Below are 72,089 nucleotides of genomic sequence, written 5' to 3' on the forward strand. Positions count from 1 at the left end.
TATTTTTTTTGAATTATTTATTTATTCATTCATTTTCCTTTTTTTCTTTCTTCTATTCTCCTTCTTTATTGTTTTACTTTTTTTTCGTTTTCTCTTCTTCTTCTTTTTTCTTTTTTTTCTTTTTCTCTTCTTCCCCCAACTAGCGAAGGTGGCCCACGCCACCCAAACAAGGGCAACCCTCGCTTTAGGTCAACGACCTTCACCTACCATCAATGAGGCTCGATAATGGCCAATGAAGGGAAGAAGGGAAAAGAAAACAAAAAGAAGAGAAAAAGGAAAAAAAAAAAGGAAAAGAAAAGAAAAGAATAAATATATATAAATTCAAAATAAATGATTAAAATATTATTAAAAATTTTCCATTTCAATACTGGGCATGCCATGTAGGATAGCTAATATTACGTCAGTGATTTCCGGCCAAAATTAGACGGATTGACTTAATTGGCAAAACATGAAATGGTTTAAAACTTAATTGACACAATTAATAGGTTTCGAATTGAATTGACAAAAGTATAACATATTTTGGTTTTTTTGGACAATTTTCCTATGCTTAAAAGGATTCGAACATTGTATTCTCTTGAAAGATGCTGAATGAAGACAAATGAAATCAATTGCTTTGTTAACTTGATTTTTGCAGTGATCCATACTAGATGCATATAGCGCCTCCACACCAACAGAAACTGTCTAGGCTTTGGTGGAGCACTACATCCAGACTTTTCTTAGCCTAACCTAAAACAATCACCAAATGTCAACTTTTGTTGAAAGTATATTGCTTGAAAGAAACTAAGCAAGTCGATAAGACTCGACAAAATCTGATTTGCATGGAATGATGTCCTAAGTTAATGATCCATGGCCCAAGCAGGCATATTGCAGGTACGCATTTTTCAACCCATTCAACTCTCATTACTTTTCCCCTATTTTTCTCTTTCTAATTGAGGAATATGGGATTTGGGCAAGTCCTCAAACTGCTCTCTCTAGGTATCTTGCGGACCTAGGCATCCCTAGACGTAAAAACCATAGAGGGTAAAACTGGGAATGGGGCTCAAAAAATATTGTACCAAATTGGGTGACCAGATCGTGCGGATACCGACACGTTAAAATAAGGAATGCAGTCCTGTCAACCTGTCAATGGTATATCCATTGAAAAGACACATGCTTCTTCCTAAGAAAACCTGAAACATGCAAGGATCTCAGGAATACCTAAGAAAACTCTCATCACCTTTATCATTTTCTCTTTCTAATTGAGAAATATAGCCTGTTGAATATGACGTCTTTCCAAAGCCACTGCAAGAAATAGGACATATTGTACGCCTGATTTAGCGGAAGCTGCGGAAAGGTGGGGTGACGGGAGTCTGGAATCTGAGAAAACCCAACGTCAGTCAATCGCAGTGGTCAAAAATCTACATCAGAAAACACGACTCGACTCGGTCCGCCCATCCCCATTGAAGATGGTGGACGGCGCTGCCAATTTTTCTTTTTTCAAACCGCGTGTTAGACCGTCGTTATAATCCATTTATAAACCATATATAGCAAAATCAAGTACAGGGTTATGATACTGTTGTCGGATTTTCGTATTTATGATCCGCTGTGAGAGATTTGTTAGAAGAAATCGTGAGTACTTTGGCTACTGAGATGGAGAGCGGGGACTCCGCAAATGGAACAATGGGCTCGACAGCCGATAGAGGTGATATCAGCTCGTCGCTGGGGTCTGAATTTGAGGTGTTCCTGAATTTTAGAGGGCCCGACACTCGCTCGAATTTCGCCGACTGCCTCTATCACTCTATGGATGGAGCTGGGATTCGTGTTTTCAGAGATAATGAAGAGATAAGAAAAGGCGAAGTGATCGGAGGTGAGCTGGAGCACGCAATCAAGAGCTGCGCAATCTGTGTGCCCATCTTCTCTAAAAATTATGCATCTAGTACATGGTGTCTTCGTGAACTGGCATCCATGGTGGAATGCTCGAAAGCAGAGGTAGCAAAGCCATGATCTTACCAATTTTCTTCGATGTGGATCCCCATGATGTCAAGCTCAAAACCGGTTTGTACCGCAAAGCTCTGCAGAAGCACGAGCAGAAGTTCGGCTGCGATGTAGTGCGCCGGTGGAAGGAGGCTCTAAGGGAGGTCGCTCGTATCGGAGGCTGGGATCTTAAAGATAAAGGGTAAGCTTTGACTTTTCATAAAATAAATACTCTGCTCCTCACGTCAAAAGTTTAAACTACTGCGCTCTCTTTCGTCAAGTTTTTACTTAATTCACACATACTCGATGACTACCTCTACAAATCCACTCAATTAAATAACAATTTAATTCTTTTCAAAACTAGATTAATACTCTACTAAGACATGACAAATATAATTTGAGTTCATTAGTTCAATTTGTATCTTTTAGATGGAATAAATGTACTTTTTTTTAGCTTATAAATTAGTTATAAGTAATTTTATATAGAAAACAAATGTTCCAGTTATTACTATTTTAATCCATACAAAACTAGAATATAGAGCACACACTATATGTGAGCAATATAAAAGAAATAAACAAATCCTTTGCATATATATATAAAAGGAAACGAATGAGTGTGCATCTTTTAAGAAGTTTAAAATTTCATTCTCATCTTAACAATTGACATCTTTGACCTTTGAATACAGTATATAATTTCAATCCATATTAGGTAAATTGACATGGATGTCCATTTTTTTTTTTAATGAAGAGCTTGTAACTACACATGAGATTACCTTTTGGCAATTTATGGATTCCGTGATTAATTTGTGTTTAATCTACAACATTTTTGAACTTGAAAGGTTAATATTCTGTCTACAATCCTTCTGACCAAACACTTTATATTAAATATGACAGTCAAGGTGAACTCATTAGATTAATCGTTGCTGAAGTTATGATGAAGCTGAATAAAAGAGAAAAAATCATGCCCAATCATTTAGTTGGAATTCAGGATCGTGTCGAAGACGTCGTGTGCCTATTAAATGAAGGTTCACCCAATGTATGTTATCTGGTAGTGCATGGCATGGGAGGCATTGGGAAGACGACTCTTGCCAAGGCTGTCTTTAAGCGAATGTCTAGTCAATTTCATTGGTGTAGCTTTCTTTCGGATGTTCGAGAAGCTTTAAAGGGTGGTAAAGTCATTCAACTGCAAAAACAATTATTATCGGAAATTCTCAACTTCAATCCAATTGAGATTTCTGACTCTGATGCGGGGATTAACCAAATTAAAAGGAGATTTCGCAACAAAAAGTCCTTATTATTCTTGACGACCTGGATAAGTGGGACCAACTCTCGAAACTTGCAAAAAGCGTGATTGGTTTGGTCGAGGGAGCAAAATCATTATTACAACGAGGGACACCAATTTTTTATCAATCAAAGAGGAGAACCAAGAAAATAATGTCCAAACTCATTTCAAAGAGTTCAAAATCTATCCAATGGAAGAATTGCACCATGGCCATGCTCTTCAGCTTTTTAGTAAGCATGCTTTCGGAATGGATTCCCCTCCACATGAATATGATGATATTTCTCAAGATATTATTGGCAAAACTGGTGGACTTCCTTTGGCTCTCGAGGTTATCGGTTCCTCTCTTTATTGCAAAAGTAAATGTCTTTGGAAAGACACATTAAAGAAATTAGATTTAGTTCCCAATCAAGATGTCCATGACAAATTGAAGATTAGTTTTGAAATGCTAGACTATGCACAAAAAGAAATTTTTCTTGATATTGCATGTCACTTTATTGGTGAAGAAAGAATCCATCCATATTATATGTGGAAAGCATTGGACTTTTTCCCAAAAAGTGACTTCATTGTCCTTACACGTATGTCCTTGATAAAGGTTGATGATGATGATAGAATCTTGATGCATGACCTACTCAGAGATCTTGGAAGAGAAATTGTTCGACAAGAAAATCTCAAAGATCCTGGGAAGCATAGTAGATTGTGGTGTCCCAAGATTGCAATGGAAGTGGTGCAAACTAGAAAGGTAAATTTTACTCACAGCTGCTGTCTTCATTATCAAGGAAACATCAGCTTGAAGTTTAGAGTATATTGCTGGATGTGTTCGTGTGTCTGTGTTGCGCATCAAGGGAAACTAAGTGTTTAATTTGAATGAAATGAAGGTAATATCATACTATACCTCACAAAAGATAGTAATAGCTTACATTTATAATCATAAAGTAGAAGAAAACAGAATGGTTTCCTTTTAGAACAAGTCTATGCAATTTTTTTTCTTCTTCTTTTTTTGCACCATAGAAAGTTTAGTTAAGCCTTTTCATGTCGTCAGGGAACGGAGAATGTCACAGCACTAAAACTAAGTGGACTTTGCAAGGAGCACGACTTCACAAGCGAAGAGTTTTCAAAGCTGCCTAATTTAAGGTTCTTGGAATTAGAGGGAGGGAACTTGATTGGAGACTTTAAGAACCTTCTCTCAAATTTAAGATGGCTCTCTTGGCGTTATTGCCCTTCAAACTTGCAGGCAATCAATTTATGTTTATGGAACTTAGTCGTGCTCAAGCTGTTAGACAGCGACATTCCGGAAAACTGGAATGGATGGAGCCCATGTTTGGTATGGTTTCGTATCCCATATATGTGTTTGGTGCCATTTCCCTTGTCTTACTTTTCTAATTCTAATTTTTTCCCAGGCAAATCATGGCTTGAAAGTTATACATCTCATGAGATGCCATCTATCCGCAACTCCAGACTTCTCTACGTGTGTGAATTTGAAGATACTAGTTTTTGATCAACATTGTCCAAAGTCGCTACAAATGGATAGCTCTATTAGTAAATTGGAGCACCTAAAGCGCTTGAAATAATCGCAGCCCAAGTGCAGTCATCAAAGTTGTCCACAAGCCCCCATTTTGATCTGGTGGCAGTGCCTTCTGGATTATGCAATCTGAAGTACCTATCAAGTCTAAAGCTGGAGGGGCAGTGTATGCGAGAGCTTCATCCATCTAAGAGAGATGGCAGGCCTGACATACTTGTCTTTAAGGCATTGTCATCAGCTTAGAGAACTTCCAAACTGCATTGGGAAATTGACATCGTTGGTTGCATTGAATTTGTCTGCCACAGGGATCAAAGAGTTACCGGATTCTATTGGAGATCTCAAAAGACTGCAAAAAATGAACCTGGGATGTACTCATATAAGGGAGCTACCAAACTCGATGGTAGGGCTAGAATCATTACTTGAGTTATTTTTGCATGGTACAAAGATAACCAAAGTGCCTGCTTCCATTAGAAATCTTAAAAGTCTGGAGCACTTGGTTGTAGCTGAGATTGATATCGGAGAGCTGCTGAATGCTATAGGGATGTTGAAGAATCTTAAAGAGTTGGAGGTATGGAATTTAAGTAAAAATATCAAAACAACATGAGTTGCGGATATTGCGCCTTTTTTACTGGGAACCACTAAGGTTCGTCTGATGTACCAAACACAAGCCATCCCTATGTTCATAGATGCCCAATGTCACAGAAGTTTGGCAACGACTGCAAAACTTGCTGAGAATATAGGAAAGGCAATGCAGATGTGAATGCGGGTGAGGCTTACTCAGTTGATCAAACGTAAAGATCGGAAGGAGTTCACACAATTAGAAGCATCGTCAATTTCGGCAACGCAGAACCATCGAAAAGGTCTACTGATCTACCAAATCCTTGGGATGTAAGTCAAAGCTTGCGGGAGAGTGTGCACCTTCTCTTTATAGATGGATTGCAGCACCACGTAACAAAATCCTCTCAGAAAGTTGGTTTTATTATCAATATTCTCTCTTTTTATGGTGACAATGTATATGGTGTAGCGCCCAATTCGGATTAATATCTTTAAGTCTGTTTCATGTTTCATCGAAGATCTTCATAGATACTATAAAGCACAAAAGTTGTTTTACAGTGGTTCATTTGCCTAGCCACTAGGACATCTAATAATCTAATATCTAATATAATTTTTCTAATCTAATCTAATCCAATCAATTTGATGGCTTCATCTATCTCATCTAACAATATAATAATCTAATAGGTATTTCCGTGCTTCAAGGGGGAAACAAATGTATGGTTGACACTTGAAACACTCCTCATTTCACACATACCTTACTTTGCCTTCTTCTTTTTTCCAATTTTCTTTTTTCTTCCCATTTCTTTATTTCATTATCTCCTTCCAAACAGTCAGTCAAAGTTACCCTAAACTTGGTCCGTCACAGAACCGTCATCGCCTCTTCCCAGCCATATGGCCCGTCACTGTCCCGCCGTTGCATAAACGTTGTGCCTCTGCCCCTCTACGACCGCATTGGACCATGACCACTGAGGCCAAATGAGATCGCAGACTTGGGGTCGTCTGAGGCTGACGGCCTTCGATCTGAGGTCACGAGCGTCATATTGGGGTCAAGTTGTGGTGATTGAGCCAGATGACCACTGGTAAAGCGAGAGAGAGAGAGAGAGAGAGAGAGCAGGAGCTCGTCCAGGACTCATCGACAGTAATTATTTATTTTGTAAGAACAGATTGACAACCATCACGTTGTACCAGTACAATCTATAGATATTGTCTGTAAATGGGCATAGAGCATAAAATAGTACGTATATGGTAATATTTGCACGTGCTAATGCTTTTTCATGGACTATGCTATGTGATCGGGTTGGTATAAGTATAGCAGAATTATAGCATGTCATTGTCACAATGCGTAATGTTGTGACTTGTATATTTGGTAATAGAGCTTTTAAAGCCGCATTACTTCAAAGCTGAAGCCTATGGTCCTGTTTCTCCATCACTCAGATATATGTGACCACAAGCATTGAAAGTACGAAGCATCTCACTCATCATCTGGTGAAATGCGATCTATAAAGCGACGGGCCTAAGATTATGATGGGAATCCTGCCTTTACATAGAAGCATCCCTTTTGGATCCGTTTTTTCTTCCTTGTCTTTCCTATGGGGTACGCCTCCTTTCCTTATGAGGGTTTTCAATCCATTAACTTTTCATTGCAATTGTAATTGCTATCTTGAGAATTAAGACCTTTAAATGAGTATGCATAAAAGCCAAAAATGAAAACAAACAGGGAATGACTAGGAAGCCTCATTTCGGAGGAATAAGGGCAAGCTCTTTAGTTATAATATAACCATCACAAAGATATAGGTAACATGCTGTAAGACCAATACCCCTCACAGTCCCTTTCGCTGCTAGAGGAATATCCGAATGTGTGAGAACCAACAAATCATCTAAGTTAAGGGGTTTATGTACAAACAATCATTCGTCAATCGGAAATGCTGCTTCAGATGTTGAGGAGGTTGTAAGAATACTAGCAAAGAGATGACAAATAAATTGTGTTCCTATGGAAATTTTGAGCTGTACCTGGACTGAATACTAAGCCCCTCCCTCCCTCCCTGCCTCCCTTTGTTATCAAGGCCATGCCCGCCGAGAACTCTCAAGAGACAGACACCAACCTCTGATTAGAAATGCAAGAGTGAGAAGGAAGTTGGTAATAATAGAAACACATTTGTTGGACTTTTCTCCACTCGGACAATAGTCAAGTGACCATCCCAGAAGCATATCTAGCTTGGGAATGGCAAACCATCCTTTTCCTACTCGTCACTTTACATGAATATGTACAGTAATGTTGCCTTTAGAAATTGCAGGCATCATGCCTACAGCACTCTGGTGTCACAGATGGGCACATCCACATTCCCGTCAAATCTGAAGGGCCACCAAGCAGCAGTTTCATTGTCTATGCACGACAATATGGATTTCTGGGAAAATCATTACGTACCGCACAGCCTACAGAAGTAGTTCCTTCTATTAAGACATACCAGAAAGATCTGTCTCCTGCCTTGGCATCATAACCACCAGTTGCAGCTTGCCTTGCTGGCACAGTTTTATGGGGTTCTTAAAGATTGAAACCCTCGCAGTGCTATTGTCTCCAAGAACCACATGCGCTATGCTGTAAGATTCACCCTGTTCAACCGCAAACTGCCACTCTCTGGTGGTTATGTTGAACCAGTCCTTCCTTTTAGATGTGGTTGCTTTAACTTCGATGTACTCTCTATCAGCTTCATTCTCCCCAATAAGGATGTCATATGGGAGCCCGGTTTCACTAAGTTCATTAACCCAGTTCACTGTTGCCTTACCAGCTTTCCCCGTAAAGTATCTGAAAGCAACATTTTCCCCAAGCCTCCCAGTTAACATTGCTTGGGCTCCATCAGGGTTGCCAGTATTAAGCCTCTCTCTAGAGCTAAAATTGGGCAAACTCTTTACAGGCACGTCAGATGAACACTTTGCAGGCACAATAGTCATGGCACTTGCATCGACAGAACTCAATTCTGTGTCCATAACAGTGCCATAAGATTGGGCAAAATGTTCTTCAGAATTTTGAATGTTGGCCAGAAGCCCAGACATTGCAGCTGCATTTCCTCCAATCTTCCAATTGGCATCCATCTCCGTCGGAACCACATTTTCCATCACTGTGACCGTAATTTCTGAATCAACCTCAATTTTTCATGTGAGATGCTATCTACCGCTCGTGTCCTAAAACCATTTTCACAAGCATAACGAAAATCTGGAGCAGTTTTCCAATCCACTGGTGGCCAATTTGGGATGGTACCTGACTTCCTCCTGGACTTGAAAACAGTTTGTTCACTAGTTCCACCTGAAGTAGTACTTATCACGAGGGACTTTTCAAGGTCCCTTGAAGACAGAGACGCGAGGGACCAAACGGTTTCTTCATCAGGTATCTTTGTCACCTTCTGACTATTCAATATGAAAGTCTCTGTCTGCTCCTCAGTGGACCCCGATTCCGCCATAGTTGTAATCATGTGAAGGAAATTTGCTATGTGTAATTCTGGATGTCCATCAAACCATAATCTAGAGAGCTCCAAAAATAAAGCATGAGAGTCTGATTGTTGGGCAACGTAAAGAACATTCCCCTGCAAAAATCAGATAGAATACATTATAGAAACAATCCATTCTGCGATTCATGGCCGCTTCATTATTCAGTAACTTTATCCGTGTTTGTTTGCATCTTCTTATGGTGATATCTTAGCCCAGGTGTAGAGGGTCCTCCACCTAGGTCAGCTTGTACTCACAGCTGCAGATCTATAAAGGATTACCCAGTATATCTCATGAAAACAAATCTCTACACAATAACTAGCTTGGTTTAACAAAACCATATGCCTTCTGTGCTCAAACAATAGTAGTTGAGTTTATGGAAAACAAATTTCACACTGAAAATAGGGCTGGAGGTATTTCTGTAATCTGGACCAAAAGTATCAAGATGAAAGCAAGCATCTAACCAATTCAAAAGGCCCCCTCATCAGATATTCCTAGTCAAGATTTAACTTAGCTAGAGGTACGGCATTTTAAATGATACAGCAACATTTTCTAGCTTCCACGCTATATCGAAAACAACGATGAGAATTTAACTTCCAACATGCAAGAAGCTCCATACCTCCAGTAAACAGTTGCAGTCATATCTCTTCTTGGATGAACTGCCACAACTTTTGATCACATTTCTGTAGAACAAATTTTCAACTACTACAACTTGCAACTGTTTGAGACTGTCAAAACCAGACTGCTTAAGCTGTAAATATTGTTGAGGATGCACACTGTAGATGTAGCGTTGGGCATAGGGAAGTGCCCAGTCAATCAACTGGGCTTTTAAAGTACTATCTGCTGAACCATAATATATTGCTTCACGAGTTACAACCTGCCAAGATATTATCAATAAGGAAAAGCTTTGTCAACAACTGAAAATTTACTGGACTATTCTTGACAGTTCATAAAATACTTAGCACAAATAAAGTTGTCTCCAATTTAACTTTCAATTTCAATGTTACAGCAACAGAATCAATATTCAGCATGCTCTAAGTGCACCCTAATTTTGAGCCTTCCCTATGTGTATGACATGCATTCTAGTGTCATAGTCAACAAAGCCATAAAAATGTACAAATGCATGAAATTCATACAAAAACTTGCAGTCCACTTATTTTCTTTACACTATCTCAATGCAAGATACTCACACAAGTTTTTTTCATTGTGTGTTTACCAGGTCATTTTTTTAGTAAAAAACGAGTCATAGTAGACACAGGTCTGTGAAGGTTGACATGCTAGGTTGTGTTAAGTATCTATGCTAGTGCCGATTGCTCCTGAGGCTTTGTGTCTATGGAGAGAAGGAAAGAGGGGGGGAGGAGGGGAGGCATGTGTACCTCAGAAAGTGCAGGAATCCCCAAGGTCCTCAGGAGCTTAGTCACATTTGCAGGAAGCATCTCTTGATTGTTGCTGGGTTCACCAAAGTACAGAAAATCAACACCTTCCACGTGCTTAAGTTCCTTTCTCAAATTCTCATCGTCAGACCAGCACACGATACCACAGGAAGGATGCAGAGATACCCACTTATCTAGCACTGTGGGAAGCACGGTGTATTCTGGTTTTGTCAAACATTCTTTGAAATAGCTGACATCCTCCACAGTTATCGATCCTGAGACCAAGTCATCGTTCCACTTCAAAAAAATTTGAAATACCTGAAACATGAAAGTAAAGAGTTCTTAGGTCTTAGGACCAACAAACCTCATCACAACCAGGTACACTTCAAGTTAGTTACTCACTATATTAGCCACTTGTGAAGGTAAGGCAGAAGCAGACAACTCGGCCAACATTTTCAGATAAACACGAAAGGATGGGCCCTCAAGAACATTGCATTCCCTAACAAAGAAATCATAAAGACCAGGGTAGATATTGTCCAATGTCTTGCAAGGGGGGCCATCAGTTGCACCCACCAATCTGCCCTGAGAATATACTTGATTTACTTGTTTCACTGAACCAGTGGAATCATGCCAATACACTTCTTTAGGAGAACAAAATATGCCAGAAACCAGCTCCTCCCGCCGAAATCCAGATGCACTCGGAACAAAGATAAACTGACTTGTTCTAATCTCTTCACTCATTCTTATCTGAGAAGAAGCCAATTCATTCCAAATAAATGAATATAACCTTGCCATTTGTGCTACGCTGAAAAGAAAAATGACACATGAGAACACAGATATGAGGAATAAAAATAAAATAATGAGAATAAATCAAGGAAGCCAACCTTATTGAAAGCTGAATGAAAAGGACACAATGGTAAGTAGTGTACCACAATCTTAACGACAGGCTTTTAAGTTTTAACTGATGAAATTCAGTATAAAAATTTCATGTGACAATGCATCAAAGAGTTCCACTCATACTGTTTCATAATTATGAACTCCTCCGACTGGATCCAGAATGCTATGTTTGGAAGAGATATAGGATAATGATTGACTGAACATAAATTTGATATAGTGGATCTTAACAAATTATCCATGTCTCTCCATTGAAACCTCTAGAGAGAACCCAGAAACACGTATTTTGAAGAGATTTTTCTTCAATTCTGCTTAATTGATGGAATATATCACATATCCAAAGACAGAGTCGAAGAGAAACAAAATGAAAAGTACAGAACAATAAAATAAAATTATACAATGTGAAGCTGGTCTAGGTGAAAGGAGAGCAGCACGACACTTATTATTGGAAGTACCAATTGGTTCCACAATGACCATACACCACCTTTTGGCCATTTCAGATGACATGAAAAGCTTAATCGGAATCAGGAAAAATTGGCAAAAATGAACATATAACCTCTATCAAGAAGAAATTCTACTCTAAAGGTGACTAATTTTTATGTGAAAAAATTATTTTTCACAAAGAAAGAACCTTGGTGCACCAGAAAGTGCGGACAGAATGTTTTTAGGGCCTTTGCCTATCAGGGCAGAGAGGGAAGAGATTGGAATAAGGGGAGTTAGAAAGAGTGGTCATGAAAGTTATCAAAACACTAACTCCCATATAAGTGTCCCAAGATCTCCTAAGTCACATTCTCCATTTGATTCTTTTGTCTCACAGAGAGAATAAGTTACATTTCCATCATCATATTCAAATAGAGGGCATCAATCTGCTTTACCAAAATCTCCATCATAAGAACTCCCTATTCATCATTTAAAAGAAATCACACTGATAAACGTAAAAAATGGCAATATCCTACAATGGTTCTTTTTCTCAGACAAGCAAAAGTTCCATAATCCATCAGTGTCTAGTATTATTACTGACCAGAAGCATTACAAAATAGGCATTTAGAAAATGGTTCGCTATTGGCACAAGGATGAGATGTGGATCACTTCCTAATATGAAGAATCCCAACCTTCACGACTTATCTCTCAAAATCATATTCTTTAATGCGCCGCTCAAACAGCCCAACAACTTCATAGTGGCAAAAGGCAATCTTTCACAAAAGCAGTAAAAAACGTTGATATACTGCGATTGACTTTCTAAGTTCATAACTCATTAGACCAGATTAGATCAAATATCTATGACAAGAGAACCGATCTGGTCCTCTTCCCCATTCTTCTGTCTCTTTCTCTCTCTTCTTTTACCTTCCCAACCAACATGGCTGTAAGGATGATTTCCTTAAGAAAAGAAAATCAAGAGTGATTCACATAAAGAAAGCCTATGACAATGTTTCCTGGGAGTTCTTGGTGCATATGCTAAGACAAATGGATCTTGGTAATGGTGTAGAAGATCATAAAATGCATTTCTTCAAAATGAAGTTGAACAAAGTAGATTATTTCAATAAGCTCAATTGCTTCCAGCGATTCCCAAAGCTTTAAATGAACTAGGAGTAAACTCTTTTATCAAATTCATGACTCAAAAATCCTAGGATAATACTTGATTCCATATGGACAAACTAAAAAGCTACATAGGCAACAAAAGCCCAGAGTCTCTGAATTTATGTACCATTCTCATAGAATGCGCAGATTTGATGTTTTGTAAAAGAATTCTCATAGAGGATATAACCCTGGGTACCACATCAATTTAATTATCCGTTTTATCAATTAAAAGATATAATTCCACTGTGTGATGTTGAAAATGCATACTTCAAATTCGTCACTTAACAGGAAGTGTTTAAATCAGAGTATTATATGGACCAAAAAAGCCGTGAAATCTCATAACATTGGTACAATCCTCCATTGCATAATCCAAATCATAAAATGGGTTCACTTATAAAGACTTGGGATTCTTTAACTCCTGCAAATTGTAGACAACGTGCTGTGCACAAACAACAGCAAAATCTCTTCTTTCCTTCTAAATTTAAATAAAAGAAAGAGACAAAATATTTATCAGCATTCCTCTTTCAAAATAAGACACTGCAAAGAAAAGAGTCCAATAGGGATCCTCAAGTATACCTGGCCTTGAAAAGGTTGCTAGATCTTCTCCAAACTTGTAGCATTGCCAGAACATCATCTAGTTTAACTTCAGTCTTGAACCCAATATCACTTAGCAACTTTTCACTTCTCACCTATTGAAAGGGAAAACAGCACACAAAAAAATATATTAAGTTTTTCCAGCATAAGCCTTACAAACGGACATATAAAACCTCAATTTCAGTCATTAAAAATCAAAGGATGCCAAATCGTCACTTGTGCTTGTTCAATTATGCTTCTGAGCAACATGGTCAGTGAGTCAATGTCCCCTCAATATCATCGAGATGATTGGCAAAGTGGAAACTTGTGATCGTTCTTGAAAAAATCAACATATCTGAAATTGTTTACTAAAATCACAGCAATCAACATAGAACAAGTTGAAGTAAATAGGAGCATATAGGACTTTGACCTAAGAGCTAACCAAGTTACAACTTTAAAAACAGGCAAAGAAGAAAAGGAAAAAAATAAAATATAAAACCTTGTTCCTAAAGACTTTATGAGAGGAACTTTTAGATAAAATTTGCAAACAGGAAAGTAAGCTAAAACGTGAGACTATGACCCAAGAAGTAAAGACCACCTAACCTTTGGGACAGCATAGGGAACAGAAGCACCCAAAATTAAGCGCACTGCCTCACAGTCATAGAATAAATCCTTAGGGCAGTGGAGATGATCATCCATGCTTGATACTACCCACTGGAGATCACAGATACTGTTCATGAACGATGACTTGAAGGGTCTGGAATCCCCATCAGATGTAGGGTAGCAATAACCTTTTACTTTATCACAGAAAAGATGTTCCCAATAAGTATCAAGAACCTCCAACAGATATTTGCAACTCTCCTTATTGCCTGTTCTAGAAAACTGGGATAACATTTGAACTAACTCTTTTGATTCCCAATCTTTCACAACCAACCCAGGGGTGATAAGGTCCATATCCAAAAGCATTCTCTTAGAGGTTTCAGAAGATATATCAGCAATACTCTTTTGAACTTGAACTACTTGCAGAAAATCAGTGATACCCATTTCCTGAAAAAATTGCCTCCACTTCATCTTCCCGCAAGAGAATGACTCAGTGACTGGATGTTTCAAATAGGATGAGTCAACCACATGCCACCTCATGTCTGTGACATTAATCAGCTGATGCATGTTTATCGGATTTCCATAATCTTCACTGAAATGAATTGGCACATCAACGATGCGTTTGAAGCCATAATTTGTCAGAATTAAAGCTTTATTTCGTAATTCTGATATGACTGAATCCTTGTCAACCCGACAAGTTGGGCAGCCAGATTGCAGGTGGATCATCACAAAGCAAACATATTCTATCATTAAGTTCTTATCCATGCTATTCCTGTCAGCAGATAGAGAAGGCAAGATGTGTACTTTAACAATTTCATGCGCTGACAGCCGCTGGACACCAATTTTGTGAAGCATCTTTGTGACATCATCCACATAATCCATATCCAAACATGAGAAATCATCTGTCACCGAGAAGAGGGCAGGGCTCACAATACGGAGTTTCATATACATTCTGGGAAATGCTTTAAGCCCATGCTCACCATCAGATCCACTGCCCAGGCCATCGGTATGTAACCAAATAGGACCTCTGTCTAGCGAGCTGTAAGTTCCATCAGAAAGTGGAATAAATGGAATTTTCTGAAGGTTCTTTATGAGATCTTTCTCCATCCTAAAGACATCAGAAACATGACCAGAAGACTGAAATGACATTGTGTAAAGAACATTTAGAAAGCGACCTAACCAGGACAGACCAAGTGACTGGAGACCGTTTTCTTTGTTACACAAAGAAGACAAGAACTGCTGTAAAGTTTTGGGACCATATGCCTCAATACCTAATGCCCTCGCAAGCTGATCAGACAGAACAATGTCCTTGTTCAAGAACCCAAGGCCAAGGTGCTCTTGCAGTAAACCATCAGTTAGAAGAGTTCGAGCCTGTTCATCCCAACCTCTCAAAACCTTGCATGGAGGAACCCACTTACAGCAATCTCCTTCCAGGAGTAAGCAGTTTGACATGCGGAGCCTAGAAATTATCATCCTAGGAAGAATAGCAAAAAAACCATGTACTTCACCAAGTAGTGGAACAAAGCTCATATACGCTGATATGGCCTTACCTGGATTCTCCCTAAAACAAGGAAGGGCACAAAAGGATTCCATCGCACTTGCAAACAGCTCTGGACACTCTGACAGTAACCATTGGTTCCAGGGACTATCTCCATCTACTTCCTCTCTTGATGAGGGAAGTACAAAGTCACCTTGGAGAATAAATTTCAAACCATAAGTTCTCAGAGGGAGAAATGCAAATACCGGCTGTTGCGCCAGAGATGGGATGTAATAACCGCAATCTCCCTCCTGCAGTGTAAATGCCATTGCAATCTCTGTAATTTTCACATCGCGCCGAATGGAATCTGACTGCAACTTTCGAGAAACTACCAACCATGTCATTTTATCTTTCCCATGAGAAACCTTGACAATATTATCCCCTAGAACCTCTTTTCTCATGATGATCATTGAATCATTCAGCATGTCTCTAAACTTGATACACTGGAGACGATGAAGAAAGAGTAACAATGAGGGATGAAGATCTGAAAACATAGTTAAAATGCTTTTCATGGCACTTCCTTCTGACAGTTTTGATCTGAAAGGAAGTACAATACAAGTGTTCCAGCAGCTACCATTCATTTCATCAGAATCACTAGAAGCCAGCCTCAAGAATAAATCAACATTGCAAGCAGGGATAAGAGTTGGCAGGACGAAACCAATTTGACCTTCAGTTATGTCAAACTTCACATGAAATCCATTAGAATGTATCTCTGGAGCATCTGTTACCTATAAAATAATAAGCAGAGTCAATTACATTGATCATAACTCACACTAATCAGATCATAAAACAACCAGACTTCAAATGGTTTGTAATGGCTCTACTGGCAGATGTAAAAGGACAGAAAATATGAACACAGCTCGTACAGAACAGGTCCAGTTTAATTGCATGAACCTAGTATGAGATGATGATGTTGGTATAACCTTCTCTATATGAATCTTTGCAACAATAGCACTATGAGAATACAGTTTCTCTCCAGCCAAAGAAGACAAGACCCTTATAATTTCATGTAATTAACCAACGATGTGTGCTTCGATTCAATTAACAGATGAAGACTGATTTTCTCAGAATGCTAAAAGTAATTTTTTTTTCCCAATTAACCATATAAGCAATGTGATCAGGTCTCAACCACCTTCACCAGTATCTGCAAACAAGTTTCCTACTTGCCAACAAACACCAGATGTGAAATATTCTATAAAAAATGATGAGTCAACTTCATCATTAAGCTCTCCAAGGATTTAAACCTTCAGGTGTAATAAGATATAAGGGAGGGTTTTTTTTAATTAAAAAAAGGAAAAAGAAAAAAAGAAAAAGGAAGATGCCTTGCATAAAAAAATGAAGGACATTCATGCGCCTGATCCATAATTTGCATAGAGCAGTTCTAAGCATCGTTCACAGCTACATACTCAAAAGTCTCACAGACCTTTCATACTTAAAAATAAGGCATCTACAACACCATAAACAGACAATGCACAGTGAGAGTCGAACAATGATTCTTAACAAGGAAAAAAAAGAGTTAATCAGATGCTCTATCCTTCAACTTGTTTGATCCAACACTTTGGATATGATAGCAAGTTGGGAGGAGTGAATCAAGTTAGATTGCACTTCAAAAGTTCAATGAAGACACATATAAAAGACCACAAGTTCTAAATTGCAAAATCTACAATGAGCATTTAAAATCAGCAGTCAGACCTCAATTAGATCTGGATTCAGAGTATGCCGGCTGCCTCAAAGGGAGGAAAGTGCACTAGATTCCAGGTCTATTTCTAGGTAATAATCTTAATCACCAGAAACTCTGGCAAAAGCAATCCGATACAATAATAATGTTGCGGAATAACTGCTTGTTCGCTTCTCACATGTATGTGCCCACGCTTCTTGCATGTTCAAGCACAATGAGTGCCCCATGCAAATACACAATGTGTGTCTATGTGAGCGCAGGCAGGGGCGCGCGCGAGAGAGGGAGAGAGAAAGGGAGAGAGTCATTTTTCACTTTTGTTCTCTTTCATATTACTGTGAAGCAAGTTGAATGACATAAAGACAGAAGCAGAGAAAGGATGAATAACAGTAACAATGGCTCTTGTAACATACCCGAAAAACCGATTTGAAGCCTATTCCTTTCTGTCCAATGTATCCAGCACGAGATCCTTTTTTTGTTGAATTTCCAACATCACACAGAGCTCTAATGTTTTCAGCTGAAAAACCTCGCTCATTATTTAAAATAATGATACCAGAATCTTGAAGAATGAATGTTAAAGTTGGTTCCACATTTTCCAGATAAAGATTATCATCAGCGTTTTGGACCTGAATCAAACGTCAGGAGATGCATCAATACACCACGAAAGAATTTGACAGGTGGCCTTTGGCAATACAAACATATACAAACAAATATTAAAGATGTCAGCATGTTTGTGCAACTGTAAACAATGGTTCTGCGAACGCCACAACAAAGAGAAATCATAAGAATCAATGCCTAAAAAATTAACAATACCTATTGAAATATACTTGAGAACTTCCACAGAATTCTCAATGCAATGCCCGTGAGTAAAACTTCACGATTCACCTAACAAGCATTTGGATTGCAACATGTAGGGAATATAGCCATATCTTTTGTGTATAGAGTACATATTGGATATATACATATACAAATACATGCATACATAAATATACAAATGTACACACATGCATTTATACATATATAAACATGTGTGTGTGTGTGTATTAGCATTCATCATCTTCTTCACAAAAACTCCCTTCTCTGACAGAAAGATTGAATTATGTACTTGTTTTCTTGCAATCTACAAGAACATATGCCCAGCAAAAAATTTCCACCTCCATGGTCAGAAGGTCTCCTTATTTCAACTCCTTTGAGAAGATATATTATCAAATTCTAGCTTGAGGGGCTGCAACTTCACCGTGCATATATTGCAAATATGAGAATTTGCATACCATTTCTCCCCACACTAATTTTATCATCTGCAGGAACTTCTACACTAAGTTTCTTTTGTGGCTTCTGATGAATTCAATTCCTCCAACAGATAATGCATCTGTCAGCTTGAATCGTGAAAATAAGAGAACTTGATATAAAGATTAAGGATATAAAATGCTTATTTAGGATAACCTATAAACCCCCACACTAGCTCCAATAGAGATCATTTTTAACTAGGAATTTTCCAATTATAGCTTAGTATTATGCAGAGATATCAACTTCTGTCAGCATAAGGCCCGATAATGCTTAGCATATGCATAAAATCCATTTTACTCAAATCAATAAAGCACAGAGAGCTGCCAATTGGAAAGGGATTACACAAAGTGGGAGATGCAATTGAAGGCATGTTCAAGTTAACTGACAAAACCCAAATACAATAGAACAATCAATAAACAATATGACACCTGTTATAGAACTAGATTGGAAAATGAAAAGACAAATCGAATGCAAAAGTGCATCACAACAGGGTATCTTACCAGCTCAAGGAGAAAATGTGAATCTTGAGAATACAATTCTTGTGAAAGACAATGAAGTGCTCTCCCGAGGCGAGCATGCTGTTTTTTTAACATGTCGCTCTCTGTAATTGAGAGAGTTGGATCCAGTCCAAATTCACCCCTCCTGATTGACTCAATCACACATGCGGCATCAGTATCTCCATTAAGTTCAGTGGAAGGGTGTACATCACCATCACCTACGTAGCCAGTAGTGTGCCTAGCTCTGGTAGAGGCATTTGCTTGATTTGCAACAGAGACAGCAATATCAGCCCTGGAAGAGGAAAGCTCATCTAAAGAACCTTCCACAGATCCTAAGCTTGTGATCATCTCTGACCCCGTAGTATTAATGCATGGAGTTCCATTTGCAGTAGAGCTGGTACTAGCAGTGGAAGCAAATATAATGTTATCATCCATCCATTCAACTATACCAAGAGAAAACCCTATTCTACGGAGCAGGAGCCACTGCTGTAATTTGTTGCATTCCTTCAAAATGGCCAGAGGGGCATCCTTGACAACAGACCGTAGTCCAGTAAGCAACACATCAGCAACAAAAGTACAAAATTCTGATGGTACATGTTCAAGACAATCTAGAAAAAATTTCAATGCAAGAGGCACTGCTTCATTGGCTATGCTCCTTTTCTCAGGGAGGTCACCCTTAACACTACTAGAAGCATGATCCAAAAATTTATTGCGAAGGCCATGCATGTGAGAGTTCCTACAAACGTCAGCATCAATACTGTCTGGAAAATTTTCGGTAATAACTTCAAATGCTCGACATGCATGGGATTTTAGAAGAGACAAGGGAACATGTTTTTCTCCTCCAACTAATGAGAAGAATGATAATAGCCTCACTGCAGTCAGGAAAGAGGATCCTCTTAGTGCAGCTTCCAAGAAAGAATCAACGGTCGCTGAATGGTCAATCCGTATCACTTTCCCATCATTTGTCACCAAACACAACAGCTCCTTTGAATTGACTTCATTCAATAGAAAATCAACCAAAGGACCATGTGCAGGAGCAAATTTTTGTTCCCAATGTGACCATGACAATAAGTCCGAAAAAATTGGTGCTTTGAGCAAGACTTCAATTGCATCCTCACAAGGTGCATGTAGAGGTCTTTCCATTTTAGAATCAATATCAAATCCTCCAGTTTTGACTTCCAATGCTTCCATACCATCATTCACAGATGAGGCCACCAATGATGTTGAATATAGCACACATCTTGATGTCACACAGTGCCTATGTTCTCTCACCATCTCTATGAAATCCTTAAGAAAATTACCACCAACAATTTTAAAATTAAGAAGTGGGAATTGCTGTCTTAGAAGCATGAAAATCCTTTGCTCAGTAATAGGTTCATCCCCCCATAGATTATCTGCTGCTTGGGAGACCAACGCAACTAGTTGCTGCTGGAGCATGCGGATATCAAAAGGAGTCTTTTCACATATTTCACCAGTCAAAAGCTCTTGAACTTCTCTGGGCAGTTCTGAGCAGTTCCTTCCTAGGAATGCTAAGAAATCCCCATGACCAAGGGACTTAAATTCCCCCACAGAGAACTGCTCTGCCACCCAAAACTCACAATCATGAAGCTTCTTGAAAATGTTATAATTCTCATCAGAAGATAATTTGTTCTTATGGTGGAGTTCATTATCAAGCTCAAGAAAAGAAGTCACTTTGCTGATCACATCCTCAACAGTAACACCTGTAATATTTCATGTAGAGTCAGGAAGATAATACAAAAGGGCCAGAATCAGATAATAAACTCAGGCGCTAACATCTATGTTACAAGTTTTTGTACTATGGTATCCTTGGTTCCCTCTTGCTAACTTCTTAGGTGAGAAGTACAGATCAAATATGGCTATGGGTACCTTATGCAGAATATCATGGGATTGACCTACATTCAAATTTTTACTGCACAAGAAAGCAACTGTGCCTTCTCCTTGTGCACTTAAGCTCCCATTTCAATTCCTCAGAATTAAGTTGTCTCTGATTTGGGCCATATTTTGTAATATGAACACAAAAGAAAACTGAACTATTAAGAAAAGTAGTAGAGCATGTGCATGTAAGTACATGAACATGTGTGCACGAGAGAGAGTGAGAGAGAGAGAGAGAGAGAGAGAGAGAGAGGAGGGAGGGAGGGAGGGAGGGAGGGAGGGAGGGATTGGTGTTCATTCAACAACACTACTCACTGTGTGTTGCCTCACTATTGAGTGTACTGGTGACTGCTAAGTTCTTTTCGCTGGGCACCACATCTATTATTTCGTACTTTGCGCCCTCATCAAAACCCGTCTTGTTTCTTTCATTTTCATCAATGGCTTGAAGAGTATCGTATATATTGTCCCACATTCCACATTTGATAGAAGTAACCTATAAAATATAAGAAGGAACGATCACAGGAAGAACTAAATGGTTGTGCTGACATAGAAATGTCAAACAATCCTCCGTCCAAATAAAAAGTTGCACAACCAAAATTGCCAAACAGAAATATTTTTTGGAAGGTCTTTCAACATGAGTAACAGCGAAAAAAGGAAAGATATGACCAATCATATACATTCTCAGCTATTAAACTTACCACACACCACATAAGGATTTTAAGGACTGAGAAAAAGACTACATGATATTAAATTAGTATGTGAGACTTGAGAGCCAATCCAGCCAATCTAACTCAAAGACAATTAGTTATTCCCACAAACCCTAGAGTACCGACAGATACTAATGCCTTCATACAGACAGAATAATCATAAATTCGAGTTGGAAGAAAAGGGAAACAAGGGCTAGAATATCACACACTTCAATGTTTCCAGGAAGCATTTTACTGCAAATAGGGAAGATATAATGCAATCATGGCAAAGTCATTACTGCAAAGAGGGGTTAGACTGAAATCACTAATGTGGACAACTAGACCGTTTAGTTCTTAGCATCTTGGGCTACCCTGAGCAGCCAAATTCAAAAGGAAGCACTTTGGAATCTAATTGTGGTGAAGTTGCTGCAAAACTAGAAAAGTTTGGACCAAGTTTCTATTCAGAGGAAAGAAGTTCAACTCTCACAAAGAACAGCTTTGCAGAACTCTTCGTCATTTCAACGTCAATCCAATCGCAAGTTCGGTGGCAGAGATTGTACAGCATTAGAAACTTTTACAAGGAAACTGGCAAAATGCTCAATAATTAATTTCTTCATTAAGATAATAGTCATCAATTTGCTAATACCAACTGATTTATTGATCAACCATCATCCCACGGGGGTCTGAAAGCATGATCAGATCAAAAGTTCTATGAAATGATAGTCTTCTTCCCTTTTATTTTGCTGAGTGGATCCCACCATAGCATGTCACTTTATCAGATTTTGATAATTTGCCATCCAAAAGGGAACATCATGAGGAAGATCGTAGATATAAAACATAGCTACCACGTTCACTATCATATTTGAAAAAGGAGATAGATCATAACTGTAAAGATTTAAGGTAATTTTTTTTGTTGCAAAGACCATCTCGTCTGGGTCAAACCATTGAGCCGATTTTATGAACTCTTCATATAGCAAAATGGAAAGACCTGTCTGTCGTCAGTCCATTTTTTCTGCTGATAAGAAGGAAACCTAAGCAATAACATGTATGGGGGTTAAAAAACCTCCCCCGGTAAGTGAGTCACCCAGTCATCACAACAGGTGAGATCACACAAGGCAAAGATTTGAGGAGGCAAACTTTATACCTATTAGTTGCCAAAGCCAATCCATCACCACTATGCCATGACCCACATGGTTAACAATAAAAACAAGCATGCAATTGGACTTCTCTTTCACCGGAAAAACCATGAGGATATGAAAGCCATTAGATTTTAAAAATGGAAAAATAAGCGATGAACTCCATTGGAAGCTGTAAAGACCTCAACACTCCCACAACAATTTACATTTCATGAAGTTTTTTAGATAAATCAGCTATATTAGATGCCTATACAAATATCCCCTTGATGTCTTTAAGAATGCCCAAAGCAGCTGAGGCTTTGGTTTCATTCCCAAAAGAGACAGCACTGCTCAAAATTATGGACAGTTTATGAGAGATGAAGGCATTTCCTAGACTATGTCCATTACAAAGAGGACATTATCTGTTCATGAATATCGACTTTTTACAATATTTACAAATGTCAAACCCACCATTTTACTTCATTTCCCAGAAATTTTAGTCACAACTTGGCTTTTGATATGTTTAAATAAGAAAATAAGCTGCAGGATCAATCACAGGACCTTTAGCATAAGCAGTAAAAACACCAATAAATGGCCTAGGTTCAATTTTCCAATTCTTTGTAAGTAGGTAGAAGGAGAGAAAATGCAAGCAAGATGGAAGAATTGCCAACTCATTCCAAAGACACATCAATGGTCATTGTCATTTGGCAACAGGCAATATCCATGTTTCCATAAATGTTTCAGAACACTTCCTGAAATGATATATCTACACCAACAGTGCCCCCATTAGGCGCCACATGGCATGGATTTCCAAAGAAGAAAAAAAATTCCTCAGAAGTAGGCTAATTCTCCAACAGAATTAAGTCATATAAAATCTCATGTCCTTCCCAAGAATTGTAATTCCAACTAACTATTACACTCCTAACCAGATATTTTGGCCCAAACCTCTGTTACATTCGCAGTACTCCAGTGTTTGAATCATATAACAGAACCATGTGAGAACTGCCATTTCCCATCTCATACCCAAACAATCTAAACCGGAGCTTCCATGATTTTTTTCCTTGCTCCAAAGCAACACTCACTCTGTACAGTTATTGCTAATTTCATCATTACTTTAATCTCGCCAAACAATGTCATCTCACTGAGCAAAAGTTCACATCTCAGTTATCTAACGATCCAACAAAAACGATAGAACAGAAGCTTAAGCTACATTCTGCAGGCAAAGATGCTTGAAGTTCTCATTTCACTGGCTTAGCTTGTAAGTGCAGTCCCTGCAAGTAACCCACTTAGCAGAGGAAGAATTGTAAGTTCTCATTTCACTTGCTTAAAGTTCTCATTTCATTTCTTGCTCTGCAAGAAACCCACTTATCAGAGCAAGAATTATAAATTCCAACTAACTATTACACTCCTAACTAGATAATTTGGCCCAAACCCCTTTTACATTGGCAGTACTCCAGTGTTTGAATGATAAAATAGAACCATGTGAGAATTGCCATTTCTTGTCTCATACCCAAACAATCTAAACCAGGGCTTTCTTGATTTTTTTTCTTGCTCCAAAGCAACACTCACTCTGTACAGTAATTGCTAATTTCGTCCTTACATTTATCTCACTAAACAATCTCATCTCACTCAGCAAAAGTTCACATCTCAGTTATCTAATGATCCAACAAAAACGATAGAACAGAAGTTGTCATTTCACTTGCTTAGTGCAGTCCCTGCAAATAACCCACTTAGCAGAGAAAAACACCATTGTGGCAGTTTCCATGGGTGAACATGCAAAACTCTTCCTTGATTAACTATGTTCGCAATGTCATGACTTAACTGAACAAACATTCCCCCTACATCACAGGCTACTTGTATTTCTATTCATATTTAGTATGATAGCAGGTGCTGGTAACATGCACTTTTAATTCTTCCTTCATCATGGCTATTTCACCTGTGAAAGCACACACCAAGTCTATGATTCATTAACAGATAAACAACTAGAGCATAGTCATCACAGTGGGCACCTGAACCTACCCGTAGCATTTGAATAGAACAGGGATAGAAACTCAAGATTTAACAGCAAAAGAAAAAGAAGTCCAAGTGCAAAGTATCATCATGGCCATTATGAACGAATTGGGAAATTACAATCATAGTACATAAGCAAAAGAAAATGATTTCACAGAGAATATCTATACTATTTTCAATGAGTAGCCAGATTGTATACAATTGCCAAGAAATTAATCCTGATGTTATCAAATTTGACGGGGAAGATAAAAAAATGTCCAAACCACTTACAGCAATATTAAGCAATCCAAGACAAGGATATGTTGAAAACATAGATATTATCCTTCTTCTTTGTCGAGCTGTAATACTATATGACTCAAGCATCCCTTTTAGAACCTGCAAGAACAAAAAATGATGGCAAATGCAAACTCCACTCGATACATTCAAATTTTTTTCAAGCATACAGAGAGAAAAGAACAAAAAAAAAAAAAAAAAACTCGCCAGAAATGAAAAGAAACGAGAAGGGGAGGCTTCAATGTCGAAATCATATACAAGATTCGAGTCCATTGTGACATTATATATGGATAGGAATGAAAAGTATGGCATATCTGTCAGAATTAAAAATTCTGCCCAGAGTCAGCAAAGTCGTACAGAAATGAACACCTCAAACAAACTGTGCTACAATGCGAAACAAAGAAAGATACCAATGAGGGATGAAACAACCTCCCCCAACCCAAAAAACAAAAGGAAAAGAAAGAAAGCATCTCAAAAGTTAGTTCACCTTCACTTCAGATACTTCAAAACTACATTTTATTCCACCCTTCCATCGATGCTGCAAGAGACAAGCTACTTTTCTTATTTCATCTGTTAGAAACTGCTTTTTGATCTTACCAACATAAGTTGTAAAACACTCTGCATCTTTAACTAATTAATTTATCACCTCTTGCTCTCATTTGTTGGTATTGATAAATAGATCAGCTAATCGGAAAAGGTCTAGGTTGCTAAGCTTCCTATGACCTACCATAATGTGCTAATTGTAGCCTCTTTCCAATCCAAGTAAAAGTCCAGAAATTTCTTTGGTGGCATTTCTGATTCGACTAAGTACAGAATTTTCTCGGTGCAATATGACTTAAATTTCATTTCTATCAAAATTCCTCAACACGTAGTGTAGTTTCATTTCTCCCACAGCTGAAACTGTTAAAATAAAGCATATAAGCAACATACACCCAGCATGTTGTACAATACTTCCTCTTAAAATTCTGAGACAAGCAACACAAGACAAAGCATGACAATAACCATGACTCAATGCTCCAGAGGTGTGGCATGGACCTAAGGTTTTCCACCCAAGTTATGAGTCTCTTCTCTCATTATCAAAAACATAATCAAACAAGCAGTTGTTTTTCACAAAAACTAAGTTCTTAGGGACTCAAACAAGCACACTAATGGTAAACATCAAGCATATTTCTTCTCCCAAGTATAAAAGCACTCAAATCTAGAACCATTGTATCTCAAAGTTCTAACATTAAGCATGAAGCATAAAATGTTAAAGTATCTCTTATCAACTTGCTGATGACCTGGAGGTGACTTGCCAAATAACCAGATAGATTCTCTTTATGGTATATTAGTGAACCCCATGGAGCGCTCGTCCAAATCCCAAGGGAAAGCAAAAGGTCAATGCTTCCCCAGTAAAGATAATCAACTTCTCTTTTTGAAAAAGATCCGAACTAAAAAGTTAGGGATGGGCCAAGTCGGGTCAGACATAAGCTTAACTTTGTAGTATACAAGGACATTGAAAAGCCATGATATTAATAATTCTCTGTATCTCACTTTTATCAAAAACAAGTGCCCGTATATTACTCTGTGCTTCCTAGGTTATCCATTTGTTTCCTAGGTCATTGGTAGCTATAGCCCTGAGAATCACACTTGGTTGTGCTATGAATAATTGCAAGGATTATCACATATGAACAAGTGATCTAACAGTATGTAAAAGAAAATCAGACGAAGATACAGATTACATATAACATTAAGGACATGGCAATTTTTCTCTAAATAAGAAAGAAAACACATACTTGAGCCACATTTTGCTCCCGACAAGTCTCCTTCCATGTTGTGATGAACATTGTCATTGAACTATAAGCAAGAGATAGATCATTTTCATTCAAGCTGGCATCATCCATTTCCCCACTACGATTGTCCCCTGAAAGAGCATCCTTATCTATCTTGTCTCTTCTTAACAATTTGTTGGGATTGGAGATGCTACGTAAAGCATCTTTAGACTTCCTTTTCTTTTTCCGAGTGACAATCTCATCACAGTTTGAGCTTCCACCACCAGAAAGGTCAGTGTCTGTTTCAGCTTTTAAACCAAGCCTCGTCATCTCTTCAACTGCCGATGGATAAGGACAGCTACTAACTCGGTCACTTTTAGTAGCCCTTGATGACCGATCTGAATAGCTGCTCAACTTGCCTTCATTTTTCTTGTCTTCATCTTTACAATCATCACTATCCTCATCTTCAGAGCTCGATGACAGAAACCTTATATGGTTGACACCAAAATCCTCATGCACTGAGGAGAATGATTTAACCCGTTGAGATATAGAACTGAAGCGCTCATCTAGCTGTTTCTTCTCTATAGAAAAAAGAGGACGCTTTTTTCTTTTATTTTCGGATCTCTGTTTCAATGACTTTGAGCAACTCTTTAGAGTAACATCCTCCGATTTCCTCGCTTCACGCACGCAAGAAATATGCATCCTAATGCCATAAATTCCAGCACAACAGATTACAAACAAACCTCCATAATGAAAATAATTACTTTTACTAAACATAATGAAATTAGAAAATAGTCTACTCTAACATCACAACCAAAAGACACAGGACAACGAACACACTAAGAACATGCCACATACAATGCTAAGTGAATACCGTCACCATTCTTTAATCCTTCTTTGGTAGAATTACCAAATATTGATCATATTCTCACATTACACTAAGATTCACTGGAATGTAAAAGAAAGAAGGGACAAGGGGGGTTGCTGTTGCCCTAAGTTCAGTGCATGACATTATTTCTAAATGCATCTGCATTAGACTTGGGAGACAGGTACGAAAAATTCCCAGAAAATGTCATTGCCATTTCCAGATTGTTATATAACAAAAGTACAAAAATCAAAAGATGAGTCAACCATGACCACTTGAAGATAATAAATTCTACAAAAGATTAAAATAAAATTTTATCCATTAACGGTTAGGCAGTGAACTCAGTGGACTATCAACATGTTCCAATTAATGCTGTAATGGCTGTCTAGATGTTAGACCAAAAACAAGAGCAAAGTTAAAGTACAAGATTTAGAAGATTGAAAAGAGAAATTTGAGAGATTAATTGATTGAACTAAAAATTATCATTTCTTTTCTTCCATAAAGGTTCAGGGAACAACTTCAATTCTATATTAGAAAACATGATTGCTTTTGAAAGAGAGGTCATATTAGAAATTTAGAACAGCAATCTAATCAATTAACCAACCTCTACAGCTGCTCTTTAATGTGAGAAAACTTGCAGAAAGGAAAGAGCAAAAATGGAGGATTTTTCTCTTATTCTAGAATCGCATTAGGAAACTTCTTCAGTCATGGAAGGAGCATCCTACATCAAGGAACAGTCACTAATCACAGTAACTCATGCAGCCAAGTATAATTCACTCTTGAACAGTGTTAGACCTTTTTTAAATAATACTCCAAAATATTGAAGATCAAGACTGGAGCACTTCAATTACTGACAAGTCGCAAAGGTAATAACTACATGCAACTGTAGATAAATAACACATATAACCAAATTTTCATAATCATCTCAATGTTGTCAGAAAAAATAAATTTTGGGATGTCATATATTAGAAACTACACTAGCTTTTCAGCTTGTTTCGAATTTAGATAGCAATTTTCCGATAGTCTTCATAATCAAGAAGCGAGCTCCATCCTATAACAATGACTATAGCTAATTGTTGTTGTTTAGAAAACCTCTCCGAATTGATAAAAATTATGCATAACAGAAGAACATTGCACGCATTACATACCCCAAATTTTGAATTCGTACAGCAAGCTTTTCTTTGCTTGAGACGGATCGCTTCTTAACAATGAAATCAAGGAATTCCTCAGTCTCCATGTCTTTTTTGAAAGAAGTATCCAAAAAGTCACAGAGATAAGAAATTATCTCCTCGCTAGTTATCTTATACACCGAGGTGGTATCGGGCTTCAAAGAAAAATAATGTAACACGAGGGAATGTCGCAACAATGGACCCAACTCTAGCTCTTCAAACCGTTCCACTCCTTCATTCTTGCAGATAGCTACTTGCAGATCATACAACGATGTGATCCGCCGAACCCCAACAAAGCAATGGATAAATGCATTTATCTGATAATAGAAAGGCTATAGTCATAAAAAGAAATTAAGACAGCTGATGTAAAATGAAGAGGCACCCTGAGTTTATGTGCATACCCTATGGTTAACCATCCAGCGATGTATATGCTAAATGCCCCCAAACCCAACCCAAAAAACACACTGTGGCCACGAGCTCGGTTGCACATGCACAGAGAGAGAGAGAGAGAGAGAGAGATTTCCTTCATGGTAGTTGTGAGAGAACCAAGCCCAGTAAAAACCAAACAACTTCACACATGTTCTGAGATCATCGAATTCCATAAAAGGTAGCATGCCCCCAAAACTCCACCATTGAAAAACCAAACAGATTTTAACATCGTCTTTCACTGATATAGTGTCTATGCATATCGTACTTCTCATTTCTATGCTTAGCAAACAATCTCAGGTACCCCTTTACCAAAAAAAACAATCTCAGGTACCCTCTGGGAGGGAAGCTAACAAGATAAGCTTCAGTTTCTCGATACCCCATCCCAAGACGTGATCGAGTGGAATCCAATCCCAACAAGTATCAAAGAAGAGGATCAACAACTGGCCCAGGAAGCACCAACTCGTGCCTTTGCCAGAGCCCAAGCACGTCAGTAATGCGGAACTCATGCTTTTTAACTAGCTTTCAAATCAAATTCATTCCTTTTCGTGCCAATTAGACGTTACAGACTGGTTCGGCCCCACTACATTACCTTCCCTTCAGTCGCCATAAGACGGTAAAGCGCCGGCACCTGCTGCATTGGAAACCCAAGGGAACCCCACGAATCCACCCCCAGAGCCAGCAGTGCGGCCTGCGACACTTTCCAAGCCGAGACACTTTCTCCCGCGGCGACAAGGTCGCGCCAAGCCTTTGCCACCGCACGCTCCGTCCTCTCGACGAGCTCCTTGCGGCTGGGGACCTGGGGCCGGGCGGCGGAGTAGGGTTTCGCGGGAGGTGAGGGCGGCGCCTGCACCTGCTGCGGTGGCGGCGGTGGCGGCGGCAGCAGCGGCGCGGCGTTCGGGAACTGCTGCGGAGGGAAAATAGGGTTTGGGATTGGGAAAGCGGCGTTCTGCAGAGGATAGCCGGGGAATTGATTGGCGAAGGCCATGTTCTGGTGGAAGAGCTGGAGAGCGGGGTTCTGGAAGTAGAAGTTAGGGTTTTGGAGCAGAGGATTCGGCTGCTGTTGCGGCTGCTGTTGCGGCTGCTGCTGCGGCGGAGGAGGCTGGCCGCGGCCGCCGCCGGGAGGGGCGGAAGCGCGGCGGCTGCCCGTACATGTCGGAGGGCAGGGGGCCGACGGAGAAACGGTGGAGAGAGAGAGAATCGGGTGGGGCTGGGAGGGGTTTTGCGGAGGTTTTGCGGGTATTTATATGGTTCAGACGAGGCGGTGCGCCTCAGCTCAAGGCGTTTCCCGTTTCTCGCGGTTGGCGTTTTTAACTTGCGCGGTAAAACCAAGAATTACCGCCGTTCAGCGGGGGGCTAAATGAGAGTAATCGATAACCTTCGGTAAAATATCACATAAAACCTAATTTACTATTATAAATTTACAAATTAATTTTTTAATCACTAAAAATTTTCAAACCAACACATCTATGATAAACTTACATTCCGTTGATTTTCATTAAATTTTGCTTTCAAATTATTAAGTTAAATAACATATGATATTTAACGAATGTACTAATTTTGAGTTTCATCATTTGTTTATCATAACTATACAAATTTGTGTTTTTTATGATACTTATCAAATAACATAAGCTAATGAAGGTAAATTTATCGCGAATATATTAATTTAAATTTTTTACTAGTTTAAAATTAATTTATGGTAAATTTATCAAATGTAAATTAGTTTGATTTTTGGTTGTATTAACTTTTAACCTTATTAGACACAATGTAAAAAGTGCACTCAGTAGTTTGGAAATAAGAAACATCACCCACTTCTTGCCATGCTCCAAGAGGCAAATTTTCCTCCTCTTGTTTGAGAAAACTTGACACTTTCGTTCTTTGCTTCAGAAGAATTTATTGATTCATAAGGCAGATATCGATATGCTCCCAAAATACATGCCTTATCAAAAAATTGGATGTAAATCAAGAACATTTTGAAAGACAAATTTCCCCAACTGATATAAATGACAACTATATTTGAAGTCGTCCTAAATTTGCAATTGGACTCTTTTGGCACACAACAATGCATTCAAAACAATTGACTCCAAAATTGTGAATGTGCAACGAGATCTTCAAAGATATGATGAAACTACCAAAAAGATGCTCTCGAACTTCCAGAAAATGTTTCATGACTTGGAATCCAAACAACATCTAGGATATCATCATCTCAAGAGTCCCAAGGCAGAAATAGAATAGTTCAAAAGACAAATCCAACTTCTTGAAGGAGAAAGATTCAATCCTGTCATCCCATTTCCGACTACGTTACAAAACATCCGACTTCCACCATCTCAGAGTACGTCTATATTTGCCGCTCTTACAGAAGTTCCAGCTAGACAAGACAAGACAGATGTGGTAGAAATGCAAAATTGTCTCAAAAAACTGGATCGAATAAGAAAAGAGAAGGGAAGAGAAGATGTCTGAAGAATTCTCGATAGCCATAAGAGAAAAGCCGAACCAAATGATGCTATCCAATCCATTAGAATCATTCCTGAAAGATCTGGGCAATTAGGAAGAACAGCTTGATCATGTTTTGACATCGATTGCCACTAATGTTTAAAGCTGCCTGTAAATCTTGTAACAAAACCAAATAGAACATCAAATTTATCCTGATTGATTAAAGCTTGGGAATTTAGCCAAATATAAAACTCTTCAAATATTTATGTCCATTTAGAATATGGAATATCACCAATGGAGAAGGTAGTCACATCCTAAGAATATGATTGTTTGGTTGAACAACTTCCGGTTCAAAAGATTTGATTCCATTTCTTGGTTCAAAGGGTCAATCATGAATATTGATGAAGTCATTGGTACAATAGAAAAAGAATCAATTGTAGGGATTGAGAAGGATGAAGAGGATGAGAGGGATACCAAATCTGGTTTAGTATCAAAGTTGTTTGGGAGATCTGATTCTGATGGAAATAAAATCTGGTATCTTACGGAAACAAAATCAAGTTGTTCTTCCTAATTGCCCAAATCTTTCAGAATGATTCTAATGGGTTGGATAGCATCATTTGGTTCATCCTAAATTAATTTTTAATCATCAAAAAGTAAAAACCCAAATTAGTACATCCATTACAAATTCACTCTCCGTTATTTAGATTAATACCACTAGAAATCAAAAGCCAATACACATAGTACATTTTAACGAAAATTACCTAAATTTGTTATAAGTTAACAATCAGCAATTTTTGCATAAATTTTATCAAAATTAAAGTTTTTTGTTGTAAACTAAATTACAAAACGGTGTTATAAGTGTACCAATTCATGATTTTTTGTTATTAATGTATCAATTTAAAGTTTTTAGTAGTATCAACTCAAATTACAAAAACAGCAACTCAAATTAGAAAATATTCCAAAATGTATCAATTTAAAGTTTTTTGTCGTATCAACTCAAATTACAAAAACGGTGTGTTGATGTATGATGTAGCAAGCATCGTTCAACTCAAATTAGTTTGAAAATCGACATGTGTCTCTTGAGTTGAATATCTCGAAAAAAGAAAAGAAAAAAAACCTTCGACAATGGCCAGGTGAAAAGGTCCCCCTAAGCTTCAATTCATGCCTGCGAAAGATTCAAATGGCCCATCAAAAGACCCGCGCTTGCTCGACTTTCCCCTCTTTTCATGTTGCTTCCCAAAACTTTTGTCCTTCCATTCTACCGTTCCTTGATTTATATATTTTCACTTCAAAAGAAGAAATTTCCCATTAGAAAAATAAGCTACAAGAACAAAATGTCATCCCGGTCCTCGAACAAAGGTCAATAACCTCGGGTCGGCATAGGCGATGGCGTTGCGAGGCTCACAAAGGCGTGATGGAGATGGAGGCCACACGACAAAGCGGATGGCCAGCTACTGCAAGCTTAGGTTTTATGTGTGCTCACAATAGAACAAGAAGATGGCAAAGAGAAATTAAGGAAAAAGAAAAGGTAAAAAGAAGAAGAAGGAAACAAGAAGAAAAAATTGAAAAGAAAATAGGTAAAACCCATATTAGCCATTTATTAAAACTGACCAATGTATCAATCACTTAAAGTGATAAATTTAAGGTTTAAACGTTCCCTTAACTTTTAGATAATCACGGTCATTTTGGGATATAGCCAATATTTTGATGGAGCTAAAAGCCTTGACCACCCTTAGACACTTGTAGTAATTTATTTTGCTTTAGCTTCATGTTTTAAGGTTGATATGAGTAAAATCATTGTTTCATATGCTGCTCGAGAAAACTTTAATTCTTACAAAAGAAAATTTACACAAATAAATTATGAACTTTAAATTTAATGTACAATATTATTCCTGAACTTTTAATTCATTTAACGCGGTCTCTAAACTTTAATATAATGTGCAATATTATTATAAATTTTTAACTTATTTGATTTGATTCCAAACTTGTAAATATTTTATATAAATTAGAGATTATGTTGAATATTTATCAATATCTCAGAAATCATATTAAAAATTGGAAAAATTAAGTGATCGATTGTTTTACCTATTGGCAAAGATGGAACCCTTTTTCAATGAAGACGAGAGAAGATAGAGAGGTGAAGTCCGGTGCTTGAATTATTGTTCTGCCAAGGATATTATGGGAAATTCATAGGGCGAGTGTTTTTTTTATTTATTTATTTTTGGTTGGTAAGACATAATGTAAAACCAGTTTTTATTTTTTATTTTTTTCGTCGGTAAGACAGCACATATAAAACCAGTTGGAATGGTGGCCCACTGAGGTTCAGTGGTTATATAAAACCAGTTCACAGGCAACGATTTCTAGGAATCGGGAAACGCGACCCCACACGCCCGCTCGCTCTCTCTCGCTTCCCTCCGCCTCGCCTCCTCCGCCCAGCCGCCGGACTCCACCGCGCGACCGCCGCCGTCGCCGGCCGGCTCCGTCGACGGCCTCGTGAGCTCTCGAGAAAGCCACGCCTACGGCCAATAGCCGACCCAATCGACCTCAACCGAGATCCTCCCGAGTAAAAACGCCTCTTTTGACTCTTGAATTATTGTTGTTGTACACTTGTTAACTCAAAACCTTGCCGATGAACAGGCTGCTGTTGCTATTTGCCGAAACTAATGGCTGAAAGTTTGCCCGATTCTATTCTCATCGACATATTCTTGAGGGTTCCGGCCGAGTCGTTGGCGCGATCCAAATTCGTCTGCAAACGGTGGCGGTCTCTAATCTCTGAGCCAGGCTTCGCCAAGTCGCATCTGCAGAGGCTCAAGGCAGGGGATTTAATTCCTAGGCAGAGAATTCTCATCGGCGGCAACCAGACCATAGATTACAAAACCCTCGACGCCAATGAGGGTTGTGTGGCGGTACCACATAACATCAAAACGATCAAACCTGACAGCAATTGGCGGATCGTGGGGTCCTGTGATGGCCTGGTTTGTTTTCTTGTCTCTGGCATTTTTCTAATATATAACCCGACCACTAGGGAATATAGGGAGTTGCCCCTTCCGGTCTCGAGGAAGAATATGAGTTTCTTGAGCGTCAAAATGGGTCATTCTATGGACTTGGATATGACCCTCGATCTGATGACTACAAAATAGTAGAGGGCATCCACGAATATTTCGATCGATTTTGGGGGCGGCAATATTTTCGCTTAAGTCCGGTTCTTGGAGAAGGATATTTCCCAATCGAAGAAATCGAAGAAAGCCGTCTCGTTGTTTGTGACAACGGAGTTTATTGGAAGGGGGCCTTACACTGGCACGTCTATGAGTGGGGCAAGAGTGGGATTTTGTCACTTGATTTATCGGAAGAGAAATTCCACCGGGTGCTTTCGGCTCCTGAAGTCGAAAGGGATGGACTTTCCCGGGGACTCGGGATTCACGGGACTAGTCTGTTCATATATAGCCGCTATGGTAACCACATCCACACATGGATAACGGATGAGTATAGGAGAGGAGGATCATGGACAAATTGGTTCAGTGTTGATTGCCTAGATGCCTGTAAGGTTGCTATCCCCCTCGTGTGCACAAGCAGCGGAAAAATCATTTTTTTGCTAAATATGGACCAGCTGATTCTGTTCAATCTGGAGGATAATACTTACAAAGATTATCCCTACAAAGATGATCCGGACCGCCTTTTCTTCATCGAATATGCTATCTATTTGGAAACTCTTATTTCCCCCTATCTATCTTGACGGTGAGCCATCAAGAATCTGGAGCGTTGTCATGTGATGCAGGATTTTCTTAATAGCTAAGGGTTCTAAATTATATTATATACATTGATATGTATAGAGAAAATATTAGGTACCCTAAAGGGACCACGTCATTTGTGCTTGATCCATTCACGGGTCGACACCTGTCCGCTGGCAGGTCCATGTTGGCTCTTTCTTCTCTCCCACGTCGGTCCAATTTAAACCAACGTGGGCATTTAAATAAAGTGGAAAGGGCGTTCTCTCTCCTCTGTCTTCTCTCTCCTCTTTGCTCTCTCTTCCTCCCTCCTTCCGGTCTAGCTATTCCTCTGACGACCGTCGCTCCCTCCCGACGACGGCCTTTCTCTCTCTACTTGACGGCCTCATCTCAAGGCTCCATTCTCTCAGCGCACTTCTTCCTAAATCGCGCTCTCTCCCGACGGCCGATTTTGCTCGCCTCTCTCCATCCCTTGACTTGTGACGGAGAAGCAATCACTCCGCCCCGTTTGAAGCAATCCCTCGAGAAGCCCTAAATCTGCGACCGCAAGTCAATTCGATTTTATTTCCCAGGTTTTTATGTTCGCATCTTTGTTTTGGGGGAGAAAGCTTGGCCTAAATCTGCGACCAGAAGTTCGCTGGTTTATTGCTTTTGATTCTAACACAGCAACGTGAGAAAGCTTAGGCGAACCATTCATGACAAAACGACAGTGATTTAATTTGCTTGCTGTCCGACCATGTTTCGTGCATATACTTGAGCACTTGGCAGATCTCAAGTCTCCTTGGAACTGCCCTGATGGAAGGCCGGTCATGCATCGTTTGGTCAACTTGACGGCAATAAGCAAAAGGTAAGACAAGGACTCTGCTTAGTTCTGGTGATTCATGACTTGATGCTGCTGTCAAGTGCATTGTTTGCTGCAATGTTGTTCTTACATAAGCGAACTTACAGATGCTAGTCTCACCAGTCTAAGGATGGAAGCATATATCTGAGATGTCGCTCAATTATTTGCCTCTACATTTAGCATTGCCTTGATTCTTTCGATTATTTACTTGAATTTTAACAGTACTAAGGTTTTGTCTGATTTCCCACTGTTGTCATCCCGATCTTTGGGTTGTTATATGCAATGTCTTCACAATCTTCACTATCTATAGCTAGTTATCTAAAGAATGACTGTTAACATATCTTGGTTCTTTCGTTGTTTATTGTAATCTATGGTTGAATATTGGCTCTTTTGCCTTTTGAAGTAATCTGAGATTTTGGGGCATGTTTGGTTATTACGGAAGGGTTTCTTGCTCAAGAACTAATGTGTTAGAGCTGTTTTTCAGGAACTTCTTTAATCATTTAATAGATTTTTCCATTGCTATCCAAAATGATGTTATCTTTTCTTTCCATCTAGGTCTTTGAGAATATAATCATCAATTTAAGATGGTGCATACATGTTCATAGTAAGTCTCTAACCAGCAGGCCTCAGCTAATGTTAATTTTGTTTATTCGGATGTGTATGTTTGCAAGGTGACAGCTAGAATTTGTTTTATTATCCCTTGGTCATATCTTTCTGAGGGTTGCTTCTTGGAAAAGCTGCAGCCTGCAGGGGCTTTGAGTTCCTGTAGACTGTAGAGGAAAATGAAAATGTGTGAAATGTGAGAGTGGGACTGGAAAAGGCAATAGCACTCTGTAGCTGATTTTGGAGATTTGCTTCTTGGCTATTGTATTTTGAAGCAGTCCTAGCTCTATCATTTTGTTGAAAAGAAGTACCCCCAACAAAAAGATGTGTGACTATTACCAAACATCATCTCTGTGTGTTTGTCTTCAGCTGATAGATATGACTCTCTTGGAAGTATTTCTTTGGATTAACTGTGCACCTTAGAAATTTGCATGCTTTTACTCCTGCGTCTTTGCTGTCATTTAATGAATTCAAGCGTTGTGATAGGTTACATAAGCACATCAATAAACGATGGTCCTGGATGTTTAACATTGAGATGTCCTGATCCATCTTGTGGTGCTGCCGTCGGTCAAGACATGATAAGTCTATTAGCGCCTAAAGAAGATAAGAAAAAGTATTCTCAATATCTTCTTCGCTCATACATTGAAGACAATAGAAAGGTATATGTGCAACTGTATTCTTTTTCTTTGTCTGAAGTTTTTATTTTATTTTTAAAGTGTGACAATGACTTTGCACTACTGGGTGCCTGTTAAATGAAATATCTTCCTTTACCTCATTTTCCTACTGCCAGACCAAGTGGTGTCCTGCCCCTGGTTGTGAATACGCTGTAGAATATATTGCTGGCAGTGAAGGTTACAATGTTTCCAGCCAATGCTCTTTCAACTTTTGCTGGAATGCAAGCTTCTTTTTGGAAATTTCTTGTATCAATATGTAGCAAGTAGTGTGTTGACATACTTTTGATTTGATCTGCTGCAGTGTACAGAGGAAGCTCACCGTCCAGTAGATTGTGGCACTGTGGCACAGTGGATCATGAAGAACAGTGCTGAATCTGAAAACATGAACTGGTACATATAACTTTAAGCATGTAGAATTTGCCATCATTGGGGTTCTATGACAATGGTGTACAGCGGATTGTGTGGTCTTTCCTCTTTCAAGAAACAAGAATGTTTTATGTGACTTACTTAGTAGGTTGGACATAGATAGTCCTATGTTGGCATGCTTTTATCAGCAGTATGAGATATTTGACGGCCTAAAGGGCTATCATATATGGTGTAACCTTTGGACCTTCTAAAATCAACCAGTCGACTGCATACAGGAGTTCCACAATTATCTCCTTTCTGTAGTTAAATTTGGAATCCTTGGTTAGTGCATTCACATATTTTCTCTGGAGGAGATCCAATAATGCTAAATTGGATGATTTGTCTAGAGGATAGTGATGTCACCCATGTCAGTTTGAAGTTTGAACATACAGCAATTCTAAATGTGTCATTTCTTTTTTCTTATTTTAGGAAAAATACTAAGTTTAGCCGCTGCAATTCTCCTTTTGATTTATTTATGCATGTTTATTACTCCCATCTGGTCCTATACAAATATAGAACTACCAACAGGCGGGAAGAACCATCTATATGGATTATATAACAAGTCAATGCTTGCATGGAAACTGACTAGTGTTATTTTCCCTATATAGTTTTCCAGTTGATTTTTTTTTTTTTTTTGGGGGGGGACGGTGGAAATCTTTGGAGATACCAGGTAGACTTTGTTTAAGTGTCTATATTTGTGCTCGATCTTAAAATTCTACATTCATCATCCTTCTGACTCGACAAATGTCTATCAATATGAAAATTTATAGGATAAGGTCTTTTTCTGTTGAGGGTGGTGGATGGGACCGATGGAAATGGAGTCCAATCACTCTGCTACATTTCGAAGCTTTGATTGAGCTAGTAGTGGTAGGAGGCGCTTCAACAGATCTGACTGGGATGGGTTTTCTAGAATACTTTTAATGACTGATATGGTGTTGTCAAAATTAACACTATTGTTTTGATGTCACCTTTCCTACTGGAGTCTTTTTATCCTGTTTCTGGACGGTTTTATCGGGCTTATCTCTCTGTTATTTTGTCTGCCTTTTGGGTCATACCCAGTTTATCAGAGCAGGCCGGGGATTCACGCTGAAAATATATGTTTGGAGAGTTTGTTATTTGTGAACTTGTTGGTGCCATGTTGACAACCTGTGTGAATGGAATTGAAGCTCTTTTATAGAAATAAAATTGACCTTGTGGAGAATGTTGTGATGGGACATGCTAAAGTTTGATCAACCTAGTGCCGGTTGTTCTTTCATGATTTGGTGTGGCAATATGTTTTGTTAAAGTGGGATGACAGGATAGAGCTGAGGTTTTACAGAATGTCTGGAAGAATATGACTCTTTATTTCACGTGAAATGTTGGGAATCCTACCTCAGGTTTGCCTTTAAGAATGAATTTGGACAGTCGTGCTCCCTCCAATAATTGCCACATCTTCTTAATTTGGATGCAAAATTTTGAGGAAGTCTTAAATAAAATAGTGATTCAAGTGTCCAGAAATGTCATTATGTGCAAATATGTGGTTGTTGCTCAGCTTTCCTAACAGATATGAAATGATATGCAGGATTCTAGCCAATTCAAAGCCTTGTCCAAAGTGTAAGCGGCCAATAGAGAAAAACCAAGGGTTTCTATGCCTGCAATCGTTATGAGGCCGCTAAGCAAGAGGGAGCGGTAGGAATTGAAAAACTTTGGCTTTTCTTGGGCAAAGTTATGTGAACTGTGGAACTAACATTGTTGGTTTTGGTCGTGTGAAAATAACTTTTTGTAGTATGATGAGGCTGAGAGAAGAAGAGAGATGGCGAAAAACTCATTGGAGCGATATACTCATTATTATGAACGATGGGCGAGCAATCAATCCGTAAGTGGTGAATCTCTCCCTGGCTTTCTGGGTTTAACAAGTCTAGTATTCGCTTTCCTTTACCCTTTCTCTGTTGTCAAATTATCTCAAAGGTTCTATTGCTGGTTTCAGTTGTTAAGGAAACCTCATCAAAAACCCTTGTGGAGAAACAAGGCCTTGTTGCTGCTGCTGCAGGATCTCACCCAATTGATCAAGACAGTGCTTTTTTGAGGATGTGAGGTTTCCTGCATAACATTCCCAAGCCAGCATCTTTCAGTTTTCTGGCATGCATTTGGAGATCTCCTTTTCACTATTTTTAAAGAAGAATCATACAGACACAATCTTAATTCAAACAATTCACTTGTGCATTCACTGTCTTCATCTTCACTTCCACAGGAGTCTGGGCTTTCCCGCTGATTCAAGAGCTCATACGGAAAGGCTTTGTGCCGCAGCAAGCCACAGATTGTATGGAATGGGACGATATAAAAGACGTCACCAGGTTGCAAGAACGACTCAGGCTGAACAGCTATCCAGGGGAACTTGAACACGTCAGGGCAAGTCACAAAGTGTCTGGGATTTTTCTTCATGACTTCAGCAGCAGTGATCTGTTTTTTATGCGTTTCGGTGAGGCCCCCTGGATGCACCAGCTTCACCACAGGCTTCTTGCGGGTAATCACATCCATCACTTATGATGTGGTGGAGACTTTGGATCAGGAGACAGCCGAATGGATGGGGGCCGGAATATAAGTCCGATCATTTAGCCTTATCCTAGAGAGGGGACCTTGCTGCTGGCGTAGGTAACCATGTAACATGCGAATTGATGTTCTATGTAGTTTGTCTTGAGCAGAATGATATTTTAGATGGTTCTGGACATTATCTATGCAATAATACACGTCCTCTTCAAGGAGTTGGCTGTGTTTGTCTTGAGCAGAATGATATTTTAGATGGTTCTGAATATTATCTATGCAATAATACACGTCCTCTTCAAGGAGTTGGCTTCAGCCATCGATGCGGTGGTTTTGTTTTGGTTCATTGATAGCTCATTCTATGGGACAGAGATAGCGAAAACTCAGTCTGGACGATTTGGTGTACTCATCATAAAAGGAACCAATTTGGGAGCAAGTCATTGTCACAGTTCTAATGATCAAGCAGGTGGAGGGAGTGATAATATCTTGCAACCTTGTCTTCTGCCATGAAATTTGAAATTTGAGACACTTGTTGGGCAATTCCCTTCCTAATCTACTAGGCATCTAGGTTGTCATGTTTATTCAGTTTGCTAGTATTAGAACTTCGAGTGATCTGCTAAGATTTGTCGTTTTGCCTTAAAGTTCAGGGTTTTAGCATACCATTCACTCTGTTCCTAGACCTACTACTCCCAGTTCAAATGAAGATCGACCCAATTCACAGAGCTTCGAATATAATTGTCTCCTTTGTACTTCTTTTATATAAGAGCTCGACCTAAATGAAGATTCAGCTCCTAATTCGATTATGTGGCGGCGAGCGCCACGAAAATGATCTAAGGGACATTGTTTTCATCAGCAGGCACAATTTTCCATAATTGGCAGAAACATAAGCACATACAACAATCACTCAAATTATCACTAAAACGTGCAAAATTGCAAGACACCATAAGATAATTTCCGATGTTCCTGTCCCGTGCATGGTCAGCTTATAAACTAGTTTTATCTTCATCATAAGCCTATGGTAAGATTGCCAGATGACACAAGTCCATGAAAGCAACCGTTTGCAACTAAATTGGAGGAGACATCCCATTCCAAAAAGATCCAGATAAGGTTTCATAAGAATTGATCCCAACACACCTTTACGTTGACATGATAACTCGTATAAAGAAGAGTTCTTTCTCTAGCCAAAGGGAAACTATAAAAAAGATGCTAAGTATCAACGATTTGGTATGGAGTGTCAGCAGGATTGACTTGGGGTCCATGCCAAGCATACCGAAGCTCCAGGGCTAAATTAGGATTGATCACTGTAACTCTTTTCATTGTCTCTCCAGCACAAAGACACTGACCAACCTGTTATAAACAAGCAGGTAGAGCACAAAGAAATGGCGGTGGCGGTGGCGGTGGCGGTGGCGGCAGTGGCGGCGGTGTTAGGAGTAAGAAGGGTAAATTAGTCTTTACCACTTTTAGGGTTTATTTTTTATGTATATATATTAAAGTTTATTGAATAATACAAAGTAACTTTTCTCTACATGGTATCGAGCTTAGGGTTTAACCTAGACGACGGAGCGGCCGCCCCCGCCACCGTCGACTCGCCGGACCGCCGTCGGCTCGCCACCACCGTTCACCGGAAGAGGGCTTCTCCTCGCGAAGCTCACTCGCGTTGCTCGCGCGGCCGCTCGCGCGTCTTGCTCATGAGGCTCGCCGCGCGGCGCCCGCGTGGCTTGCTCGCTGGAGCTCGCTCGCGCGGCTCGCTCGCGGGCCTGTCCTCGCGCTCCCGGCTCGCGCCGCTCACGCTGCTCGCACGGCTTGCTCGAGCGACTTCCACGCGCTCGTGCCTGTGCGATTTGCTGGCCTACCAGGGGTTTTGACCTACGAACTTCCTCTTTTTGCTGATCTGGGTCGGTGAAGAAGAGGGAAAACTCTAGAGAGAGAAAGAAGACAAGTTGCGGTAGCGACGAGTGCAATAGGATGATTTTGTGGGTTAGAATTTGCTTTAAAGTTGCTGATTTGGCTGATTTGGCTGATTAATGAAGCAAGTTGCTGCTTGGGTTGGCTGATTTAGTTGCTGATTTGGCTGATTTGGCTGATTAATGAAGCAAGTTGCTGCTTGGGTATAGTGCGCTTATTTATTTGATGATTTGAAAGTTGTGTGGTAGCTTCGTCACTATATTTGATAGTGGTAATATTGGGTTATTGAATTGTTGAGGCTGAGTTGTTTGACTAAGCTAAGGTCGAGTTTATTTATTCTTATTTGGAAAATGGGCGATGAGAAGAATAATACTTGTGATGAGTGAGGTGATTTCCTCTTCATCTAATCGAATTACGATAAGAAGCTCGCAGGTAGTGCTAACTTCCACCAATGGAAGAAAATTGTGAAGCTTACTTTGACGTGCAGGAATCAACATAGACACTTAACCAGAGTTTAAGCCTAGAGATGATGTAACTTGGGATGGTGTTGATGCACGTATTCTTGGTCAAATGCTGAATTCTATGGAGAGTAATATAGTTGACATGGTAACTCATATTGATACAATCGAGAGAACTATGGGAGTATTTGAATGTGCCGTATTCGTGCCAAGATAATTTGTCACGGATTTATGAGCTATCACATGAGTTTTATCGATTTGAAAGAAAGGGGCGCTCTATTACTCGGCTTTGCAGACTTTAAGAGATTGTATGAGGAGTTGAATGTGTTCTCCTATTTTAGCCGATGTTCAACAAATGCAACGTCAAAGGGAACAATTGGCCGTAATGGGATTCTTATGATGTCTTGGTTACCGAATGTGAAAATGTTAGGTCTCAGATTCTTGGAGGAGAGAATATAGCATCACTCACGACATTTGCTCGAGTTCTTCGAGTATCTCGTGAGTCATCTCGGGATACTACATCTATGGTGGGAGTTCAGCCCTTGTGTCCTGCACTCGAACCGGTAGTGGTAATAGGAGTGATGGAGGAACCCGTGGCGGGTATAGTGGGCGTGGTGTCCGAGGAGGAGGCCGAGGCATTGGAATAGGAGAGGTCAAGGTAATCGCATCCTTATGGACAATTCCATATATCTACCGATAATTCGGGAACTACACGAGTTTGTCATTGCTTGTAGCAAACCTGGTCATATTTAAAAATTTTGCTACAAGCTACATGGGAGACCGTGTGGCAGCAACACCGGTTTGCTAATACGACGTCTAATATTGACCATACTCCACGGTCATCGAAGACAAGGTGGTGGTTATGTCAGTGAGGAATATGCTCGGTACACAGTCTCAAATCTCACAGCTGTTTCTTCCACTTTGCTACTTTGGCTCGGACAGTAATGCTACCGCATGTCTTTCGGCTACTTCTCGTCCTTGGATCATTGATTCGGGGGCTTCGATCACATGTCGTCTTTCAGGTATATTTTCCTCTTTTTCTCCATCTTCGTCCATAGTTACTCTAGCCAATGGGTCACCTACACATGTTAAGGGAATTGGCACAGTTAACCCAAGTCCTTCATTACCTTTGTCCTCAGTGCTTTATCTTCCACAATTTCCATTTAACCTAATGTCTGTTAGTAAGTTAACCAAAAACTTTCGGTGTTCAGTAACTTTTATCCCGATTCTTGTGTCTTCCGGGATCCGCTACGAAGAAGACGATTGGTAGAGGACGTGAGGAAGGGGGCTGTATGTACTTGAAGATGCTTCTTCAGATTGCTTGCACAAGTGTTGCGTCCCCACATCAAATCCATTGTCGTCTTGGTCATCCTTCTCTACGTAGTCTTCAAAAGTTAGATTCTAGTTTTCAATCTCTTTCTAATCTAGAGTGCAAATTACATCGTGTTAGTTATACACCTCGAGTCATTAAACGATCAGCATCTCCTTTTTTATTAGTTCATTCAGATATTTGGGGTCCATGTCGTGTGGTTTCCAATTCGGGTTTCAGATATTTTATTACTTTTGTCGATGACTATTCCGAGTTACTTGGTTATATTTAATGAAAGATCGTTCAGAATTATTTTCTATTTTTCGTGCATTTATATCTGAAATTTATACTCAATTTGGCATGCGTGTTAAAGTTCTGCGTTTTGATAATGCTAAGGAGTATTTTTCCACATCCTTTTCTGATTTTATAACTCAACATGGTATGATCCATGAATCTTCCTATCCTGATACTCCACAACAGAATGGTATTGCTGAACGGAAGAATAGACATTTATTAGAAGTAACTAGATCCATGTTATTTGAGATGAAGGTACCGAAACCTTTTGGTCTGATCTTGTTCTAACGCATGTTATCTCATTAATCGCATGCCTTCTTCTATTCTGCAAGGTGGTATTTCTTTTTCCACCTTGCTTCCTAGTGAATCACTGTTTGTCTTACCACCCCGTATTTTTGGTTGTGTCTATTTTGTTCGTGATCATCGACCCGGAGTATCAAAACTTGATCCCAAGGCACTCAAGTGTATGTTTATGGGTTATTCCCGCACTCAAAAGGGATATCGTTGTTATTCTCCATTACTGAAAAAAAATATTTTGTAACAGCTGATGTTTCATTTTTTGAATCCACTCCTTATCATAATGTTCCAATTGATGTGTCCGAATTAGATGAAAACTTGTATGTGACCATCATTCGGTCTACTATTCCCAATGTTTCCCCGGTATCTACAGAGAAACCACCTCCTCTCCCGAGTTTATACACGACGTCATCGTGATGCTACTACTCACTCCCCTTGCTCCTCATGTCACTACTACGTCGACTTCGACTCCGATCCGCCATTAGTTGTCCCTCCTCTTGTATCCGATCTTGATCTTCCTATTGCTCATCGCAAAAGTACACGTACTTGTACTCAACATTCTATTGCAAATTTTATTTCTCACTCTTCGTGTCTCCTACTTTTCAAGCCTTTTTAACTACTTGTTGAACAATATTCTATCCCCAAGTCTGTCACCGAGGCATTACAAAATTCTGGTTGGAGGATAGCAATGGAAGAAGAATTGAGTGCTCTTGAGATTAATCAAACTTGGGACTTAGTACCACTTCCTCTAGGCAAAACTGCTATTGGTTGTCGATGGGTGTATGCTGTAAAAGTTAACCCCGATGGTTCTCTTGCTCGTTTAAAATCAAGACTTGTTGCAAAAGGGTATGCTCAGGTGTATGGAGTTGACTATCTAGACACATTTTCTCCGTTGCCAAACTTACTTACTGTTCGTATTCGTCTCTCTTGCTGCAACGTATAATTGGCCTTTATTTCAGCTTGATGTTAAGAATGCTTTCTTGAATGGCACTCTTCATGAGGAAGTTTATATGGAGCAACCTCCGGGGTTTGTTGCTCAGGGGGAGTCTGGACTAGTTTGCAAATTAAAAAAAATCTTTATATGGTTTGAAACAATCTCCACGAGCATGGTTTGGAAGATTTTCTGAGGTTGTATTGTCTTTTGGGCTATCAAGATGTGGAAATGATCATTCTTTCTTTTATAAACAATCGAGGGAGGCAAACTATTCTTGATTGTGTATGTTGATGATATTATCATCACGGGAGATGACTTTGTTGGTATAGCCGAGCTAAAAGCCTATCTTCAACTTGAATGTTTCAAACTAAGGATTTAGGAAAATTGAAATATTTCCTAGGAATCGAAGTGGCACAATCACAAAAAGGTGTTGTTCTCACAGCAAAAAAAATATGTATTGGATTTGCTCACTGAGACAGGTATGTTTGGGATCAAAGCCTCTTGATTCACCCATGGAACAAGGGGTTAAATTAGTTGCTGATGGAGGAGAAATTCTTAATAATCCCGAGATATAGAAGACTGGTAGGTAAGCTGAATTATCTTACAGTTACTCGACCAGACATTGCTTTTCCCCATCGGTGTAGTAAGCCAATTTTTGTCTTCCCCTCGTACATCTCACTGGGATGCAGTTATTCGGATATTGAGGTATTTGAAGAAAGCTCCGGGAAAAGGAATTCTCTACCAAAACCATGGTCATAACAAAGTTGAAGGTTTTTCTGATGCTGATTGGGCTGGGTCTCTAGATGATAGAAGATCAACTACTGGATATTGTACCTTAGTCGGAGGAAATCGGTATCATGGAAAAGTAAGAAACAAAGTGTTGTTGCTCGCTCTAGTGCTGAGTCGAATATAGAGCCATGGCACAAGTGACGTGTGAATTAGTGTGGATTCGACGTTATTGACTGAAAGTTAGGCTTTAAAGATTTAGTACCCATGACTCTGTGGTGCGATAATAAAGCTAGCTGTGCATATAGCTCCCAACCCCGTGTTTCATGAGAGAACAAAACACATTGAGGTTGATTGTCATTTTATCCGAGAGAAGTTGCGGAATGGAGTAATTCTTCCCGGTCATGTTCGAACCAATGAACAACTTGCGACATCTTTACTAAGTCCTTGGGTAATGGGAGGATAGAACATATTTGTAACAAGCTGGGCATGATTAATATTTATGCTCCCGGCTTGAGGGGGAGTGTTAGGAGTAAGAAGGGTAAATTAGTCTTTAATATATATTAAAGTTTATTGAATAATACAAAGTAACTTTTCTCTACACAAAGGCAGCAGCAGAGTAGGACCCTCCACTTTTTGCTCGGTGTATGGAAAGCAACACATTTAAATAAATACAATCAGTAATCTTGCTTACTTTGGGGCATTCGAATACCACATGTGCCCCGCATGCCCACATACAAAGCACGATCCTCTGAAGCTCCTGTCATGACACAATGCCATATCAGTGAGATTTACATGGCCATGTCAAGTATGTCATTGGTGATTGAAAATGAATATATTTGCTAAACGATGGAGGATAATGTATCAAATGTCCAACACAAGTCCGCAATGCTACATCAATTCCATATGTACCAAGAGTGGACAAAATTGCTCAGGGAATACTCGCAAGATTTGCATAGGCAGAAAGATATACCTGTCCCTCGAAGATGGCCTACTGGATCGCCTACCACCTATAAGCCAATCAATGTGAGGGGCGACTCCAGCTATTTTCAATTCTGGAACCTTGGCCACCACGTCTAAATAGACCAACATCATCATCAGCATCACGACCACTGCCCCAACTTCGGGACGATCTCGATCCTCTCCGGTCTCTAGGACTTGGCCGACGACTCTCGTCTCTGCTAGAAAATCTACCATAGAAATCACTAGGGGGCCCATCATCTTGCAGAGCAGGTAACTGTCAATATAAAAGAAAAGTGAATTAGCTCTAAAAATGCAATTAGCACCAAAACCGACGCTATGGCAATATCTAAGCATGGAAGCAACTGCATTTAAGTGAACCATAGTAATCTCAACCCTATGAGGTATCTTAAGCCCTCATACAACCTTGGAAATTCTTGTAATAGTTTTCCCAGGTGGTGTTGGCTGACTCAGCAACTCCTTTGCAATCTCCTCAGGAAGATCAAAAACCGCCACTTGAACCTGTCATTGGCACCATAAACTATATGAAAAAAATGTACAGCCAAGAACGAAACTATAATGGGAAAATTTATAAAGATAGTGCTCTGGTTTGGTAGATACCCTTTCATCTGCAACCAAATATATCTTCCCTAGTTCATCTGCCGCTGGAGAATACACATCAGATAGAAATCCAATGACAGATCGGGCAGAAAGGAAACCTCTAGAATAAGATGGATCCCGAGTCAATTGCAGCGTAACCCAACCCTACAACACATTTGTCCAGTAGAACATTATAAGATACAGCAGCAGGCACAATTTTCCATAATCTCAAATTACCAGTTAATCAGCAGAAACATACAAAAACCATGTTCTGAAAGACCAATTGGTATCAATGGCTATATAAATGCACTTTCTCAAAATTTGACAGCACATAGGATCAACAAATTATTTTCCCAACATCAATGGTCTGTGCTCCAATAAGCAACCACTTCTTTTCCTAAATCTTTTCCTAAATCTATTAAAAGGTAGGGTTATAGAAGCACAGATGACAAACAAAATTGCCACACATGTCTCTAATTTACCTGCTCATGATTTGTAAGAGACCGAGATGTAGGAGGTTGCGAAAAACCACTCAAATGAGCCAAAGCATCGGCTAGAACATTTACACCTTGCTCTTCAATTAGTTTTTGTGCTGTTGGAGTGAAAAACCCTACAGACTCAGGATGAACCGCTTTGAGGGTCGCAACAACTTGCTCAGCGGATGACTCCAAAACTTCATGCATTGCTGGAGGGCTAATAAACTCAAATGTGCAACCTACACCTCGCTCAATGGATCTGACAGTTCTCCTTTGACTACTTGTATACATCAAGATAGCCGTTCCTTCTTTCCCGATGCGTCCAGTACGAACAGACCGATAGACAAAAGTCTCTGAATCATTTGGCAGTTCATAGTGGATGACCTGGCATTAGGAGTTGCATACTCTTGTTAATCTTATACACATAGCTTTGTGAGAGGACTAACTAATCGTGCAGGTAAACAAACATAAAAAGCTAAATAACCTACGAGATCAACATTAGGGATATCCAGCCCACGAGATGCAACATCAGTAGCAACAAGAACAGTGAACTTCCCCTGCCGGAAACAGAGTTCTCTCCCTCTGATGCTGAGAGATATCCCCATGCAATGCTTCAGAGGCAATGATACTCGTTAATGCCATTGACACCTCATCTGCATCTCTTTTAGTCTGAGTGAAAACAATGGTCTTCCCACCTTTCGCATACACGTAAGATAGATATACGAAAAGGTCATTTATCTAGTAAAAGCACAATCTATTAAAGCCTACCATAAAGCATGTAGGCAAGAACAAAATCAAAGCCTTCTTCCACTAAGCAGGAAGAATCTTAAGAAACAGCATGTAGAGAAATTCAGGACATATGCCTAATGGGAGACATCCATATGCAAATGTTAGTGAATCAAATAAGCATCTTGATTGGGGAAAAAGATATCAAATATGAGGGAAGCATCTCCTACCATGACAACATCACTTAGAATGGTACGCTTTGAAGTTGGAGTTGCTGATATGGCATAAATTTTAATTCCCTCTGCGAGTTTTTCATCTTGTTCTCCAACCTACATCAGGAAAATAAAGAGCAGGTAAACCACATAAGCCATCACACGACATTTTGATGAGCCACATTCCTCCATTTCTACGACTGTACTATGCAAAAATTCAGGCCTATACCCAATATCGGATCAAGCAAGAAGTTTGGGCAGACGGAGACAGAGATTGTTATTGAGAGAAGAACTTTACCAAGTCAATTGTCAAAGGATTGTTCGAGTGCTTTCTCGCCAGTTTCTTCACCCAACCAGGCACTGTGGCAGAGAAAAGCATGCTCTGTCGCTGTGAGGGAAGCTTTTCCAAGATCACTTCCACATCTTCCTCAAAACCAACGGCAAGCATCTGATCAGCTTCATCAAGTACCAAAAATTCCACTTCTCCCAATTTAAGGCTGTTACCGTTGATCATATCAATGATTTGACCGGGAGTCCCGACAACTACATTGACCCCCCGGGAAAGGACACTTTGTTGGGTAATGTAAGAAACTCCACCATAAACACACACGGTGTTTAAGTAAGGTGCAGATTCCTTAATTTCTTTCTCTGCTTGTTTTGCTAATTCCCTCGTTGGTGCTAGGGCCAAAACTCTAGGAAGTCGCCCACGTCTAAGAGACATTTACAGTATAATCTGTCATTAGAAAAATGCTCAAACATTGGAGGTCACCAAGATAATTAAAATTATTACTCAAATACCTTGGACTTCTATGTTCATCACCATCAGTAAGACGCTTCAGTATGGAATCCCGAAAGCTAAAGTCTTCCCCGTTCCAGTCTTTGCATGAGCAATTAAATCATGCCCGTCAAGCCCGGGGGTTAACACCACTCTCTAACAATCACAGAATAGTACAAGGAACCTGAGTTTGCCATTGAAAACATGAAGAAACTTTAGTAGAGTGAACAACGAAGGGGGAAAAGTAATGAGTGATGAGTGAACTATCCTAGTGCTGGCAAAAGTAAAGAAACCAAATATCGAGTTGATTAGAAAAAACCAATTCTGCCTGTGTAAAGCCTTAGTCCCAACAACATCTTAGTGTTGAACAGCTCAATTTGCAGCATAGGATAGTCATCTAATGTAAGCTACAACAGAACATCCCAGAATACCTATTATGATTGCCTGCACTTAACTCCATCTGTGGTTTGACTAGCACATTAACAAAGGTCAAGGTTTTCTACTTAATTTTCCAGCCAACTAAGTATGCTCAAACAAAGAAAAACTCAGCCAACAATAAACAACAGCAATTCATACCAAAGCGAAAATATTGGATAACACAGGGGAAGGAAACAAAGGATAAAGCATACTTGAATGGGAAAGAGATGGGTAATGCCACGTTTCTTAAGAGATTCCACGAGCATCTGAGGCAAACCCAGCTTGGAGAGAGCAAGCTCGTCCTCGCTCACACTCTCAGCCTCGCCGCCCTCAGACACGAAGCCGCCCTCATCCTCACTCGCGTCAACCTCGCTCTCCGAGAACCCACCGGTCCCAACTTCTTGAAAGCCTCCTCGCTCAGCACCGAGTTCGGCGTGGTGATGGCAGACATCACGAAGCTGCTCAGGCACCTCCTAAGGCCGCACCTTTTCACGCACCCACTTTCTAAAAGCCCAAAGGGTCTTCGGACATGGCACTCGCTGGACGAACAGAGCAAGGAATTGAAGTGAGGCTTCTCCAAAAACGACAGAGAAACCACGGCACCAGCCGACGCAGCAGACCCCGTCGCCGCCGTCGTCGGGGTCGGTTTCTTCGACGTCTCCAGAGACTGGCCGTGGCAAATGAAAGACGTGGTCAGCGACCGACAAGCCATTGAAGACGGCACCGGAAAACGCTCAGCGGCGCAGGACTTGGAGTGAAATTCGGTGCTTTGGGGAGGCTGCAAGAAGGAGCAGATATTTCTGGAAGAGATAGAGGCGGGGCTTTACGGAGGGATAAGGTCACGGTGAGGGAGAGAAATGGAGGAGAGATTATATGGCCTTCTATCCTCCACCTCTGTCACCGTTCACCTCAGCTTTCTCGCGTTGCTGCGCTTAGAATCAGAAGCAATAAACCAGCGAACTTCTGGTCGCAGATTTAGGCCAAGCTTTCTCCCCTAAAACAAAGATGCGAACATAAAAGTCCGGCGAATAAAAATGGAACCTGACTTGCGGTCGCAGATTTAGGAAGAAGTACGCCGAGAGAATGGCGCCCTGAGATGAGGCCATCGAGTGGAGAGAGAAAGACCCGTCGTCGGGAGGGAGCGATGGTCGTGAGAGGAATCGCTAGACCGGAAGGAGGTCTCTTGACTATTGATATGGCAAGTGCTGACATGAAGGAGGATGTGTCCTAATGACGTGGTGGATGACATCAATAATGGAGCCAGTGGATTTAATTGATGTGCAGCACATGATGAGGACACTGGCGATGACGTCACTCTATAAGGTAGGTCACCGTATGGCATGTGGGCGCATGGATCTCACGTGTGTAGACTTCTAGTGACGCTTAAAGGCACATCCATTAACGGATATAGACACTATTACTGTTATGTGACTTGTTAGAACAAGATGAGGTTGATGGCAGTGTTTGTTTTCCAAATCAATCAACAAAAAGTGTTGAAATCAGCACTCAAAGATGTCGCGCTTGGTGGATTTGAGTGTGGTTGTTCCTGGTAAGCCATGAGATGGCGTTTGACAGCCTTTCGAGATGAAATGTCCTGAATTGGCTCGTTTGAGGGCAGTGAATCTAGTAGTAGTGTTTTTTCTCTGAGATGGGTAGCGGGAGAGTGTCAAAACAACAACTTAAGGCTGCAAACTGGTGGTGAAAACATGGCTGGTGCAATTGGTCTTGTTACAACCACCGCATAATAGACTCAATGGGCACTTCCTTAGATAACAACGATAGATCTAGTATCATGTAAGACTTTATGAGGCCATAACTAACTATTCTAAATTAAATTTGTTAGATGAAAACATAATTTGATATCTCATAGTTCTAACACTTCTCCTCATGTGTAGTTTGGATTTTAGCCAAAAACTAAAGCATGGAATTATATGATAGAGTAAGAAAATTGGAGCTGAGAAAAATTTGAACTTGAAATCTCTTTATCTAATATCATGTGAGATTTCATAATAAAAGAGAAAAAAAATGTAATATTCCGAATACTACCACATGTATAGTACAAGAACCCTACACATAGGGAGAGAATACTTACACTTGTAAACAACAAATAACCTAATCCCAAATGGAGATCCTAGTTATCTCTAACAGTACATGTATATATACATACATTCTAGAAGTGAAATTTCCTTTAATATGGGCTCTTGGTGGAGCAACTTCAATTAGGAGTTGATCTCTATTTCTTGTTTTCTAACCAAAAGTCAGAAACAATCTAAGTCTAACATGGACTTTGCCAATGCATGCCACATTTGAGTACGCTAAAAAAAATATTGGATCGGGTTTGTTTATGGTGCCAAATTCAAGGTATAATTTAATAGATACCATACAATTAGGTCTTTTGTGATGGGTTGTCAACTCCACTGTATTTTTTGTAGATGGATAGCAAAAACCTAACGTCTTCTAGATAGTTGGAGACCGTGCTTGGACTTTTCATTTTAAACTAAACTTTGAATGGAGAACCCTTTGAGTTGATGTGGAGCATGAACCTTTGAACTAAAACATTTAACATGGGAAATTAATTGATGTGGACCCCTCATGACAAGGCTCTGGCGACCTCAAGCTAAGATCAAGCCCTGCCTAGTTCCTCGGATTTGGTAAGGCCCAAGTTTGTTGGCCTCGGGCAAACTTGGCTCTACCAGATCGGGCGGGGCCAAGCCTTGCATTGAGCGAGCTTGAACCTCATCGACCTATGGTGAGACCAAAGCTCACCAATGGCCAGTCGCCAGTGCCATTGTGGCCAATGACTAGCCAAGTTTGAAGAAGAAGAGAAGGAAAGAAAGAAAAGAAAAGAAAAAAGGTAAGAAAAATAAAATAATAGATTTTAAAAAAATAAAATAATAAAAATTGTTGAAAATGAGTGCATGTAGAAAATATTTTCCTTACTTGAAAGGTTGAAAATATTTTCTAGTTCATTTTCAAATTTCAGCCAAATACTGAAAAATATGATTATTTTCTTGAAAAATAACTTCTTGACACCACATTGTCCGCGAAATGAATGGAGTCTTAGACTTAATTATAAGTGATGTAAATAACAAATAACCTAATCCCAAGTGGTAATCCTAGTTATCTCCAATAGAACATGTATTTATATAAATACAAGAAAATGATGTCATCTTCTAATTGAAGTCGCTCCACCAAAAGTCCATACTAAAGGAATTGTGATAGGTTGTCATCTCCGTTAGGGTGAGCATCGGTTCATAAGTAAACCTTGAATCGACCTAGGATCGGCCCAACCTTGTCGGTCCTGGTCTGGTTCCCAGGGATATCGGGTTGATCTTTGATATTGGGATCTTTAGATCAACACTATGCAAGTTGGTCATTGTTCTTGAGAGTTTAGGGTTGGTTATATATATATATATAATATATAATATATTTGAGGTTGGGACACTGAAGTGCAAAACTTGACACGGAGGGACACTTAAGTGCGGAAACTTTGAAAATGTATACTTAAGTGCCAGTTTCAGAGTAAAATAGATCACTTAAGTGCCACTCCAGCTAAAATCCGGCTAAATTGCGCGTGGCAATTTTACTGGCGAAGTGAGTGCAAAACGGTATCATTTTGCACGCCGACGTGACAAAAAATTGTAAAACGACGTCGGTTTATGTTTGATGTTTAAATAATTAATATAAAAATTAATTAAATTAAATTTAAACTTAATTTTATTTAAAAATATTCTACAAAATAAAAAAAAAATAAAAATTAAAAAAAGGGGGTGAAGGGGTGGCGAGGGCCGAGCCCTCGTCATTGCCGCCTCCTTGCGAGTCACCGGGAAGGGCCGACGACGGAGGGGGTAGGGTTGGTTGGGGTCGCCAGCCCCGGCCAATGGCGGCGAGGGCTCGCTAGGGCCCTTCCTAGCGATGCTCCCCCATTGTCGCTGGCCCTTCCCGGCGATGGCGGGGAGGCGGTGAGGGCTTGCGAACCCTCGCCCAGATCTGAGCGAGGGTCGCGGCCCTCGTCATGATCCGGTGAGGATTGAGGCCCTTGCCGCTAGTCGGACGGGGTTCGGCGACCCCGGCGACCCTCCCCCTCCTTCGCTGGCCCTTCCCGCGGTGGCGGGAGGGCTCGGCCTCACCGCCCCTCCGACCCCCATTTTTTTTTTAATTTTTAGTTTTTTTTATCTTTTAGAATATTTTTAATAAAATTAAGTTTAAATTTAATTTAATTAATTTTTATATTATTTATTATATATCATACACAAAATGACGTCGTTTTGCAATTTGTCACCACGTTAGTGTGCAAAACGACACCGTTTGCACCCAACTCACCGGAAAATTTCTACGTTAGCAATTTGGCCGGATTTTGGCCGGAGTGGCACTTAAGTGATCTACTTTACTCCGATTTTGGCACTTAAGTATATTTTTCCAAAGTTTTGGCACTTAAGTGTCCATTCGTGCCAAGTTTTAGCACTTGGGCTGAACTTCTGCCAAATATATTTCATATATTATTTATAATTTTTAATATAAAAACCTAAGTCAAATGGTATCAACAATATTAAACGATTTTCTCGAGTGTCGAAAATGGCATAAATAGTATTAAACGACTCTTCACGACGTCCTCCTCCAATACTCATTATGTTTTATCTTCTTTGTCCTCTTAGTCTTCAATTTGCCAAAATTGAAAGAAACAACTTATTCGCTCGACACTCGTCTCGCTCAACTTCCCTGCTCACAACTCAACTTCCCATCTTGTCTCATATCTCTATAAGTAGTGTTTATCGTTTTTATGGTTTCTTGCTTTTAGTAGGTGTGAAATTTTTATTATTGCCTTATCCTAAAATTTGTTGAATATGTATTAGTATTTATAATTTGATTGCATAATGCCGCATTATTAATAGATATGTAATTTAAAATGGTATATTTTCCTTTTCATTGAATACAAAAATGAAACAAAAAAATTATCAGTTTTTCTCAAGTTAACTCTAACTAGACCAAATCCATTGGATCGGTCTAGTCCTTGGTTCTAGACTCAATAGGGTTAGTCCTTAATCCCAAAAATTGAGGACTAATACCATGTAGGTTGGTCCTAAGGTTAAAGGATTGGCATAACCCGAACTATGCTCACCCATATTCTCTACTGTATTTTTCTAGATGCATAGCAAAAAGCTAAAGTCTTCTAGATAGTTAGAGACCATGCTCGGACTTTTCCTTTTAAACTAAACTTTGTATGGAGAACCCTCTGAGTTGATGTGGACACCTCATTGCATGAACCTTTGAATTTGAAAACATTTAAATGTTAGAAATTTTTTTCGGCTACAAATCCTTACTCGCCGGTGAATATCTTGGGTTCTTACCTTCTCGTTTTTTACTTGTTTGTAACACTTAAACTATTCTTTATCTATGAACATTTAGATGTTAGTTCTATGGACTTGTTGCCTTAATTATTCAAATAATTTCGAAGTTAATGATTGAATTTTTTTATTATGCTTTCTTGCATTTTGTTATTCATTTTACTCAAGATGTATATTTGTCACGCCCCAAACCCTCGAGTGTGTGACCATCCCTCCAAGATTGTTTAGTTGTGACATCTCGGGATGAATCACCAATTCATTCTTTTTATCTTTTAATTAACCACAAGTGGATCATGCATAATAACTCCCAACAACAAAATATAACAAGGATAATAAGGAAAATACAATAAAATCAAACCAACACACTTCTTTTATATATTTACTATTTACCCTAGGAAGTTTAGTAATTACAAGCCCATCACAAAGGGGCAACTTCTTATGCGACTGATATATAAAAAAGGGTTAGAAAGGTCGGGGTTAACTTAACTCCTTTATCATATGGGCTATCCAAAAAGCAATTCCCACACAAGCACTAGTTCACTAGAGCAAGCTATCAAGCCTTGGAAAATGACCAATGAGATCCCCATTGAACCTAATGAACCAGGCCACAAAACAATGGAGAATCAGATGATCTATTCCCTCATTAATCCATATAGTGCTGGTGTGATTCAAAAAAGTCACCTTAGTTCTTGTCACTACATACTTGGCCATGGTCCATTCAGAGGACACGAGGGTCCCAAAATGAATAGGGTGCACATCCATAACTTCGGGCCTAAAAACATTTAAACAATAACTAGTGAGATAAACTCAAGAATTAAATTCCCTAAATCTCACGTAGGATGATCATTTGCCTCGAAAACGGTCTAAAAATTCAATATTATTGTTGATGGCAGATCTGTCATGCCTTGAACCCCAGGCATGCACACATCCCTTGACGGTCGACTAAAATGCGACGTTCCTAGGATGTGTCGTCGACCCATTCGTCTTATGAACATGCAGAAGCGAATTAAACAGATACCCTAACAACCATCTGGGATAGTCTAAAAACATACCAATGCCTTTTATCCACAAACCAAACACACTTTATATACACATTAGGTTCAACCTACAGGTTTATATAGAGGACTCTATATCCAAAAAGAAGCTACTAAGCCAACTCTACCTCGGACCCTACCTACTCGAGATCCAAGTCTATTACGACACCATCTGGAATGTCGATGTGGATCAGCTATCTCTACTCTGGACCCTTTAGCCTCGGGCCTCGAGTTCGCTATGATATCGTCCAGTATATTGATATCCATGGGACCAAGTTCTTCTTCATCCTTGGGTTCGATGGTAGGCCCGTCAAAACCCTCCAAAGGACCCTCCCGAATCTCGTTGGGCTTGTTAAGGAACCACACTTTGAAGCAATGAGGTACCAAGTGAGGTAGGCCCTCATCGACCCAAATAGTGGTTACCATAAGCTCACGGGTCTAGGTGGTCCCGAGGATAGGGAGAAGGGTAGTCTCGATCTCCACCTCCTGTGGACACTTAAAATGAATGTGATGAACCTCCATCTAAGGACCTAAAAAAATGGTTAACCACGATGAGGTGAGATAAATCTCAGCGAGTCTATACCCTAAACCTTGATTAGGACAAGAATTCACTTAGAGGTAGTCTAAACAGACGTCACACATAGACTTACCTCGTCTCAGCACCTCCCTGCACATTAGTATGCCACATATATCATATGAATACATCAAACATATTTCATAACTGGAACACATCAATTCATTTTTCAAACAATTACAGGGGTTTTGATTATAAGGCCAAACTGTTATGACACGTCTCATTCCGTGCCACTCAATTTTGTCCCATAATTAGTTGTGGCTATCTCAATCACTCACACATGTCCTAGTTATTACGACCCATCGGCCATGTCCAACTCAACAGTCGGTAGTCATCCGGCATAACCGGGCGTCGTCTCGCCCCATTGAACATGGCATCGTCTCGTGTAAACACATCGGGACAACATTCCATGAGGAGCATTAGCCCAGCCTCCATTGCAATCGGCATCCGTTAACATGGGGCTTCCGAACTTAATTAGGAATCGTCCTGTGTAAACGCATCAGGACGAGTTCACTACCTTGCGTAAATGCATCAGGGTATTTAGATGATCACACACCAGCACATACTTGGCCAAGAATATCGTGCTTTGTACTCAAATACCTCAATTTCAAATAATGGACTTGGCCAATTTTTTTTGTATTAAAAATTTCCAATAAAATAATTGTGCGTGGTCACACATTCAAATCAAACTAGTAAACACGGTACTCTCCCAAATTTATAAATCAACGATTTTATATAGCACATAAAATATTTTTAGTGTCAAAACCCGACACCCTGTATTTTTCTAATTAAATACCATAAAATCATTTTTTGGTAATAATAATCCAAAACAACAATCAAGTACCCAATTGCACAAATACAAAATCAATTTCACATATAAACGCATCCATGACGATTAGCGTAAAATTTTGCAAATCGGCTATTCTGGTACAATTTACACTGATTAAAATTTAAACTAATCTGCTTAATTAGTCTAAATAATCTAACCAAACTAATCTAGTTAATCTAACTAAATTAATCTAGCTAGGCTAACTACATTAACGTAATAAGCTAACTAACTAACCTAACTAACTAGTCTAGGTAACTAACTAAGTTACACTAACTAAACTAACCATTAATCCTTAATTAAGCCTAAACTAATCCACTAAGTGCAATTAAATTTATAATCCAAGATTAGGGCGTTAACTTATTAGATTAGCGAGACGATGAGTTCATGGTGTTGGCGGTGCGAAGGTGGTGAGGAACTGTAATTACGGCACCACCAACGGAAGCTAAATTGAGGCTGAAAATAGCCTTACAAGTCATGGCTAAAGGGAGGGGAAACCAGTTCTGTGGTTGGTCGGTTTGGGCTGAGGCGGTGCTGGCTGGACTGAGACGGGTGGTTGGACAAACGGCAGGGGTGAGCTAGCGGCCTGGTCAACGGTGAGGGATGCTCGACGCCAGGCTGGAGTTGATCGGGTGTGGGGATGGGCTGGACAAGTAGGGGTTAAGGACGACGAGCTGGCGAGCTGGCTAGTGGTAGGTAGACGGCGGGGCATGAGACGGGATGGCGGTGTGGTGAAGCGTTGGACTAGATAGCACGGGGCTGACTAGCTTTGAGCTGATGGCTAGTGGTTTAAAGGGAATGAAGATGAAGAAGAATTGAGGAAGAAGAAGAAGCAAAGCGAAGCGGTGGTCGGTTGGTAGGGGTGTGCGCACAACCAAGGGGGACAAGGGGAGAGGAAGTCAAGATGAGGGCCAATCACCTTGCGTGCAAAATATCCCATGCAATGATAAAATTGGCACAAAGTCTTCAGCCACAAAAATCCATGCATCCTCCAATGGCTATTTTCCACCATTTCCTCACCCAAACAAAGTCTTTTGGTAGCCCAAAAAATCCCATGCAGTAGCCCCTAAGAATTTCTTCCATTTTCTTCACAAACCAAGCCATTTTGGTGACCAAAAGTCCATGGCGTGCCTATACAAATTTTCCTTCAATTATTCACATAACAATTCAGATTGGTGGCCAAAAATCCAATTAAAAATGCCCATCCGAATTTCTCTTGCATTTCTTTTTGCCGAATTGATTTTTTTTTTGCAATTTTCCGGGCTCAGCGGAATTTCTTCAAAAGATGAGACGAGATCCTAAAAATAAATCATGACACGCTCAAACGTTCGATTCTCAATTTCGTGGTTAATGTATGTTCAATCGTGACACGGTCGATAATTTTCAATCCACGTTTATGTATGTTCGACTCGTTGGCAACTCTCGGTTGTCATAAAAATTTCAAGGTTTCAATTACGGGTACCGAGTACAGAATCGATAGAAAATCCGGTTAGTGTCGTTCGACACGAATTTTGCAATCATGTAGAATCACCTGCAATTCAATTACGCCATTCCGTTGAATTGACCTTTATCCAATCACTAATCGATTATAACGATATCGTACTGATCATTGCTGATCATCACGGTCGAGCAGTCAATTTCTGATTGAATTCTCAAGTCTGTCATCTATATATCCCTTGAACGGCTTCACTTTATAAATCAGTTAACTCGTGAGTGGCCAACTCAGAGAAAAAAAGGATTATGGGCACGTTGACGAAATGCCCATTTCATATAATCAAGACGGGTCAAAATTCAGGATGTCACAAGATCAATTGCAAAGCCCTTACTTTGCCTTATCTATAAACAAGAGGTGGACAACTCATCCTCTCAATGCCCTCATAACATAATCACATAGATAATTCTCACAATAATCCACATATTTAAGAGGCATAAACAAGAACATTTAATGCCCATAACCATGCACAAATGTCATTAAAAAATCCAGACGTAATCAAAAATCTTTTTCATGCACATTACACTCATATATGTCCAAATTATTACAATCATTCTTGGCCACAGCCAACCTAAAGGTTGGCAGTCTTTCGATATGATCAAGCATTGTCCCGGCCCATTGGGTATAACATCATCTTGAAATTCATACGCATCAAAATGACATTCTACTTGGAGTATCCGTTCGGCCTCAACCGTGACTTGACATCCGGACCCCCACTGGGCATCCAAACTTAGTCACGTATCGTTCTGCATGTTCATACCCATCATGACAAAACCATTATCCCGATTAGGACCATTATATGGTCACACGAGCACTCAACAATTCGAGCCGATTCTTATCAACTTGGCATTTAATTCATACATAACAAGCCAATGCAAGAGTATTTAAGTGCTCACATACTACGTAATAAACAACTCTACACATAATAAGCCATGAAACACTCTCACTTGTCCATGCAAGCACACCAACTTGGCATTTAATTCCATCACTCCATAATTCACTTTAATATGCCTTTAAAACTTCCTTTCAAGTAACAATTCACAAACAATGCATAAGCTTACCACTTATCAATCGTTAACATAACTTATCTCAGACATTTATCACAATTTAGGATAAGTTATTACAACTACTTATCATGTTTAAGATAGGCTATTACTTGAAAAATGGTAAATTATCATCAAATACTAGACAAGCTATCTCTTAAAGTATGATAAGCTATTAATTAAAACATGATAAGTTATCAATCAATATAGGATAGGTTGTCACCTAACAATTGATAAGTTATCATACCCAAGCAGGATAAGTTATCATTATTCAAGATGACCTATTACTACCAACTATCACTATCCATGATAAGTTATCACCTAAGTACTTATCACCTATCAAGATACGCTATAATCTAATCCACGTATTTCTAACTTAATCCTCACTAATCCACTCTTAATTCTAAATTAAAGTACAATTATCACCCTTAACAAGTGTTAGGAAGTAACTTACTCTAATTTAAGCTAAAACCCATGATGGATGACGAATGAACAGCTAGCAAGTGGCACGATGAGGGTGCAGTCACGGTGAAGGGCGGATGGCAATGGCTCATGGATGGACGCTCATGGCATGGCAATGTCATGAGAGGGACGGCAATCGTGGTTCACAACAGTGAGGAGTGGCCGAACCAAAAGAAACAAGAGAGAAAATTGAGAGGGTAGGGTGGTTTTTGGGAGAGAATTGAGAGAGTGTAAATGAGAAATGAGAAGAATGAGAGACAAGGGAGAGAGTGGGTAGCTTATCCATCAAGCACAAGCCAACTTACTCTAGCCTATTCTCTCCTAAATACTTCTTCTCCAAGCAAAATTACTTGCCTAAGAATTACTCTTGCATATATCTCCCATAAATGCTCGTTAAGAGTGCAAGACAAACGAAGAGAAGCAAATTTGGACTTCCCTTCTTCATATGGGTGTGAACTACAAGGGGGCAAGAAGACAATTTTGTCCCCATCCAAGTAAAGGGCTTCTAGAAGGCTTGAGGGCAAAATGGTAATTTCACCATTCAACATACTATTTATGCACAAAAGTTAAAATCTTCTAGAATCTTAAATTGGCTCAAAATGGGATTGGGCCCATTTTCTCTCTCCCCTTGGACCTTGCCATGGCTAAAATTCTCTATGGGTTTGTCCATGGGTTTGATTTCTTATGGGCTTCTCATCTTGGGCCATTTATGTGTAAATTTCACAAAATAATCCAAAATGGGTCTTAAAGGGCAAAAATGTAATTTTTTTTATTTGTTTGGGCCCTTTTGGCCGAAATTTAAAGGAAATTTGTGGGCCCCATTGGGCTTCCAATTTCATGTCCAATTTTACTTATCCAAAATTTAGGGTTCACCAATAAATAAAGAAATTGGTGAAGCAATATCAAATGGCTGTTTCTTAATCCTCTAAAGTTCGATCATAATTTATGGTTGAAATAGATCAAATGTGACCTTGGCATAATTAAAAGCAAAGGGCGGCCTTTAGGGGTTTCGTGAGTTCTACTTATGGTGAGCCTTTTCAATTCATGGATGACTCTCGATTGTCATGTAATTATCAATGATCAATTGCTTGTCCTAAAGTACACAATTATTTCGAATTGGTTTAGTATCATTTGTAATTAATACAGTAATCGTGCGGAATCACTTGCAATTCGATTATATACTATTGTTCGATCTATAACCGTTCTTAGATTGGTTTGACATGGCTTAAGTTTGTTCAGAACCAATTTAAATTCTAATTCTATTAATTGTGCATTGATAAAAGTAACTCCTTATCATATCCTAAATATGGTTGAATTTTGAGGATGTTACAATATTATTATATCATGTAAACAAATTGAATTAATTTAATAGGTAGAATTGTGTTTTCAAAATAAGCAATGAATAAATAATAACAGAGATGATTCGGTATTTAAAAAATAATTTTACAAGCCTAGCCTCACAATGGTATATGACTTCTCTTCAAACCCGACTGCTTTTCTCACGAGAAGTTTCCAAGTAATAGTATACTTTTTCTCCAACTCTCTCTCTCTTTCTCTGTCCAGGGAACCCGGCCCACGGATGAAACATCGAAGCTTCATCAATGACGAAAGCCTCACAATTGTTGCAATATCGCTTTCAATCCTTCTGCTCCTCTCTATAATTAAAGCACACGAAAAATTGCGTCATCAAATACGTCAACCCCCAGCTGGTCCTTTGGAGGGCGATTCTGACCTGAATTTGCAGTTAATAAAAGTTTATTCTAAAAATGGATTCACCTTATTAAAATAATTTTACGATGTATTACCATGTTGTTTTGTTTAGTTATAATATGTGTAGCGACGTGATTCATACCATACATCTGTCAACATCGTAGAAGTGCCGATGTCTTCGATGGCAACTTCGGATGAATTTGTATTATAGTTGAGCATGAAGTTGTTTAACATCATTTTGAAATATAGAAAAAGGACTGAAAATTACAAACATCAATTGTAGCAAATAAACATAAATTACAAGCATTATCATCCCATACATGAATTTTGGATAATGATGAAGTGTGAAGTTAGCATCAAACCATAATCAATGACGATTCCATCTCATGGTAGTCACGTTGCTTTCAATTTCTTCTCTCTGTCTCTAAAATTGACGGGTACCAGGCGGTTCTTGAGATGGGGATTCTGACAAGTATTAAATTCCAATATATAAATATTCATCGATCAGAAAATTAACCGCAGTGAGATGCATGAAAATTTTACACTCCAAATTGATTGTTAGTTGGGCTTAAGGCCCTTTAAATTAGCATAATTCTAAACTCAATTAAGCGTACACTCTAGTTCCCAAAAACATGTTAAGATATATTTTTGTTTGGCTATAAAAACAATGAGTGAAATAGACGTATTAGTTCCAATAGTAAAAGGCCGACAATTTCATAAGGGAGATTACTGAAAGGAAATTCAAGTCAAACCTATCAATATATTTTATTGAACCCATTTTCATTTAAGATTTTTAAATTAATAAGTCATGAATGATACATTAATCATTTCACACCAGGCTAAATTTTCAATGTTTGATTTTTTCAACTCGCACGTGTAAAATTATCATAAGAGTTCCATGGCATACAGCTTTGATTATTATTATAAGAGGTGCTCGATAAGGCAAAATTGAGACAAGAGTCGACCATTCCTTCCGAAGTACTGGGCCAATGTCTCAGACCTGCCGGGACAGGAGGGTGAACCTGAAAATGTCCAAAACACTCCAATAATAGAGTACGCCCACCAATAATATTCGCCATATAAAATATAATTGATGCGATTATAAAACTGAAAATGTCCAAAACACTCCAATAATAGAGTACGCCCACCACTTTTCCTTTGCGGCTTCTGGCAACAAGGATTTGGCCTCTGGTCTCGAAGAACCTCCATCAGCAACTCGTAACACGAAGCAAAGTAAAAAGCAATGGAAGGCAGAGTTCTTTATGCGATCCTCCTCGCTGCCCTCTCTCTTGTTGTTCTCTACTTCTTCCGAACAAGACAATCCAAAAACCTTCCCCCATCCCCTCCTTCTCTCCCCATCATCGGCCACCTCCACCACTTGAAGTTGCCCCTTCACAGGACCCTCCACAGCCTCTCCACCAAGTATGGCCCCATCATGAGCCTCCGGTTCGGGGTCCGCCAGTTCGTGGTCGTGTCGTCGCTGCCGCTGGCCGAGGAATGCTTCACCAAGAACGACATCGTGCTCGCCAATCGCCCCAAGCTCTTCATGACCAAACACCTTGCCTACGACTACACCACCATCGCCACGTCACCCTATGGCGACAGGTGGCGCAACCTCAGGAAGATCGCTACCATCGAGGTTCTCTCGGCGCACCGCCTCAACATGCTCTCCCACGTACGGAGGGACGAGATCCGGCGGCTGATGCTCCGGCTGGCCCGGGGCGGGTTCGGGTCCCACCACCGCGTCGAGCTCAAGACTCTCTTGTCGGAGCTGACGTTCAACATCATGATGAGGATGATGGCGGGGAAGCGGTACTACGGGGAGGGCGTGAACGTCGACGAGGCCGAGGCGATGGAGGCGACGGAGGTCATTAAGCAGATCTCTAGGAATGGCGGGATAAGTTACGCGGGCGATTTCCTGCCCATTCTTAAGTTGGTCGATTACAATGGGCTCAAGAAGAAGGTGGGGGCGATGAAGGTGAAGATCGAGGCGTTCATGCAGAGGTTGATCGATGAGCATCGGAGGAAGAAGGGCGACCCGGAGCTCGCGAACAGCATGATCAGTCATCTCCTGCGTCTACAAGAGTCTCAGCCGGAAGACTACTCGGACGTCATGATCAAAGGGCTTGTCCTCGTAAGCGTTGTTTCTTGTTCCTCTACATATCCACTTGTTATTTTTTGGGGCAAATCCGTGCCGTGTCTCATCAGTCGTCTCTCCCTGCCAGCTGGTATACGTTGTCAGTCGTTGCATTAATATCTTGTCACGTCAGCGTAGAATTGACCGTTTATGTAGCTTCTATTTCGAAGATTTAGAACGCACCTTCGCCACAAATGATAATACTAATTATAATAATGGCGAAAAATCTTAAACAAAAATTCGTCGCTCTCTCTCTCTCTCTCTCTCAATAATACTAAAATCTTGGAAATACTATTTTACTGAATAAATGTATAACTAGTAGGTTTTTTTTTTTTTTTTTTTAACTAGTAGTTGCAATAGCTATTGTAGTTTTTTTCTCCACATATATTGTCTATTTTCCTCGAGAGTGACATTGCGATTGGGCTGATGTTTGTGGATGTGGATGCTAGGCCGTTCACTCTTAGTTTACCGGGAAAAGATCACCAAAAATCCTAAAGTTTGCCCAAGTGACATATTTACCCATTTTTTTTTTGTGACGTGAAATACCCCAAACTTTTCAAGCTGTGGCACATTTACTCCATCAATAGCATGTTTGTCTATTTTTTATGTTTTTTTTTTTTCTTTTTTTCTTCTTCTTCCCTCTGCTGGAGTCCAACGAGGGCTACCCTTGCCTGGGTTGGCTAGGACCACCCTCGTCGGCGTCAGGCGAGGGCCTCCCTTGTGCCCTTGCCGGCATCGGGCAGGACGGCCTTCGCCTGACGCGAGCCAGGGCATCCCTCGCCAGGTCTTCGCCGGCGTCGGGTGAGGGCCTGGCGAGGGATGCCCTTGCTGGCATCGGGCAAGGGCGTGAGTGAGGCCCTCACTCGACCCAGCTGAGGGCCGGCCTCACCCGATGTTGGCGAGGGCGACCCTCGCCCAACGCCAGTGAGGGCAGCCCTCGTCGAACTTCGACTTCCCTCCGCCGGCCATGGCTGGCCGGTGAAGGGAAGAAGAAGAAAAAAAATTAAAAAAAATTAAAAAGATCAAAATGTCCTATAATTTTGGGGGTAAATGTATCACATGACAAAAGTTTATGGTTTTTTGTGTCACAAAAAAAAGTTTGGAGTAAATGTGTCATGGTTTGTAAAGTTAGGATTTTTCACGTCACAAAAAAAAAGAGAGAAAGTTAGGGGTCTCACTTTAGGCAAAGTTTAAAGTTTTTTCGTGGTTTTTTTCCCTAGTCTACCACTTGGATATTTTCATTATTGGTGGGCCTGTGGTAAATGACATGTTGTGTTTCAAATTTTTTTCCTGACTTAATATTATATTTACGGTGCCCTTTTCTTTATTTTTAGATGGTCTTATTGTAAGTATTGTTATTGTCATTTGAAGTCTTATTATCTTGACTCCTAAAGTCGATTTACCCATTAACTTCTTATACTTATGCGCAGAATTTGTTAACTGCCGGAACAGACACATTATCAGTAACATTAGAGTGGACAATGGCAAATTTATTAAACAACTCTGAAAAGTTAAAGAAGGCCCAAGATGAGATTGATTTTGTGATTGGCCATGATAGTTTGTTAGAAGAATCGGATGTTTCAAAACTACCTTACCTTCAATGCATTATCTTGGAGACCCTTCGACTAAACACGACGGCACCACTTCTCCTCCCACACGTGTCATCGGCTGATTGCACTATAGGAGGATACTTCGTCCCACGTGACACTATTGTGATGGTGAATGCATGGGCCATTCACAAAGATCCTCAGTTGTGGGAGGATCCATTGAGCTTCAAGCCCGAAAGGTTCGAGGGCAATGGCAGCGAAAAGCAACAAAAGCTAATATTGCCTTTTGGACTGGGACGGAGGGCATGCCCTGGTGCCCCCTTGGCTCAGCAGGTCATGGGGTGGACGTTGGGCTTGTTGATTCAGTGTTTTGATTGGAAAAGAGTAAGCAAAGAAGAGATTGACATGATGGAGGGCCCAGGGGCAATCATGCCAAAAGCAGTACCTTTAGAATTAATGTGTAAAGTACGCCCTTCAATGGAGAAACTCGTCCCCAAAGATTAAGTTGGTCGATTAGTTTGTCATAAAATGGTTGGTTGACATACTTTCATGCTATATCTAGTAAGAGTCCACATCTAATTTATGAGTTCAACTTTTGTATATTTTCATTTTCTTAATTGTTTTGGAACTTTTTAAACTAGGGTCCTAGTGTTATGGATATGTATGGTGCAAATGGTGACTCTATGGATTGTTCTTGTACAAGTTCAGTATTACCTTTCTTGAATAAATGTATTCGTTCTGAAAGGATACACTTAGAGTTTATTTATTTATTTATTTATTTTGTGCTTTAATTTTCTCTCGCTAATACAAGGTTGCATGCTTTTTTAATCTGCCTTCTTTTCGCGATTTTCTTTCTTTACCCCCATGTTTTTGCTATCGAGGAAGTTGCTCTTCTCTATGATCTTTCTATAGATATAGGTTACATTTGGTTCAGTATTTGCAATGGGTTTTGAGTCCAATGCCAATACTGAAAGCCCAAAGCTACTTGGGGAAATGTAATTGTGTTTGGTAAATTTTTTTTGCAAAGAAACTTTAAGTTGAATGTGCGTTTGGTAAAGAAAAATTTCGTAATAGGCTTTGATGGATATAATATATATATATATATTTAAATTGAACTAAACCCACCGGACCGGCAAAGGGCTGCCTCCTTTTTCAATTAAAAAAAAATAAACAGGGGCAAAATCGAAAATATAAAAAATTAGTGAGGGTAGTTTTGGAAGAGAAAAAATAATTTTAGCATTTTGGTCGGGGCTCTTTTAGTGGCGTTTCATGCATACACCTAAATAAAAGGGCATATCGTTCACCTTTCGAGTCCGAGGTTACTTTCGTCCTTGTTCAAGTTCGGAGTTCTCTGGTAATTTTATTAAAGAATTAGTCTAAAGTGATCCTGCTTGTTCCAACCGTGGCACGTGACAAACTTAACCCGTTGACAGGAGACGGCCTAGACCAACAAGCTTGGTTAAGTTGTGGCTTGGCTACAATAAGGCAATGGTTAGGCCAAGGCCAGGTTGACTAAGGGTGCGCTTTGGAATTGGCATTTCCACGCAACTTTAGGCCTCCAAAGTCCTTTGGGCTAAAAAATGAGTGTTTGGCAAAATGTTTTGTAAAGATACTTGGCTGAAAGTCTGCATTGTGAAGGCTGAAAGCCCAAGGTAGGTTGGGGCTGCCTTGGGCATTCAGCATGCCAAAAATGTTGAGCTGAGGGGAGAAAAAAAAAATTTCTTCCCAAATTATCCTTGTTGATTTTTCGTTTTTCCAGTTTTGCCCTCTCATCGTCTTCTTCTTTCGCAAGTGGATACTGTTTATCTTCTTCACGGATACAACCTTGCCCGCGTCGGTGTCGTGCCCGCACCATCCACTGTGCCGGCAGCCCTCGACCACGCCGGCACCACCCGCGCCGGTGACACAGAGCCCTCTCTCGCTCCATCGCCATTCCGCGCCCCCGCGCCCACCGTCGCCGCGCCTCCACCAAATCTGAACCCGAGAGGACCGTTGCCCCTTTCGAAGCGAAGCCCTTGCAGCAGATCGTGAAGCTTGCCACGCCGATCTCGCTTGATGACCGCATCACCATTGACTGCTCGCCTCCGCCCGATGCTGTCGTCGCTCAGTAGCTCATGACCCAGCGCTTGAGGCCCTCATTGCACGACTGCTGCTATCACGATCTCTCTACTTGAGTGCCCCGACACTTGCATATCTGAGCTCGCCTCCGCTCGACGTCGTCGCCGCCTAGCAGCCCGCGACCCAGCACTTGACTCCACCGCGTCGGCCGATGCTTCCACTCGCCGTTTGCAGGATCTCCGCCTCAGCAGCTCGCCTCCATTGCACCTCTGCCCACCGTCTTCCACTCGGTCGCCGACCCTTGCGCTTCGCTGTGACACTGGTTTTCCCCCTTCGCCGGAGCCCAACGCCACTGCACCTTGGCACCACCACCCGCAAGCGGTTGTCGGCGAGGTCCTCTCGCAACCTCGATGCCTTGGATCTAGGTCGCGGCGGGGTTGCCGGAGGTCGAGGTGGCGTCGCGCAACCTCACCACCCCAGATCCGGGGTCGCCTTAGGTCGTGGTGGCGTCGTGTGACCTTGGGCAGCCTTTGCCGATGGTCTTCAGGGGTCAGCAGGGTCGTTGGAGGTCGCAGCGGCGTCGTGTGACCTCGGGCGGCCTTTGCCGGTGGTCTTCAGGAGTCGCTCGACCTCAAGCGGCCCTCCTTAGTCGTCTCCCAGGCTGCCTAAGTCGGATGTCGGCTGCCGGCAACAAATTTCGATCGTCGGCGGCCGCTTGTCCTTGCCGGTCAATTTTATTTATTTATTTATTTTTTTATCACAAAAGCCCTTTGTAAATGTAATTCTCCCAAACACCATTTTGCTCAAAGGTACTTTACAAAGGGCTTTCAAACTCAATTTACCAAACACAGTTTGCATTTTGAAAAACATCTTTAACTTAAAGGTTTTTGTATTTTCCTAAAGACTTTCCCCAAAAGCCTTCCTAAACGCACCCTAAAAGGAGGGAATGATTTCTCTAGATTGAGGCGACCTGTAAGGTTTCTAAGGTTCCTATAGGCTATAAATGACAATTTTTGAGCTTGAGAGAAGGAGGCGACGATTGAACCACCAAAGGTCTCAGCAACCATTTTTTTATTTTACCCCTCTTGGCCAACCCCTTTTCCGATCACCAGATCAAGCCCCGTCTTTCCATACACTCAAAACATATAAAAACAGCATGAAATCTTGAGTATCGATAGACAAATTCTTCACCATTTGAGTTGTCAAGAACCACACCCCCCTTCCCCCAACCCCCAACAAACCAAAAACCAATATAGTGTATGCCACCCAATTCGAAGGGTTATGTTCCATCGTCAAAACAACTCTAAATACAGCTAAATACCGGCAACATTTCAATTTGGATCAATCTTCTGAGCTGTGTGGCCTGGGACACCTCCTACGGGGTCCATTCTGGGTAGTTATCTGTACCATCACCAGGAAAACAACGTCGCAATCAAAATCCATTGGTGCCAAACAAACAAAGGAAAATATTATGGAATTTTAATTGAAATAAGAGAATTACAATCGGCCAGGTTGGTCGACCAGAACAAATGTTTAGGGTTTGCATGATTAGATTACTTTTTCCATGTTTACTAATTTTATCACTTGTTTATTCATCATAAAATCATTCTTCATGAATTTTAAGTAAAATTTGCCTGATAAACTGCATGTTGGTTCATGCGTTAAATTTGAATGTTAGGCGTTGCCGTTTAATTCATATAATTCTTATATTAGATTAATTAGGAGCTTGCATCTTTTTTTGCCCCTTAAAAAAGAAATAAAAATTCAAGTTTGCATATTTAGTAGTTGCATGATTAGGAATATCCTCATCTACCTATATTTAGGAGTTTACAACTGTAGGTATATTAGGAATTTACATAAGAATATCTATTTATATCTCGATATCGCGTGTTTAGGCATTTTCAAATTTGCATTTACAGTGAAATTCATATATAGGCATGTTTATATTGCATAATAGAATAGGATTTGCGTCTTGTACAATAAAATTGATCTTTTATTGCATTAGGGTTTTCCGTGAATAAGTGATACGATGGATGTTTCAAAGTTACTTATTTTGTTACTATTTTTGTGTGATTAAATTTCACATTTGCATTCCATAGGAAGGGACAAAAGATTATTTCTTAAATTTTATGCCGAGCCACGGGAACATATACATATGGAATACGGGAATTTCCACCTTGTTGAAGATCTAGTGGTTCTACCCGAAGACTTAAATGAATAGGGAAAAGTATCAAAATAATTCTAAACATTTTGCATTGGTACAAGTTTCGTTCTAAACTTTTTAATTGGACCAATTTAGTCATAAACCTTTTTACATTGGTATCAATTTAGTCCATCCGGCTAATTTAAGCCGGAAATTGCTGACGTGGCCGCCGTTGATTTTATGTGGCACCACGTGGACAAATTTTATAATTTTATAATTTTTATTTGCTTTTTCAGATTTTTTAAATTATTTTTTCTTTTTTAAAAAAAAAATTTAAATTTTTCTTTCTCCTTACCCTGGGTAACTTTGTCCAAGTGGTGCCACATAAGACCGCCTGCGGCCACGTTAGCAATTTTCGGCTTAAATAAGTTGGATGGACTGAATTGATACTAATGCGAAAAGATTTAGGATTAAATTAGTCCAATTGAAAAGTTTAGGAATGAATTGGTACTAATGCAAAATGTTTAGAACTATTTTGGTACTTTTCCCTAAATGAATAGCCATCTTTGTTAAGAACAACCGAGATCCAATGAGAATTTGTGCGTAGTTTTTGGTCTTTGACATAAAAAAAGAAGATTGTAATAACAAGAGGGACATGTGATAATGTCGTCCTAGCGGGTAGAACGAGAAAGACAAAGATCTATCCATGGCCTTTTCACGCCCTTCTACTGAGAGGCGCACCATGTTGATAGGCATCAGCAAAGAGAGCTTTTTGTACATGTTCTCGAAGGCAGCATTCATGGCAATCATCACTACTTTCTATTGAGGGCATGGTATGGATTTGTTCTTGGTGTTGTTTAATAGATGTCATGTGCCGCTTTTCCCTGTCCGAGAATGGAGCCTATCTACACAGAAATACAACTTGCTTAATTCAAATGCCCGGTCAAGAATCTTACGTCTTTAGATATTCAATCGGATTCTTGCTCACCGTACTTCTTGCCTTCCTTTTATGTCATTCAAGGGCCTGTTTGCCAATCTAATTGATTGATCTTCCTCTCACCCGAAGGAGTTCCTTTTCCAGCGAGAATTGAATTCAATGACCAAGTTGCCATATCGAGAATGAGAGGTGAAAGCCCCTTAGGAAACCTTTCGAAATGCCTATTGAGCTCACGTCTTTGGCAACTTCATGCTCAAACTCAAACCTATACATTATATAAAATTAAAAAGATCTCTTTAGGATTGCGTTTAGACTAGACCCGTTAAACGGGTGGGTCGGATCGGGTCGGGTTTGGGTCGGGCCATAAATGGTCCGATCCAAATCGACCTATTTAACCCATTTATGATCCATTTATTGCAGTGCAATTTTTTTTACCTATAGCCGACTCATTTAACTAAACTTAAGAAAGTTTATTTCTTATGTATATATATATTAAAAAT

The 72,089-nt window shown here is 39.9% G+C and overlaps 3 protein-coding genes and 1 pseudogene across 4 annotated transcripts; 2 read left to right on the forward strand and 2 right to left on the reverse strand.

Moving 5' to 3' along the window:
* Positions 1 to 7,046: 7,046 nt before the first annotated feature.
* Positions 7,047 to 30,213, reverse strand: LOC104414306 (protein NO VEIN). Its single transcript, XM_010025374.3, is given in 14 exon segments — positions 7,047 to 8,422; positions 8,425 to 8,887; positions 9,409 to 9,666; positions 10,166 to 10,480; positions 10,565 to 10,967; positions 13,211 to 13,323; positions 13,811 to 16,072; positions 17,433 to 17,645; positions 18,807 to 20,524; positions 21,012 to 21,189; positions 24,778 to 24,882; positions 26,556 to 27,234; positions 28,545 to 28,882; positions 29,584 to 30,213. Coding segments are annotated over 14 exon segments (8,100 nt in total). The 5' UTR covers positions 29,980 to 30,213; the 3' UTR covers positions 7,047 to 7,763.
* A 5,471-nt stretch (positions 30,214 to 35,684) lies between these two features.
* On the forward strand, positions 35,685 to 39,755 carry LOC104414310 (probable E3 ubiquitin-protein ligase ARI8). 2 transcript variants are annotated; one of them, XM_039301008.1, is made up of 8 exons: positions 35,685 to 35,996; positions 36,546 to 36,594; positions 37,080 to 37,252; positions 37,384 to 37,488; positions 37,569 to 37,657; positions 39,234 to 39,293; positions 39,438 to 39,527; positions 39,639 to 39,755. In XM_039301008.1, exons 3-8 carry the CDS (start codon positions 37,169 to 37,171, stop codon positions 39,643 to 39,645), a joined length of 435 nt encoding a protein of 144 aa, XP_039156942.1. In that variant the 5' UTR covers positions 35,685 to 35,996; positions 36,546 to 36,594; positions 37,080 to 37,168; the 3' UTR covers positions 39,646 to 39,755. The 2 variants fall into 2 exon arrangements, with proteins under 2 accessions (XP_039156942.1, XP_039156943.1); XM_039301009.1 differs by lacking the exon at positions 36,546 to 36,594.
* Positions 39,756 to 46,926: 7,171 nt separating this feature from the next.
* LOC104428304 lies at positions 46,927 to 51,440 on the reverse strand (annotated as a pseudogene).
* A 12,456-nt stretch (positions 51,441 to 63,896) lies between these two features.
* On the forward strand, positions 63,897 to 67,196 carry LOC104418489 (cytochrome P450 81E8). The gene is made up of 2 exons (XM_039299374.1): positions 63,897 to 64,901; positions 66,335 to 67,196. The coding sequence occupies exons 1-2, from the start codon at positions 64,011 to 64,013 to the stop codon at positions 66,953 to 66,955; spliced, it is 1,512 nt and encodes a 503-aa protein (XP_039155308.1). The 5' UTR covers positions 63,897 to 64,010; the 3' UTR covers positions 66,956 to 67,196.
* Positions 67,197 to 72,089: the final 4,893 nt, after the last annotated feature.

The sequence above is a fragment of the Eucalyptus grandis genome, chromosome 8 (assembly GCF_016545825.1).
Source record: "Eucalyptus grandis isolate ANBG69807.140 chromosome 8, ASM1654582v1, whole genome shotgun sequence".
Lineage (NCBI taxonomy): Eukaryota > Viridiplantae > Streptophyta > Magnoliopsida > Myrtales > Myrtaceae > Eucalyptus > Eucalyptus grandis.

Coding starts and splice junctions, on each gene's coding strand:
- LOC104418489 (XM_039299374.1), top strand. CDS start 64,011: ATGGAAGGCAGAGTTCTTTATGCGATCCTCCTCGCTGCCCTCTCTCTT. Junction 64,902..66,334: donor TGATCAAAGGGCTTGTCCTC/GTAAGCGTTGTT, acceptor ACTTATGCGCAG/AATTTGTTAACTGCCGGAAC.
- LOC104414310 (XM_039301008.1), top strand. CDS start 37,169: ATGATAAGTCTATTAGCGCCTAAAGAAGATAAGAAAAAGTATTCTCAA. Junction 37,489..37,568: donor CTTTCAACTTTTGCTGGAAT/GCAAGCTTCTTT, acceptor GATCTGCTGCAG/TGTACAGAGGAAGCTCACCG. Junction 37,658..39,233: donor GAATCTGAAAACATGAACTG/GTACATATAACT, acceptor AATGATATGCAG/GATTCTAGCCAATTCAAAGC.